Source organism: Electrophorus electricus, chromosome 2, assembly GCF_013358815.1.
Source record: "Electrophorus electricus isolate fEleEle1 chromosome 2, fEleEle1.pri, whole genome shotgun sequence".
Lineage (NCBI taxonomy): Eukaryota > Metazoa > Chordata > Actinopteri > Gymnotiformes > Gymnotidae > Electrophorus > Electrophorus electricus.
This window is the reverse complement of record NC_049536.1, coordinates 17,600,247-17,672,335: the sequence shown is the minus strand read 5'-3', so window position 1 is coordinate 17,672,335 and position 72,089 is coordinate 17,600,247. Positions and strand designations below refer to the sequence as shown.

Below are 72,089 nucleotides of genomic sequence, written 5' to 3'. Positions count from 1 at the left end.
AATGACGGGAAAAAATATAGCAAGGGATTAAGAAAGTCTGCAAGAAAAAAAAAATGATTTGCATGGGGTAGAGACCCAGGCCAAAAATAAAATTTCCTACTGCAGTTTTCCAAAAGACAAGTTCTTTAAGTTCGTATCATCCTATCATCCATCGGCAGTCATAATATTAAACTGACTGTTCAATAAAGCTAAACCCATCAATTTACCCCATTCAGCAGCAGCAAATACTTAAATATAGAGATAAAGTGTGTGTAGTGGTGGTGGTGGTGGTGGTGGGGGGGGGGGGGTAGCCAATCAGTGTCAAATTCTTTCTGACATTTGTGAAAAGTTCTGATTGGAATAATTGCTACTGGGATATTAAGTCTGATATTATTTGAGAAAATGGGCTACAATATACAATTAATAAAATAATACGAATGTTGCCAAAATGGGTTTTATTAGTACTGTTTGTAATAGTTGTTCAAGGAATGTCAAAATAAGATGCATTTAATCAGGTAGTTATTAAAACGTATTATTTACCAATTTAGTCCTCGATATGAACTCGTCTTCCACTTTTATAAGCAGTACTTGAGCCACCCTCAACTTCTATTCCCAACCTCCTACAGCTTCCGGATAGTAACAGGCTGTCCAATCAGACTGACTTCTTGTACCACAGACAAAAACAATAGCTAGTCTATCGAGTCTCAGTCCTGTGTACCTTCAAGAAATTCTTAAGCATTACATTTGTGTTTAGAACGTTTGCCATGATTTGTTTTCAATTTAAAACAATATGACAGAAAACGACGTCATTGATATTTATACATTAAAACGTTGTCGTCTGGCGTGAAAGCTTGTAGGAAAATGGTGTAATTTAAAAAAATTAATCACAATAAGTTGTACATTGGCTATAATTCTCGATATAAAAGTGTCTAAACATTAACGAAAACTCGCAACCACCGTCGTCATACTAGCTAACTAGTTAGGTTAACTAGGTTACCTTTGACAAAACGGAACTGAACCTTCACATCATTTTTGGCCAGCCAGCTAAGCAAGCTATCCAGCATAGAGACATCTATGTTAGCTACAGTTCACGCCGTAAAGGTAGAAATACATTATTTACATTATTATAACAAAGACAACCCCACAGCAAAGTTATTTCGCTGTACCGCAGTTTGTGGAAGTTACCAAATATGTTCATTATGGGCAAGACGATCACGTAAATTAAACGTACATCTTTCAACAACAAATTCAGACTGCAACGCTAGACGAAAAACAAAATGGACCCTCAAGGCATTTGTAACAAATTATTGCGTAGCTACCTAACGTTAGCTAGCCACCTGACGCTAACCATATTGGCAAATGTTTATCGAGACAAATATATTTTTTAAATCCAGTCGACTGTGGTAATTTATTAAATTGTCACATCGAACCTCTGATGTGCAGCTATGAGGTAGCTAGTTAGCTAGCGAGCTAACTGGAGTTCACCATAATCGCGCGAATCAGTGTTTCGTGTCTTCTACTAGTTAGCTAACTAGTTTGTTTTGTATTAAGAACTAGTTCGGTACAATATGGCTATTTAAATCGACATCATGCTGAAAATGGGGCCCAGTTGTTTTTGCATTATCTTGGACATCCAGTTAGCAAGCTAAACTCTCTTAGCAAGATGTAATGCATTATCCAGGATATCAAAATAGACCTCACTGGTCATAACCATAAGAGCTGTTTTTGAACAGAGCAGCACATAAGGGGCTCTAAACCGCGCGTTATACTGTGTATGACTATGTATGTGACGAATAAACCGCACTTGAACTTAAACTAGTGAATGATGTCCATGATACAGCAAACAGGTAACAGCTAGCTAGCTACTGTAGCTGTAATATTAAGATGGCTAGCTAGCTAGTCAAAGGAGCCCTTCATAAGGACTTAAGAATTACTCAGGTATAACAACTTTGTTAGGTCAACATTGGATAGTCTTTCATGCCCCAACATAATAAGCTAAACATAAACTTCATGTCGCATAATGCAAATTTCGCCTGCATAAAGTGATACTCCGACCTATCGAGCAATTCAGCCAGCTAGCTAGCTAGGCGACTTGGATAGCTAGTTAGCTAGCTAGCAATATGGTGCGATAGTTATTGACAGTACTTCCACCAACAAAAAATATCCATTTACATTTGTTGATAGTTAAATACTTGACCATCTACTATTGCACACGGCAGGTATTATTCTAAGTCAGGAACACAGTCTGCAAACTTAAAACGACTTTCTGACTGCAGCTAGTATTACTGATAAAATGTATATTTCTGTTTATGTTCCAAAGGATACAGTTTCACCACGTCGGTATCCATTCGCCTTTTACCTGGACTTGGAGACGACATTTTTATATCTCTTGTTGAAATGCCAGCCTCTTCCGAGTTTAACTGTCAAAGTTACCTCTAGCAAATCCCTATAATATTGTGCATTTATATAAGCGAACTGTCGATTGCAAATTACTCGACCTCAACTTCTTTCCGCAGCGATTTCCTCGGCTTGATAGCTCTATGCTCACTCTGCTTTGTCGTGTACTATCCCGAAACATCCTATCCTTCCGCGCATGTCGTCATATTAAAGAGACGGCAAATGAACTCGCGCACTGTATCAACCGTACAACCATCCTAATGCAATGGCTGCTTTTGAACACCAACAGAGCGATAAAGAGTGATGGTGTGTGTTTGTAATATCATACGGTTTTTGGAGAGTAGGGCGAAATTAGACAGATAGACAGGCACTTACAAAATATTGAACATACTGCAAATTGCAAAGAACTGTTCAGTTCAGAAACCTTTTTTTCCATTTTAACTATTTGTTTAATTACACCTCATCTAATAATTGTATTACTTACTATTGTAGTGTCCATTGTCAGCCAGAGGAGTATAGGATCCATGAAGGGTGGGAACACAAATGACAAAGGCCAGAACCAGGAAGAAAAACAAAACAAAGGAGCACATGCCTAGTTGCTGTTGGAACCACAATGCCAGAGGAGGGGAACAGTGACAATTGTTTTGATTGTACCCATTGGAGTGATTTTGAAGCTGTACTTGGCAATCTGCACAAACTGACTGACAATGTGAAAGCATACATCAGCTTGTGAAGACGTGTCAACCAAGACCTATTGAACATAAAACATACAGTCATGGTTCACAGCCAGAATAAGACAACTTAATCAGGCCAAGGAAGATATCTACAGCCTGTACAAGCAGGCCAGGAACTTGCTGACAAAGGAAATCAGAGTGGATAAAAGAAGCTATACTGAAAAACTGAAAATCAGGTTTACAGGAAACAACCCTGCATCAGTGCAAAAATGCCCGTAAGGCATCACAGATTACAGAAGACCACCCTGCTGAGGCAAACAAAGAACTGGCTGACAATCTGAATGTCTTTTATTGCAGGTGTGAGAGGGACAAATTCACAGCCCTCACACACTCCAGTCCAACGTCAACAGCCACATCACACCTCTGACAATCCCCCTGCCATCCCCTCTGATATTCAGACTGTACTCAAGATATGTGAAGAGGATGTGTCCCAGCTTTTCCATGGATAGAAAACCAGGAAAACAATAGGTCCAAATGGTGCATCCCCCGCTTGTCTTGGGCAGTTGTGGCTCTTTGATTAAAGTACTTGACTTGTAATTGGAAGGTTGCTAGTTCAAGCCCCACCATTGCCAAGTTGCCACTTTTGGGCTCCTGAGCAAGGCCTTTAACCTTTAGTTGTTTGGATTGTAAGTCACTTTGGATAAAAGCGTCAGCTATAAATGTAAATGTTGTCTTAAAGCCTGTGATGCCCAACTGGCTCCAACCTTCACACAAATACTCAACAGATCCTTGGAGTTATGTGGAGTCCCCTCCTGCTTCAAATGCTCCACCATCATCCTGTTCCACAAAAAACCCCTCCATCACATGTCTGAATGACTACAAGCCTGTTGCTCTGACATCTGTGGTCATGAAGGCTTTTAAAAATCTGGGACTACCTGAGGTCCATCACATGTCATGTGCTGGACCCCCCCCTGCAGTTTACCTACCAGGCAAACAGGTCAGTGGATAACGCAGCATTTAGTGCAGTCCCATGTTGACTGCAACACCTTGACTACCCAGGGACATATGCAAGGATCTTGTCTGTAGACTTCAGCTCAGGATTCAACACATTAATTCCAGAAACCTCCTCCAACTCTATGGAAATCTCACTGCTATCTGTCAGTGTATCACCATCTTCCTGACAGACAGAAAACAGCAGGTGTATATACACTTCCAGTATATAGTCAGCACTGGAACTCCCCAGGGATGTGTCCTCTCCCTACTACTCTTCTTTCTCTACACCAATGACTGCATCTCTATGAAGCTGTTAAACTAATGAAATTGCAGATGACACTAAGGTCATCAAACTCAATCAACATGAGTCTGCATATCAATAGGAGACTGAATGACTGGTGCAGTCAGAACATTTTGGAGCTGAACACACTCTAGACAGTAGAACTTATACTGGACTTTAGGAGACACCCCTCAGCATTGTTCCCCCTCATAATATCCAGCAGCTTTCATGCAGCAAGACAGGACAGATGCTCACAGATGACAAAAAGCAAACAATTTATTTATATCACAAACTGTCCAGGCTCAAATCCAGAAAATCAGTTAAAGGGGCAAACACATCCAAAAGGGCAAATCTAAATCAGAGTACAGAAAATAGCAAAAGCAATAGGACTGGGGCAAACAGGTGTGACAGGGCCAATCAATACTCATAAAAGAACTAGATACAGAAACAGGTCAATACATGGATAAACAGGCAAATGTACAATGCTCAGTTTGGTCTAGGAAACAGAGGCAATACTTTGCCATCAGGAAGTGGCGAGAGAAGAGTATAAATAGGTGACATAATGGAGCACAGGTGAACTGAATGAATACTCTGGGGCTGATGAGCTCCCCAGAGTATTCTGGGACATGTAGTGTGTGGTGGTTCCAGAGGGCTGCATGTCAGCAGCTCCTTGTCAACTGTGGAGACCTTCAAGTTTCTGGGAACTACCATTTCCTAAGACAACTACATCCTGTTTCTTCCTAAGAGACCAATATTAACTCCATTCTCAAAGGTGCAGCAGAGGATATACTTCCTCTAACAACTGAGGAACTACAGTCTACCACAAGTGCTCTTGAGCCAGTTCTACATTGCAGTCATTGAATTCAACCTGTGTACATCCATCACAGTCTAGTTTGGTGCAGCCATTAAATAGGATAAGAACAGGTTGCAGCAAAGAGTAAAAACAGCAGAAAAAAATCATCTGTGCTTCCATGTCCTCTCTCTAGGTGTTGTACTCTTCAAGAACCAGTAAACAAGCAGGGAAAATCATTACAGATTTCTCACACTCTAGACCCAACCTTTTTCAACTCTTCCCCAGCGGCAGGCTCTGCAAAACTTTATATACTAAAACTACCAGACACAGGAGCAGTTTTTTTCCTCATCCTCATAAATATCTGACTAATACAATTGCTATGCCATTGCTACTCTTGTTTTTTTCTGATAGCTATAACATCCTGCTTCACATCTACCAAAGTTATATATTGTAAAAATGCTCATACATCAGGCATTAATAAGCATTATTACCACACACACTGGCACTTTATGTAAAATGTAAATGCATGGACTATTGTAGAGTAAATGCTGTCACAGCGGGATTCAGAGGGATACAGATTTACAGGCACATGGTGGTGGTGGTCCCCACAGTTTATCGGTTTCCCTGATTCAGCGCCCGAATGGCCTGTGGGAAGAAGCTCCTCTTCAGTCTCTCTGTATTGGTCTTCAGGGAGCAAAAGCGCTTCCCTGACATCAACAGAGAGAAGAGCCTATTGTTGGGACGGGTGGGGTCCTTCACAATCCTCCTGGCCTTGGTCTGGCACCGCTTGTAATAGATGGTCTGCAGGTCAGGAAGTTCCATATGAGTGATGCGCTCTGCTGAACGCACCACCCTTTGAAGTGCTTGTCTGTCCTACTTGGTGCTGTTCCCAAACCAGACTGTGATGTTCCCCATGAGGATACTCTCGATAGTGCAGGTATAGAAGTTCCGCAGTAGCTTGGAGGGCAGTCTGAAATCTCTTAGGTGTCTGAGGTGGTAAAGACGCTGACGAGCCTTCTTTGCCAGGGAGTTGGTGTGGTGGGACCAGGGCAGGTCCTGCGAGAAGTGAACTCCAAGGTACCTGTAACTATCTACTCAGTGGTTCCACTGATCCTCACAGGTTGGTAGTGCCGCTCCTGCTTCTTACTGCAATCCACAATCAGCTCCTTTGTCTTTCTGACATTTAGAAGGAGATTATTTTCCTGGCACCAGTTTTCCAGGTGTTTAATCTCCTCCAGGTAGGCCCTCTCATCATTGTCTGAGATCAGGCCCATGACGACGGTATCGTTAGCAAACTTGGCAATGACGGTGGAGCTGGAAGTGGCTGTGCAGTCATAGGTGTACAGTGAGTAGAGCAGGATGCTTAGGACACAACCCTGAGGAGCTCATGTGCTGAGGGTGAGGGTGGATGAGACACAGTTTCCCACCCGTACTGATTGTGGTCTGTCTGTTAGGAAGTTGGAGATCCAGTCGCACAGGGATGTATGCAGTCCTAGATCCTCCAACTTAGTAGTGAGTAGGGAGGGGATGATAGTGTTAAATGCTGAACTGTAGTCAACAAACAGCATTTCAACATAATTACCCCTCCCTTTGTCCAGGTGGGTCAGTGTGGTGTGGAGCAGATGTGCAATTGCGTCATAAGTGGAGCAGTTATGGTGGTATGTAAACTGCAGTGGGTCCATGGAGGCTGGCAGTAGCTTTTCAAAGCACTTAATCATGACTGATGTGAGGGCAACAAGGTATGGGAAGATGCCTCTGATGCCTTGAGCATCTGAAATTTCTTCGTTCATAACACCTGATAATTTTATGTGTCGTGGTTTTACAGTACAACCATGACTTTTTACCCCTGTCTTGTGCTCAAGTTAAAACAAATAAAAACAATTCCTAATCATGTAGATCTGTTTGTGAGTTATTTCTTCTTGGTGTGCCTTCCTCAGGTTAACCAAGCCTCTCCCCTTTTTCTTTTTTTTTTTATTATTCCTTTAAATAATTTTGTCTGTTCAGATCTACACCCAATTTCATCTAATGCGAGCATATACTGTCTAAGTATAGAAAGCAAGCATCTTTAGCCTATAATCATATGATCATCCTTTGTTATACGCACACAGGTGTAGCACCAACAAATGTCCATTTGGTTGAAAAAAATAGGACAAACCCTTTAGCATCTCTTGAGGAGAGAGGCTGACTACCTAGAAAGATGAAAAGTCTGACATATACAAATGAAGGGAAATGAGTGTGTCCTAATTCTGTTCACAGGCCTCCGATGCCTTGAACAATTACGCTCCTTTTACATGCCCTTCAACAACATCATAAAAGTGTAAACTTTAAGGACATCCTTACCCTAAATTCATACTAGCAGTTGACAGAGTGACCATTCATTTTCTATTATAGCAGGCGATTTTTAAATGCAATTTAGGGACAAGCTACAGGCGACACAGTGACAGAGTGACAAGCGACAAATCGAGTTGAGCTTTACTCAACTTTATGCAAATAAATTGCGATACAGTAGTGTTACAGTCTAAATGATTGGTTTCAGTAAATTTCATGGACCAACCACAGCCTCACCTCTCGAAAATGAATTCAATATGCTAACCAGATTTTCACTAACTTGACTAACTACAAGGCTGAGCAGTTAGATTTTCATACTGATTTGTTCGTAAAGAATTTATTTGCTCAAAACTACCTAGCAAGCTTTTTACAGGTGCATTTACAGAACATTTAGTTGTCAGAAGCTCAACAGTGTACACGTCCACACCTGACAACATATCAGCGACTTATTTAGGGCAAGAATTGGGACAAGGCCATGTTCAGCATATGACGTAGGTGTGACCAGATGGAAGCAAAAGTAAGTCTTGCAAAAAAAATTAAAAATCACCTTGCATTGTGCATCATGTCTCTAAATATAGAACAGACTGAGTTAATGGGCACTAGGACCTGGGAGAGGTGCCGCTGCCATACAACAGCCCTGAAATCTGAACTACAATTTGAGTCTGAAAGATTTAATGTTTGGGTGATCTGTGACACCATTACTGATTCCTCTGCACTGCTTTGATAAAATCACAGTCAGTTTGAAAGAAGAAGAGTGCTGCAGAACACCTTAAAGAGTACTGTGAGAAAGAGGAAGAAATATTAAAGGAGGCTTGGCTCCAAAGACCTGAGCAGCAAATGGACAAAATGCTAGATTTATTTGGAAAGATGGTTGAGAATTTAACACAGAATAAGTAGATAACTTTTTTTTTTCCAGCTTTATGTGGTTCTACTAGCCACTATGACACAAATGTTAATTAATGTCGCTATATCATTTTGAAATGTTTTTGTACACCTTCAACATCGTTCATAGGAGTATGTTTCTTTTTGGTCCTCATGTCATTTAGCAGTTATGTTTTGTTCACTCTATTTACCATGTAATTTCTAGGAACTGAAGGGACCAGAATTTGTAAGAATATTTGATGCCAATATGTGATGTGAAAAAAAAAAAGTAGGTTTTCTGTTCAATTTTTAGGTGCTGGATAAACAAATGGTTTAGTATTTACTGCCAGTTTTGTCGATTTTATAGTCCATATACCGAGTATTTAAAAAACATATTCTCAAATAAAAAACATCTTAAACAAGACTCATTTATGTCTTCAACAAATGTATTAAATTAGAGGCAACTCTGCAAATCCTGAATCCCTCACATACCCTAAACTAATACAACTATAGATAGTTTCACAATGTCACGTTTCTCACTACTATCCTTTCGGTCACTTTGTTCTTCCCTTCTTCTACCCCCTCACCCCCACACAACTTCAGACTCATGGTGAAGTTATAACACACACCATGAGTCTTAGAACTTCAGAGTTGTTGAACAAAATTGTGATAGTCTTTATTTCTTTATAAATTAGGCTACTACAGTATTGCACAAAGGAAAGGATTTTTCATAGGTCCTTCACGCCAGGAAGAGGAATTGGATAAGGCAGGGCAGCGTCCATCATGTTGGTTACAAGATCTTGGAACAGGCTCGGTGGCATCCATCACACCAGGAACAGGAAATGGCAGGTCGGAACACACAGATACAGAACCCTCTCAGCAGCTCCCAAGGCTCACATGGGCTATGGAGAGCTCGCAACTGAGCTTTGAGTCCACCTACTCACGTCTTGCACTGCAGGCCGCTCCTCCCTGCAGTGCGGGTAAAGACAGGCAGGCTCATGATGGGATCTCATCATAGGCATAAAGAAAGGGATCCTGTTTTTTCAGGGAATGACAAGATTCCCGTGTACGCGCAGAGCCAGGGAATTTTCTATCTCTGGCTTAGTGGTGTTGAGAAACGGTAGACTGTGTAGAAACCACCAGAGTTTCCTCCCAGCAGAACAACCACATACCAGAGTCTCGCTCTCTCACTGCATCTTTAGCAGGTTGGTCATTCTGTAACACTGACCGGTTAGGAGGCAGACGCATGCGTGGAGAAGTGCGAGATTTATTATGAACAACTTCAGAATCTTAATCGTTATAACACTCCAGGGTCATAAAGTCAATGCAAAGAGACTGGGAATACATGATAATCAAAAAAGAAACAAAACACACAATGACAAAAAGGGGTAGCAAGCTATATCAAATATGCAAGCAATGATAAGAACAAATAACTAACACAAGCGATAACAAACAGGAAGAGTCTACAGCCTAGGATTAGCACACCGAAGCAAAGAATCACAATGACCAGATCGAACAGTTAATGAGACAGAGTTTAAATACACTTACTATCAAGAATTAACAAGACACAGGTGCTACAAATTATGGGAGGTGAATATGAAACAGGAAGCAAAATAAATACAAGAGACAGGGTAACCATGATTAAAGATGCTAGGAGGGGCCAAACACTTCCATTCACTGATGGATATATTCTTACAAATCAGAACCATATGAAATAACTGAAATATCTGCTACACAAATAACGAATATAATTTACAGTTCTTGCATACATTTTGGATAAAAATATGATCTCTGTACTCTTGAAGGTCTAGATGTAGTAGATACTTCTTTGTAAAAAGACATAAAGCATTTTACAAAGTAATATTAAGAATGTCTGTTCCAATATATATATATATATATATATATATATATATATATATATATATATATATATATATATATATATATATATAATAAAAGAACTACAGGATAATTAAGGTAAACACAGTGCAGGAAGGAATGCAGAAGAAATTAAGCATTAAACAGTGCAATGCAGGACAAGTACCTGAGCTATACTATATTGCCAAAAGTATTCACTCCTCCGCCTTCGCACGCATATGAACTTGAGTGACATCCCTGTCACTCTCATTTTATACACACACACACACACACACACACACACACACACACACACACACAGGATGTTCAATTATAATGAATGTTATTTCTGTTTCTGTAGCCAACATGTCAACGTTTTATAAGCACAATTTTACAATCAAATTCTTCAAGTATATGCAATAAAAGGAGGGAAAAAAGACAAAACAAGAAAAAATAGTAAAATGTGTCATGTTCCAAAAATATTGAATATTGTGTGGTGATGAAACATGACCAGAGATTTGTGTCCGTAGTTGATTGTCATTTGTCTCAGTTAACTGTGCAGCATCGGGTAGGAGGAGAATAATGTCTACATCTGGGTTTGGCTCAGGCTCTATCACGTTGACATGGCTAAGGCAAACTGTAACAGCCCCCTCCTCTCTTCATCACCAGGGCGGATTTGGCATTTCTGGGACACCAAACAAAGTGATGTCTGGGGGCTCTAATGAAAGACTTTTTTGTTGTTGTTTTTTAACTGTATAGCCACCCTATACAATCTTTACTTATCTTTTATTGCAATCAGAACTGAACCATCCTCATTCCTTTTCCATAATTTTTTTCTTTTATGGGCCCCGCTGGCATACAAGCATTTCATGGTTGCTTTCAAGACTTCTAATTAGCTAGCTGATGTATTCTGGTATCTCTTTTTTTTTTTCAGGGGTGATCTCTGGGAATGCTAAAAATCACCACTGCTCATCATCATACAGACATTGTGTAAAAATGCACAGGCAATGACTACATTGGTGCAGAAGTCAACTTTGACCTCTAAGGCTTTGAACAGTGCTGTTCTCCAGTATGGTTTCTTAATGACAAATGTTTTTTTGTTTTTTTTCAATAATAGAGTGAGCATGTGAGTGGCAATAACTGAAAAGTTCCTCAACTCTTCCTTGAAGAGGCTGCTTGTAGGCACTTATCATTGTTATTGGATTTTCTATGCAGGAATCACCCAGAATAAAATAATCTGGTGATGGGTACACAGCATTAACATAAAGTGGGCAGTTTCTGAGAACATGAGTGTCATGATCAGCAATGTTAAGGAAATGTCCAGTAGAATCAGAGAATTATGGCAGAACATAGCACTGACCCAGAGGGCAGTGAGGGTTCACTGTGGTGATGTCATGATTGAGGGCCCAGCTAATAGTCCCCATGAAGCAGGAAGCGGGGAGGACTGGCTCTTGGCTGGTGGGACATGACTCAGTGCTGAACAATCAGGGGGGGTGCATCTGCCTTCACCTTCTTTGATCCCAATCTGTATGTCAACTGGAAATGAAAATGAGAGAAGAACAAGAGGCCACTGAGCCTGCCTGGATTTGAATATTTTCGAGGTTTGAAGGTACTCCAGATTTTTATGGCCTGTGATGACCATGAAGGGGTGCTATTTCTTCAAGCTAGCGACTCCACTCCTTAAAGGCCACCTTCATAGTGAGCAGTTCCCGGTCCCCAACTCCATAGTAGTGCTGGGGGGGGGGGTGGTCAACTTCTGGGAGAAAGCCACCAGCTTCAGTTTGGGCTTCTCCCTTGTGTGCAGGGACAATACAGCTAAAGCCTTCTGGATGTTATATTCCATGACATGCTCTTCCTCCTGGGAGAGAGGGTAGATCCACCGGCAGGGAATGGCTGGATTGGGGGCTCCCTCCTTCAGATTTATAGTGCAGTCATTTTCATGGTGAGGAGGGAGCTTGGTGGCCTGGGTAGGACTGAAGACCTCCATTAGGTCCTGGTAGGGGGCAGGATGGAGATGGGGTTGAGTGCCTCCATGCTTTCCACCAAGATAGACAAGAAGGGTATGGCCTTCTTGTAGTGGCAGCACTATTGAAATGAGTGCACCACGGCACTGTGTAATGCCGTTATGTGACCATGAAATGTGTGGGCCATGTTTATGTAACCAGGGAGCCCTAGTATGATGACCTGGAAAGGAGTAGGGAACAAATAAAAATGTGCTCAGTGGGCTGTGTCCATTGCAACTGAACGCTGGGAGTGACATGAATGATGTGTCCCTTGCCTATAGGACCTGCATCCTGTGCATGCATCCACAGTGGTGAATGTCTCTGAATGTCTCGCTGAAGCGAGAAATGTGCACACTCCTGGTTCAAATCTTATCTGACAGATCATTAGCAATTTGTTCTTGTACATAATGAATTCTCAGAGCTCACAAAAGTAAATTATGGTGTCCCACAAGGGTGAATACTGGGTCCCACGCTATTTTCATTATATATGCTACCATTAGGTGCATTAATTTGTAAACATGGTATCAGCTTCCATTTCTACATGGATGATATTCAGTCCAGATGATTCCATACAGTTAACAAAACTGAGGAAAGGAAAACTGTGTAAAGGAAATTTTTTAAAAAAGATGGCAAGTAACTTGCTCCTGAATTATTCTATGATGGAGGTCCTAATGCTTGGATCCAATGTTGCAAGAAATAATTTATCTAATAAAATTCTACTGAATCTTGATGGCTTTTCAGTAAAACCCCAAACTATGGTAAAAAAAAAAAAAAAAAAAAAAACAACTTAGATGTTACTATTGACTCTGCTCTTTCATTTGAAACTAACATGCCTTTTCCTTTAACATAATATTGCTAAACTGAGACATATAATTTCTTCATCAGATGCAGAGTTGGTGCATGAGTTTAATCAGTATTGGATTACTGTAATGGTCTTCTCTTTCGATACTCTAAAAAGTTACTAAATAAACTCCAGCTCATACAATATGCAGCATCCAGAGTTCTAAAAACAGATAGAAAATTCAACTACATTAGTCCTGTTCTTTTGGATCGATTTTAAAAGTCTCTTATATATAAAGTGGTAAATGGTCCCACAATATCTGAATAAACTCATTGCATACTATAACCCACCTCAGCTACTATGCTCTCAAAATGCAAGGCTTCTCTTAGTCCCTAGAATTTGTAAGATTACAGCCAGAGTAGAGCTTTCTCCTATAAATCCTTCTCAGTTATGGAGCGGCTTTCCATCTTTAATCCAACACTCAGACACACTCCCAATTTTTAAATCTGGGCTAAAGACTTACTTGTTTACTCAAGAATTTAGTTAGCCTTCTGTATACAGAGGTGTAGAACCTGGGGCCCCTGGTCATAGAATTTTCTGGTAATCTGAGATGTTGATGCAGTAGCTGAGTATCTGATCACACCGGCATAATCAAACCACATGGCTGGTTCGAGATGTCACAACTTAAAAACGCAGTCGAGTTGAACATTACTGTCAAAAGTGCTAGCTTGAAACGTCATTCTAGTTTTTGTTTGCTGTTGGCAGACCAAGTAAAAAAATTTTTTAAAAAACACAGTTTGCAAAATGAGATAAACTCAAGATACATACAACTATATGTAAATGTAAAATGTAAATGTGAATATGTAAATGTAAAATGTACATTTACATATTCACATTTGCAAACTGTTTTTATTTTCAGTCTTTAAAATGGTTTATTGTTTATTGTGGTCTTTATTGTAAAAAACAAAACAAAAAACAACAACATTTTTTAAATCCAATTTTGTGTTTTTGTGTGTTTTGTGTGTTTTTGGGGTTCAATGTGTTGATAAAGTATGTCAAAGTGAAAAAAATAACCTGTCTACATCAGATTATATAGGTGAAGTTGTGATGAAAAAAATTACACTGAACATTGGCATAGTAAACATTATTTAAGTTGGTATATAAAGGCAAAATCTGAAGTATTCTCAAAAATAGTTCAAGATTCCTAAGGGTTAATTTGAGACTCAATTCCATATTTTAAATCTAGGCTAAAATCAAATTTATTTACTCAAGCTTCTATTTAGCCTTCTCTAATAATATAAAGGTGCAGAGCCTGTGGTCTCTGGTCATAGAGTTGTGCAGTAATCAGAGATGCTGATGCGGTCATTCAGCCACTTCATGCTTTCACTCAGGATTGTGACAGTAGCCAGGTTTCCATCCAAACCTTTCAAAATGTTATGCACATTAACAAAACTTCCGCAGCAAAAAAATGTGAATTAAGGCATGTTCCCATCCACTATGGTTATGCAAAGCAATTTTAGATGCTATAGGCTACCGTGATTAGGGACAGCATCAAAACAAGCATTTGGAAATGGGGCAGTTGCAATGTGGGTGACTATGGGTGTATTCCTTGAGCACTGTGCCTGACACACCATAATAACCTATGCATTATGTGTTTGGAGCCTTAAAAAACTATAGCAAAAGCAATAGGTTTCCAGCACCTATGTTGATTGGATACCTAATTAGTTTCAAGTTCAGATTATAAACAATATCCCATTAAAAGTGATTGTCTTGAGCTTTTATGTCGACATGTTTGTGCCTGCAGTTCCCAGAAACCTTATTGGGGCTATAATAACTCATCTTTTATGGTGGTTACATACAGAAGTGTGATAGGGAGGGGACAGCAGGATGGTAGCAACATGAGTGAACTTGAATGAGTATAATCTTAATGATCTTAATTTGTTTGCATAAATATAATTAAAATGTAAAATGGACCATAGCCATCACGTACCTGATCTACTGGAGTATAATTTGTCAATTGCTAAAATACACTATTTTTATTATAAACTAGCTAGCCAACTTTAAAGTTAGATAATATTTGCATATATTCACCATTAGTCATATAGCAATCAAAAGTCATTGGCACTGTCATGGTTAGTCCCTCCCAGCTTCCATGTTCCATGGTTTCCCTGTCTTGTGTGTTTTGGTTCAATTCCTTAGTTTGGTTTTCCATGCCTGTCATTACTTTCACCTGTTCCTCATTTCTAACCTTGTTAAGTTCATGTATTTAAACCCTGTCTTATTCCCTGTGTGTTTGGCTGTTTGGTTGATTGGATGCGTGTATGCATGTATGTTTTTGAAAGCCTTCGTGTTTCTTGGCCTGAGTTCCTTCTAGCGTCTTTGTTATAGCCTGCTTCCTCTGCCTTTGTGTGCTTTTGGTCTGTGTTTCCTAGACTTAGTTTATTCTAGCCCTTGTTTTGTTTATCATATATTCTACAACTTTCTGTATCAGTAAAATGACCCTGGAATGCTCTGGTGACTGAATATGGATGTTCCCCTAAGAAATTTTGCTCTTTTCTGCACATGCATCCGCCTCCTCACCGCTCATTGTTACAGCAACTTAGTGGCAGTGAGAAGTGAGTCAGCACCAGTCATACTATAATTAGTCAGATAACTGCCTAACTACAGTTAACTGCCCATTTATTATTAAGGTTATTGTTAACTTATTAGATAAAGACTTATTATTCACAATTACATAAAGGCAAATAATAAAGATTTATTTGTGTACCATCTTTCCAAGCAAAACCACAACAGGCACAGAGAGCACTACACAGAGAACAAAAATAAAGTAATAAATAAAATACATAAAAAGCAATAAAGACCATTCAAAAACATACATTGTAATATAAACTTTGAGTCCCTGCCTCAATTTTTATTTTTTTTAAACACAAATCATTGGACTCAGCGTGTTTAATGTCCAAGGGCATGGCAGTCTGTTCCAGAATGCAGGAGGACAAAAAAATACAAGCACAAGTACAATCTCTCTTCCATTTTTTATGTAGTTCCTGGGACTGCTAGTCCCTCGACTAGAGGATATCAGTGTCCTAGCATAAGGGCCTAACAAATAAGAGATTTCACTGCATCACCATGCAATTCCTGGTATATCAAGATGATTTAAAAAATTTAGCCTAAAATTTACAGGCAGACAATGAAGGGATTCCAGTACTGCAGTAATATGCTCCCTTTGCTCCCTGAGCTGCTGCATTTTGGAATAAATGGCAGATATCAGAGCTGTATGTCACAGTATCCTCCTCCTGGTGTCGTGGTTCCCGTGGTGGTTTCTGTTCTTGGTTTTACCCTGGTTCCATTTTCCCATACCTCCTTGTTTAGTACCCTGCCCCTATTGGTTTCTGCTGTGTCTTGTTAGGCCTTATTAGTTAGTGTATGATTTGGTTATCCTTTCAAGTAACCTGTGAGAATGACCAACTGGGCAGTCTACTTATCAACCAAGCAAAGACCACCAAAGGAAACTTATTAACCAAACGAGAGTTGTGGTGAAAGAGCAAGACTAAAAGTATAACAGGAAGACTCAGGAGAAAAGGGGAAACTCTCGTGAAACACCTGGAGGGGAAACCAATTTTATATAAATATAATATCGCTCTTTTATCGGACTTTTGATACTCCATTATATTTCAAGCCAAATACTTGTTTCTATCTTTCTCTGTGATCTTTGTTTTTGCTATTATGGCTGGTTTCACTTAATTCTGTTTCACTCTGTTACGCAGAAAAGTCTATGATGCAATATATTACTAAATCATAATGCACCATTTAGGTTGCTTTCTCCTAGTTGTTGGTCTGAGCTTGAGCGGTTAGTTCTTTGAAGTTCCCCAACACAAACAATAAATGTGGGGATTTGTTCTGAATAGGTTCTATGCTCATCTTATTTTGCAGTTGTTAAAGGGGTTGGAGGGTATATCAGACTCTCTCATTTACTGAATTTCCCAGGCTTCCCTTTTTATGTTTATATTTCATTTTCTGAAATGCTGTGGCTTTTATTGGTTTCAGATACAACATATTTTGTGTTTATATTGACTGAATACTATTTGAGAGTCAGATGTTAAATCACAGAAAGGTATTTACATATTTAAAAAATCTTAATATAGATATTGCTTCCTTCATGAGACCCATTTATGTGCAACTCCCACTCAAAGGCTAGAGGGGCTGCCATACTGATTGCTAAAAAATATTTAAAATGGCAAGTATAGAGGCTGACTGTACAGGGTGCTATATTATTGCGGTAGGACACTTATTTGTGTTTCTGGTCATCCTGGACAATATTTATGCACCAAACTATTCTCGCAAACAGACCACCTTATGCTTGGAGGTGACATGAACTATATACTTTCCCAGTATTAGATCGTAGTTCACCCAGAAAAGTCTCCCTGTCTAAATTGGCTCTTGTAATTTCTTTTTCCTGTCATGTGATGTGTAATGTTGAGAGGTAAGGAGGTGGACGCGTGTGGAGAGGAGCGAGATTTAAACACACGGAAGCAAACAGGGGAGCAGGCTATAACAGACTAGGAAACACAGAGGCTAGGATAACACAAAAGCATGGAGTACAAAGAAACAACCATTAGAATAAACATGCAAACACAACAAACTAAACACATTCAATTGAGTGTAAACACTGGGCTCCAGACAGGGTTTAAACACATGAACTTAATACTCAAAACAAGGGACAGGTGTGGAAAATCAAACAAGGGGAGGAGAAAATGAAACCATGGATCGGAACAACAAAAAAAAAACCCAAGACAGGGAAAACATGGAACACGAAACCCAGGAGGGTCTGACCCCCAAGTGCGCAACACCGGGGTGCGCAAACACAGGGATCATAAAAACCAAAAACAAAACAGGACTAGGACCTACACCAACAGGAACAGAACGGGCAAGATGCGGAGCAGGGACAGGACCTAGATGAGACACAAGAGCAGAACATGGAACACGACGAAAAGCAAGCACCGGAACATCAGCAAACACAGAAACCGGGGCAACAGGACAAGAACCAGGAGCAGACACAGGGACCAAAGGAACAGGAGTGACAGGAACAGCAGCAGCAGAAGCAGACGTGGAAGCATGAGCAGAACCAACAGAAACAGACCAAGGACAAAGATTACAAGAACGCAAAATGGACCAGACCAGGGACAAAGGGACAGGAACAAAAACAGACACGGGCACTGGAACAGACACACGTATGGGCACAGGGACAGACAACACAACAGGAGCAAAAACAAAAGCAGGCAACGGAGAAGGCAAAAATGGGGCAGTAGGAGCAGACAACAACGGAGAAACAGGAGGCATACAGGGAACAGGAGACACAACCTGAGGCAATACCGGTGGGAACCCAGAGGCAGAGGCAGTAGAAGACACAGGAGAGCGTCGAGGAGCCACCAGGGGGACAGGCCTCGCACGAGGCTACGTGGAGTGGCTCCCTCCATTCCAGGAACAGGAACTGGCGGGTCCAGGGGCGCGGCTGTGATGATCAGTGGTGGCAGGTCGGGGTATCCAGAGGCAGGGCTGTGGCGATCAATGGCAGCGGGTCCGGGGGCGCGGCAGCAGCCATCAGCAGCGGCGGCGGGTCCAGAAGTGCAGCTACAGGAACAGACCTGGTAACAGGATGGGCGACATTAATTATGCCGGGAACCGGAACAGGCTCAGGACGGGCGGCGTCCCTCACGCCGGGAACAGGAACCAGATCAGGATGGGCGGCGTCCCTCACGCTGGGAACAGAAACCAGATCAGGACGGGCAGCGTCCCTCATGCCGGGAACAGGAACCAGATCAGGACGGGCGGCGTCCCTCACGCCGGGAACAGGCTCATACTGGGTGGCTTGCGGGATAGCCACAGATATTGGTGGGGTGACCCTGGAGGAACACACAGACACAGAACCCTCTCGGTGGCTCCCAAGGCTCACACGAGCGATAAGGAGCAGTTGCACTTTTGTGCACGGGGAATACCTAGCCATGGATGGTCTGTGTATTCACTCCGCCTACTCTCATGCCTTGCACTGCAGGCCACCCCTGCAGCGTTGGTCAAGACGGGTAGACTCTTGACGCTTACCTGGGACCTCGTCGTCATCAAAATATACGGGTTCTGCTTTTTCCAGAAACGACGAGATTCCCGTGTACCCACAGCGCCAGGGGATTTGCTGTCTCTGGTTTGGTGACGCTGAGACGTAACGAACTCAGACTGTATGACAGTCGAACAGCGGAAGTTTCATTCCAGCGAAACCACCTCCCAGAGTCTCGCTTTCTCACTGCGTCCTTGGTTTTGGCTGTTCATGCTATAACATTGAGCGGTAAGGAGGCGGACGCATGTGCGGAGAAGACCGATATTTATTCAGAGCAAATCCAGAATCAGAGTCGTTATCCCTAAATCACAGAATGTGTGTTATGTACATGGAGAAAATGCTGGACAGATACTAGCCCAGCAGGTACTGCAAAGAACTGACAATTAAGTTATTCTGGCCAACTACCATGAGCATGGCTTAAAAACCACAGTCAGCCTAGAAGTAAATTCCTACTTCCAAATATTATTAATCACTATACATCTCTAACTCATCCTTAGTCTTCCACACTAAGGATGAGTTAGAGATGTATAGTGATTAATAATATTTGTGCACAGGGAATACCTAGCCTTTTATAAAGACTTTTATGGAAGACTTTTATAAAGACCTTGGGGGTGCTTCTATAGACCCACAGACAGCAGCCAGGTTGGAGAAAGGCGTTTCGGCTACTCAGATACTCGGGGCCAGACAGTTACCCGAAGTACTTTTTAAAGAAATTTTCAGAACAACTTTCAGCATATTTGAGAGGTTAAGGATTCTCCATAAATTCAAATCATGGATCTAACTGTTACAAATCCCTGATGGCTCATTTTCTTTTAAATTAAGTCCTGCAAAACTCAAATACCTTGGGATATGGATTACATGCAACTATAAAGACCTATATGCAGCTAATTACCCCGCTATTATCTTGAAGCAAGATATTGAACGCTGGGACCCCATGCCCCTCTCTCTGGAAGAATTAATAGGTAAAGAGTAAAGAGATGATATATATATATATGTATATAAATTTTAAACCCCCCCCCCCCCCCCCCCCCCCAAACTTCTTCCTGTTTTTTTAAACAAAATCTTTTCTAAATTAAACAATGGATTTTTGGAACAAATATTAAGATTGGGAGCAAATGCTGCAGTATATTGCAAGAGATCTTCACCAAAACTGGAGGGATGGCACTCCTGAACATAAGAGCATTGCTATATTGGGTAAAGGACAATGTCACTGTCCCTGAATGGTCAACTCTGGAAGGGACATCCATTGGGTCCACTTCTCTAGCAGCCCAATTGTGTTCTTCACTACCATTCACACAGCCTGTTTATAGCTTTACTTCTAACCAAGTTATCATACACGCAATCAAAACCTGGAATCAGTTTAGGAGATTTTTCCCCTTTAGGGGTTTGTCACAGGCATCACCAGTTGCAAACAATCCAACATTCATTCCATCAGTGATTTCATCAGATAGCTAACGAAGTTGTTGTGTTAATTGTTTATGGGCATGGGTGAAGTAAATGCTTGTTTCTTTCAACAGGTATGTTCTTTATTACAAATGGAACCTGAACTAGGACATACTCTATGGAAGTCAGAGCCGTGGTCACTCTGCAGGCTCAAACTTCCCCAGCATTCACTGAGTGGGCTAAACTATTGCTTAATCTGTTGTGGGTGGGCTATAGAGATGACATCACAGCAGTCACTCCAATCCTCCAAACTACAGCATTTTGATGTTTCCTTCCTTATGTACTTTGATTTTACACATTGTTTAAACATTTAATAATGTACAAAAATATGCAACCACTGTAACTGATATCAGTCTTTAATATTTTTCTTTAACAAAGAAAAATGTGAAAGCTCAGCCTTTACTTTCAGTCTATTCTTTGACAAATTATAGGTAGCAGTGAAGTTTACTTTGACAGGAATTTTTATGAATATTCTGGAATTTTTAATTGTTATAGCACAAGATAGATCAACAGATAGATAGATAGATACTTTATTGCTTCTAGGTGAAATTGCAAAAAATAAAAATAAATTAAATTAAAATTTTGCTTTGTGCTTTTAATGTGTTGTCTGGTTATACTGAAAAAGCTAAATGATAAGAAAAATGTTCAGTTAAGGTACTTGACATGTAATTGAAAGGTTGCTGGTTCAAGCCCCACCACTGCCGGGCCTCTGAGCAAGGCCCTTAACCCTCAAGTCATAATTGTAAGTTGCTTTGGATAAAGGTGTCAGCTAAATACCACAAATGAAACCCATCATTGACTGAGTTGCAAAGAAAAGTGACCAGCTCAAAAATCTACTGGTCTAATAAAGTACATATATGCGTATTTAATGTGTTGTGCATAAAAAGACAATCAGATGCTGGGTGGTTTCACTTTGCTGTTTGTGTAGGTGGCTGGTCTCAAAAAAAAAAACCTCCCAAGTTGAATATAGTTCTTGGATCAGCCATACATATATGCTGTCTAAAATCAGTAGCCATAGATGCCACTTAGCTGGACTCTAGTTGGCAAGGATAATACAGAGTTGGATCTTCACTCAATGAGTGTATATACAGTGTACATAACTCACCTGGTACAGCTACACCTGTATGGATAGATGGTACAGGGTCTTTTAAAACAATTGTGACTCAGCAGAAAATGTATTAAAAATGATCTCTGATCCCCAACACTTCTTATGTATTAACCCTACTGGTATTTTTACCACTGGATTCTCTGCAACTGTGATTTGGCCACTACGTGGTACTATTCATGAAAATCAAGTACTGTATATCCCCTACACTTCTACAATTTTCACTTAAGAATATAAAATTGGGTTCAAATGATTCTTTGCAGTAGTCTTAACTGAAATTACAAGTGTTTTTAAAAATGTAATTTCCTAGGAATTCAATCCCATCATTTGAAATTGGTCTTACAATAATCCATGGACTCTGGAGGTAAATAAGTATATATATATATATATATATATATATATATATATATATATATATATATATATAAAAGTTGAATTTTTTTTACTCACCATGGTTTCCACCAAACAGTCACCTATTGTGGTCTTACTACATGAGATCTGAATTTCAATAATTCATAAAATGTTCATCTTATAATTTGAAAAACTTTTATAGATTGTGTTTCACATGAGATGTGCAAAATATGGCACACCAGACAAGCCATCAGGAGGCTCTCTAGTTATTATTATTAGTTACATTTATATTGCACCCTTCTCAAACCCAAGGATGCTTTATATACAGGACTGCTTTTACAATCAAGTCGCACACTCAATGAAAAGCAGCAGCCAATTTGCACACAGGAACCCACAGACACCTGGGGGACTGCTCCGGGTACAGGCAAGGAGAGGAGGTTAAGACCAGGACAGAGCACCAACACACAAACATACACCTATATACACAATTCACATTCATAAAGGACAATTTAGAGTATCCAGACAATCTACCTTCCATGTTATTGGACTGTGGGAAAACACAGACACAGGTAAACACGGCAAGGCAAACATGCTACCTACTTTGCATATAACCCATGGCTTTGTGTTTTTAAATCTAAATGGTCAGAATTCTGCAACAATGTACACCATTTTCTCATAGGTTTAAGAATGAAAAGACAATTTTACTATCATATGTCTATAAAAATGAAGAATTCATCTTACATGCTTAAACAGCACTGTCAGTTCACTCAAAGCTTTACACTTTTTTCAGCATAAATATGGGCTGCAATAATATGCACACTTTCTCAATTACCACTTTCTTTAGATTTTACCAGTCCTGGTAATAACCGTGAACTACATTTGTACGCATCAGATTTAGCAGGTTCTAGTCTCGCTCATGTCTTGTGAGGCCCTTCTGTCCTATGAGTCCAAGGGTCAACGTATCCAGACCCTGAACTACTACTGGCGGCTATATTTTTATAAATTTTAAAGTTCCACTGTATGGATTAATGAGAAAAGGCAGAAGCCAGTATTATGGGGTCTGTGTGCCAAAGACGTTTATTTAGTAGTTGTAGGAAGAAAAATAAAAAGTAATGATACGCTATGTAGAGAGAATGACATGGAGTGAAAATCTCACTTCCCCTGATGGTTAAATGTTTCTGTTCATCTTTTATGCATTTATATCTCAAGCTACCTATGACAGAACAGTGTAAAAGCACCCACTCAATAAAAAAATATATATATATATTATTATATATATATATATATATTATATATATATATATATATATATATATATATATATATATATATATATATATATATATATATATATATATCTTTTTCTCAACATTTTTCTCCTAACTCTTGTGACATTTGGGAAGAGCAAAAGGATTAAAAGAACTAGAAATTCATTTTTCCTGTTTTTTCTATGCACACAAATTAGCTGGACACACTGAAAAGCAAAGGTACATGGGTGATACATTTGAGTTTTTATTAAAGCCAGTAAAATGAAAGCATGCCTGGAAATGATCCATATGTAGTGCAGTAGTGGGTGATATCCTGATTGCAGCTGAGACATGAGATGGGAATGTGCTTTTCACATGGAGAAAAAAGGTGAGGAGCTGATTGGTAAAATATTTCCTTATAATTTTATTATCCTCTTGTGCTGTTTTGTTCCATCTCGCTGGATGACAGCATTTCACACATCAAATGCATCTGGTATGAATGGACCCCCCCCGCCCCTTTTGGACTTTAAAACTGCAGTGTTTCAGCAACGGCTTCGATCTTGCCATCCTTGCACAGAAATAATTCTATGCAGTGTTCTGAAAATAGTTGACAGATGCGATTGTATGGTCCTCAAATCCTCTACATTTGTACATCCAGTGGGAAAACAAATCAGGCAAACTGACAAAGAAACTCTCCCATTTGACTATTAATATGTATGAAACATTCAAATACATCAGTCTACAGGATTGACAAACATAAGACCCTTGTCGCCGACATGATCCCCAACTATCCAAAATTTAGTTCAGTTTCGCACTTAGCCAGGACATACACGAAGGGCCTATGAACGACACATACTAATGATAGATGAACTGGATTTAAAGTGATAAAAAAACAACCCTTGCAAATACTGAACAGTTACTATGTACAGATGCCTGGGGGGCAGGTTCTGGGGCAGAAGGGAAGATGACGATCACTATAGCAACAGCCCCATATTCAATCTTTGCACATGCACTGGATATGCACAAGTTAAAATGCCTATACACAGCTGTGGCACACACCACTAAAAGCTACAGTCATAAACTTGAGTTAGTTGTTTTTTTTCCCCCCCACTCTATTTGGTAACATTAAAATTAAACAAATAGAAAATAAGGTGCATCTTAAGCTAACACTGACAAAAAAAAAGCCACTCACAAAAATCTAAGTTGTGTATGTACAGATGCATATTTTTTACATCAGTTCACTGTGTTCGTGGCTGCTGACAGTCCACCTGCCACTCAAACCAGAAGCTGAAGTTAAGGAGAGCAGGGGAGGGTCTGCCTCTGCATAATCATGGATTGAGCTCTTTCAGGAGTGGCAGAAAACAAGCCTGGATTTTCAGTAATAGCCAAGGAGCCCAAAGATAATCAGTGCATTGTCTTTGGCAGGGAAACAAAAAACAGACCTTTGATGTTTCTATATACACACACATTATATTTTTTATATATATATGTGAGATAAGTTTAATAGAACAAAAATGAAATAGCTAAAAGGAGCCTTTCTTTTATGCAAGCATTTCATTCTGAGAGTCCAGGTTTCAGGTCCTATATGTGATGGGTCACCTATTTGTAATGGGTCACCTATATATAATGAGTCACCCAAACAGGGATTACAGAACAGTCATATAGGTATATGACATTTTTCCCCTTTCCTGCAATCTCTGAGATATGTTACTGCACATCTATTAAAACACACAATGAAAAGACCATGACCTCAAAAAAGTCTATTAGAAACACATGGTATCATAAAATCATAATTTTAGAAAATATTAAATAGGTTTAAAATAAATATTGTCACATTATCAAGTGGAGATAAATACTGCCTTGCAAAAGTATTCACATACTATGAATAACAAACTAAATTCATTACATTTTACAGCCCAACCATATGTATTAATGTAATTGTTAAATAAAATTATTTGTAATACAAAGCCACTTTAATCTGAATACTTTTGCCAGTCAGTGCATCAGGGTGAGAAAACAGCACTATCATCAGGACTAAGTCATATCTAAGTAGAAGCACCTACCAAGACTTTTTAATCACCTGAATACCAGATATGATGCCATAAACCTTTATCATCACAGACATGATCCCAAACCATCCCAAACTTAATTTCCACACTTAGCCAGGAGCACACAAACTCAACCTAACAAAACAAAAACTATGAAATAAACTCTGTAACAAGGCCAACCAAATGAATATGTAAGCAACACTTAAAGGGTTCTGACGCACAGTAGAGGATATACCTCCCACCCCTGGCTGAGCATTGTGAAGTGTTTGTTGGCTGGAGCTGCAGTAGCTATGTGGAAAAGGAGCAGGACTGTGTTAGGTTGGTGGCAGTGGCTTTTAACAGCATGCTACTGCTGATTGGATTTTGCAGTTTCTTGGTGAAGGAGATGGTCCAGGCAAGTGCCGCCGCCCCCATGCTGTGGTGCTTCAATTCCAAATGTTGGAACACCTCTTCCTTCCTTCTTCCTCCAATTTTCTCTCTTGCTCCTTGGCTGTGTTACACAAGCTGGTAGCCTGACCCAGAGGTCTGGTCATATTCTATTATGTACTGGGATGTCCAGTCTACAACGACAGGCCGCAGCAGACCACAGCAGCGCAGCTCAAAGAAGTCTATGAGGTTTCGCATACACCCATGACTGCAACACACATGGAGAAGGACTGGTATAAGTATGATGAACAAATCACCATTTCTCCCACTACATATGTGCTGAAACTCACTTGAACGGGCTCTCGATCGATGTGGCTGTGACCTTGAAGTGCTTATACCGCCTGGCATTCATCCGTTCATTTGTAGTGATGCCCAGACCAGCAATCTAGACAGAGAACACATAGAATTACACAAACAATTCTTGCACACACAGAGATAAAAATTTGCTACGTATTGTCCACCTCACCTGGTACAACTGGCACATAATGAGGACTGCCACCCACATGAAATGGAAAACACTATTCAGAAACATCCAGAACATCCAGGGAGAGCATGTGGCAATCTGTGTAATGTAGATCCAGATACCATCTTTACCGTAACTGGTTGCACAGTGGATTTTCCAGTCTAGGGGAACAGAGGATTCAATATTATAGCAAAACTTCAAATTACGCTGCCCTATACTTGTCATTCACATCTCTATTCACTGATAGTTAAGGTCTCAAAGTGGACCTGCTAACAGCTCACCAACACTCCAATTGTCCTACAACACCAGATGGCGACTAAGTTTATGCAGCATATTTTGACAAATCAAACATTTGACTGCTGTCTCCAGTGTCTCATTGTGTACAGTGAGTTCAAATAAACCTCGCATGTGGAAAAACGTGTTTGTGTGTCAGGGAGAAAGGTCTCTAACTCACAGCAAATGCAGCCATACATCATCCAGCAGATCATACACAGCAGAAAGAACAAGTAGCCCATGAAATATCTGTGATTCCCACTTCCTGCACACAGATAAGAGAAAAACCAGGTGAGAGGAAGTCATTTTTGCTCTCTTTATTAGTGTAGAAGCCTCAATAGACACCCAGTGTTTGGGCTCAAACTACATAAAACGAAAGTCTTTAGGTGAATGACATTATACCTTTCTGTAACACAAGGAGAATGGATAATATCTGATACTAACTTGATTGCGATCCTGAGAGAAGCTGAAAGCACTGATTTTCAGTGAAAAGAAGTGCATTATGTTTCACAGCCCTGAGGCTTTTATCACAGTGTGAACAGTACTGAAAGTTTTAACTGCCATAGAGCTGCACCTTCTTCCAGTAGTCATGGATTGGATTTCTTATTTTACACTCGTATAGTAGAGAACTGAAATCAGTATTTACTAAATATGCGTAAAATAAATATGAACAAATCTTAAAATCTAATACATAAAAATGTCTCAGTCCTTTCCCCCAGTCCTCTCTAGTCCAATCCCTATACTTCCTGCAGAATGTCAATTTATCCTTGATGTTTTTCTTGGAGAGAAGTGGCTTCTTTGCTGCCCTTCGACACCAAGCCATCCTCTAAAAGCCTCACTGTGCATGCATATGCACTCAAACCTGCCTTCTGCCATTCCTGAGCAAGCTCTGCACTTCTTCAATGCAATTGAACCTCTCTCCGTGAAGTTCTTGATGATTCGATAAATGGTTGATTTAGGTGCTATCTTATGCCATTGCCTATGAAGCCCTTTTGATGCAAGGCAATGATGACATCATTGATGACATGTGTTTCCTTGGAGGTAACCATGGTTAAAAGAAGAAGACAATGATTTCAACCACCACCACCCTTTTAAAGCAACAACTCTGCTCTCCTAATCAGCATGACAGAGCAATATCAGCTGCCAAGTCCTCGTTAACACTTTCTCTTGAGATAACGAGAAGATCACTTAAATAATGTTAGCCACTTAAATGATGTTAGGCCATTTTGTGGCAGGGCTGAAATGCAGTGGGTGGAATTCAGTAATTTTTGTAATTAAGTTAATTTCATGGTAAGGAATGACTTTGCAATTAATTGCAATTCATCTGATCAATCTTCACAATCTAGAGATAATACAAATTGCCACCATAAAAACTGAAATAGTAACTTGTAGGCAATTTATAAGCCCTCATTTAAAATTCTGGTTAAGAATTGGATGATTAGTGTAGTACTACAAAATCAATGTAGTTCCCTCAGTGGACATGCCTGAGATAATCACAGTTCTCAGTCCTTTTGACCTTTGGCCATAGTTAATTGTTGCGCAAAATGGTTGTGTGCTAATTACTAGTCTAACCTCACCTGCACTTCACGGAAATTATTCTTTTGAGCTTTGCCTATGTGAACTCTTCTTGGTTTCTTTCAATTGTTATTTGTTTATAAATTCATTCTCTTTTGAGAGTACCTTCTCCCAAGGTTTCTTCCTCATGTCATCTCAATCAGTTTTCCTTGCTGCGGTCACCTTTGGCTTGCTGATTAAGGATCTTAACTGTTTTTTAAAAATCTATAAATAAAACTGAATTGAACTGAATTTAAAGGTTTTAAAGGAGCAGAGGTCTGTTTTTCTTAAAGTGTACTTTCTCTTCTTCCTTCAACTGATCTCTGATAGCCTCTCACTAATATATATTGTCTGCTTTTCTATACCATCAAATCAAATAAAAAAAAAACTAAGCAAAAACACTTGCGTGCAAAAAAAATTACTTGTATACAAGAACCAATTACACTATGAAAAACTAATCACTCATGAGAGGAAAATGATTCTCTGAGCACTGATATACCATATAACAATATTGGTTATGAGAATCCTAACCACTCACATCTCGGGTTACATCTTACATATCTGAGCTTACTAGTAGGAAGAAAGAAGAGTCGTGTCACATTTTCCCCTCACGTGAGAGTAGCTCACCCAAGAGTGGTTTTCCTTGTGCAAGTAGTAGTTCTTGTGTACTTCTGCAATGAATAATTGTTTCCTGCATGCAAGTATTTTTGTGTGCTTCCAAATGTTTGATCTGATAGGATGTCATTTTTCTATTACTTTTCTACTACATATGACTTCACACAGTGGGAATCATTCTAAATTCTATTTAAAGATACAAGGACACAAGGATGGTAACAGTGCATCTACCACCTGAACAAAGCTCAAAAAGCCAAAGGACTTTTTAAAATTATGTAGATCACTGCTTTAGCCTCACCCAAACATGATCTTAACATGGTCTAAAACGCCATCATGACAATGTGTGACATTTCATATACATCAGAAGAAACACTGCAAATTTAAAGGGCATTTAAAGTTAGTCCCATAATATCCATCAAAAGATTAACTTCACAACTATAAGGGCACAATGATTAAAGACCCATGTTGTGAAGCACTTGGTAGCGTTGTTTCCATACACAGACAAATCTTCTACTAAGGACCATGAACCAGGCTTAAAGCTGAGGTTAATCATTAAAAGTTAAGTTACAAGCTAAGGTGAGTATAAACAAGAGCACACTGAGACCAGACCAGATCAAAAGAGCTTCTGGTACTAGGGTTAAGGGTTAAATTTGGGGAGCTCATCCTTTTGGAACTCACCTACACAGTTTCCTACCCATGGGCAATGGTGATCAAACTTGGCAATGCATCGGTTGCACACTGCACAGTGCTTGGACCTGATGGGCTTCCGTATCTGAGAAGTGCATAGAAAGTCTGATGGTCAATCGTTTATAAAAATTTGTTTTTTTAAATGGTTGTGTAGATCACACCATTTGATTCCCAGGAAATGCACATTTAGACAATGAAATGCTTAAATAACAATGTTAAATTTCAGAAAGAATAGCAGCATGATGCTTACTAAACAGGTACTGCAAAATATGCTCAGATCCAGACTTCCTGTCTCTGCCAACTCTACAATAGTCTGGGTAAGAGAGAGAATGAGAGAGAAATTGTGATTATTTTAGAGCTCCAATGGCATGAATATGGTGACACTGCTGTAGCTAACTGTAAAAGGCTCACTGACTTCAATCTGAAACTTATACAGGATATTACAAGGACTAATCCAAATCCCATCTGACAGTTTTTTTTTTTTTTATAACTTGGCATGAAGAACTCATATTTAAGAGCTTGAGAGACTCAGGCTAAAATAAGGACCAAGCTGGAGCATCATCTTATAGGTATCGACAGTCTCAAATACAGCCATGCAGGGTCCAGTGCACTGTAATGAGGCCTGAGCAATAAGGTTCTTTACTACAGTCCATTCCACAACACACCTCCATATCAAGACACACATATTCATTCAGGGAAGTGGCTTGATGTCTTATGTTCAGAACACAGCAGACCAAAATTCTCCAACATACAATTGCAATTATCTACATCAGTACGTTGCTATCTGCTGAAACCTGGCATTGTTTGTTGGAGAATGTTGGGTCCATGTGGTTTGGACTTTGGAGCAATTAGGAGATAAGATCCAGTTGCAGAGAGATGGCTAGTTTCAGATTAGCTTTGGAGTTTCACCTTTTTCTTTTGCTCCTCAGAAGCTTTGATTATTCCAGGGTCAGACTTCCAAGACTTCCCAAAGTTGTAGAAGAGAGCGAGGCTATTGAGCAGGAAGGGCAGGTGGATGGTAACAAATGGTAGATGTGGGAGGAGTTAAGGACACAAAAGGCTGTTGCCAAAGCAATTAAATGCCAGATTCCTTTCTACGTTTGCAAACATGACTGACATATTATTACATAACCACACTTTAAAAAACTCAGAAGGGCCTCCATCATATGGATACAGGATCTTTTCTTGCAGAAAACTAACATGCAAGCACACTACTTGGTAACACCTCTATGAATCAATTTCAAATTAAATTAATCAACATAGCAGCCAATAATGTTATTGCTCTCTGATTTAACAACTTCATGTGGCCTGTGTATACAGTTTGTTTTAACACAGTAAGACGTTAGTGATTAAAGTAATGGTGAATGAATAATACTAGTGAATTTAATCTGCAGGGAGCTTTATTCTTCCTGCCTGTCTTCCAGCCTGCTGTCTGTTTCAGTCTCATGCAGTGATTTGACCGGGAGCATTCTGTATGTCAAGACGGACTCAGACCAACACAGAGGCCCTAACATTTAGACTTAGCGCCAAACTACCTGCCCAACAACAAGACATACAACAGCAAACCTAAGAATTCCCCAAATAATATCCCTATTTACTGTGCAAACTAGAGTGATGTTAATTAGCATTATGACTAATTAGTGGTGGTGTTGGTTCACAGTCTGAAGCACACAGGGTCTTTGGTGTCAAGGAGACCACAGATGGAATAAAGATTAAACTGGGGCTAGTGTTTTGCTAGCAGTACTGAATTACTAATTTAAATTAAGCATATAAGGAGAGAGAGAGAATTTGATAAAAAGGATATTATTCCAGAACCAGTAGAACCAGGTGATGTACATCCAGAATTTTGTTGCCAAATAGATTCCCAGGGGCAGGGCACTATGCATGGAGTGATCAAAGAAAGATCTAGACAAAGAGAGAGGGGCAGGGGGGAAAAGAGGAGGGTGTGAGATTAAATGGACTGACATCTCACATATTTCTAATTTTTTATGACCCACATCAGCTGGGGAGACCTTAGATATTTAGGATGAGGGACAGTCCTGTTTTAACAAAACAAATCTATGCACATACTAAGCAAGATCCATGGACATGTGTATCATACTTGGAGAGGAACTGCACAGCAAGCCACACTGCTGCATACATGATTCCCTTTATGAGCCAGGAATCAATGTCCAGGTCAGCAATGAAGCCCACCAACCAGATCACCACGAATGGTGTACCCAACATCACCTTCTGACGGAACTCCTGAACACAACACAGTCATACAAAAACACCCACAGACACAAATAAACATTTACAGCAACAGTGAGGAAGAGACTAAGTTAAACAGTCTGAGCAGTCATAAAAACACTCCTCTAAACAGCAAAGAAAATGCAGGTACTGTAAACATTAAGGGCTTGTTTTAAGTAAAAGAGCTCAGAGAAGATGCAGAAGTACATGTTTATAATGAAAAAAGTTTTTGGGCATAATATGTTTCAGTTCTACAAGTCTCTGTGCTTCTGAAGATTGACTTCTTTTGTAAAGATGTTTATTGCTTGATTTGAAGTATTTTCTTTCATCACTACACCCACAGCATGCACTGATTTTAATTAGGTAACATTAATGAGGTAACATTAGCAGCTAAATAACCTTGTCCATTTTAAGCCTTTTCAGGTATGAGGGGCTATCATAGCCTTTGGCCTGTCTGGCTTCCTGCAGATGGTTAATCATCCACACATTTTTCCTCTGTTTTGCCAGGTCCAGAGGTGTTTCTCCCTAGCAGAGAACAACCAGCATTAAACAATATATCATTATATTAGTGCAATATATTACTTTGGACCATGTAGATCTGAATTGGTTGAGTGTGTCTGGCATTGCCCACGACAGAAGCACACTGGCCATACCTTAATATTCTGTGCATCTACATTAGCGCAGGACTCCAGCAGCAGGCTGATCACAGTAGTGTTACCTGCCAGCACAGCCCAGTGCAGTGCAGTGTTCTTATGGTACTTGTCACCAAGATTCACAGACACGTTAAACGTCAACAATAAACGAGTTGGGTCCACACTATAGCACAGAAAGAAAGGGGACTATTTGCACTACTGTTTAACTTTAGAACAAAATAAGCAATACTTAAAACCCAAAAACCACAGAAAATCCCAGACCTGTGTGTACGATAGGCAGCCCACATCAAAGGAGTCATACCATTTTGGTCCATCATATCAACATCCTAAAATATGAGAGAAAGGGAGGGGAAAAACCAAATGAAAATAAAAACAAAATAAAAACTTCAGTATACATATGACAGCTGTAGCTTTAAAAAGCTTTCATACCAAAGCAAATTTAATTCCATGTATTAGGAGTTTTAATCTCCCCTTTTCAAATTTTAGCAATAGGCCTGTCAATTACGAAATTGTAAACATCACCTGGTTGTGATTATTGGAAACTGATTATTGGAAACAATCATAGATTTCTGTCCCCTAGCTCTTGCCTATGGGTGCAACATGGCAGTTGTTAGCTGACAAAAGTTGCTAGTGATAAGTAACAGACTGTCCTTAGGTGCTAAATTTAAGTTTAAAAGCACGTTTTGGAACACACATTTCATTGTGTTTGTCTCAAACATTTTATCAGAAAAAACGCAAGGAAATGTAAAACATCTTAAACAATATTGTGGATGCTTGGTTGTTATTATCTAGCAATTCTAACAGTAACAAAACACGGCTAGAAACACAGCTAAAAATAAGCATCTTTACAATAATCACTTTGAAATTTACATAGTAAACTAAACACAAGTTCTAATACTGACCATATGACATTTTCCTTCATTTAATCAGTGCAAACACCACCATTCAGTGAGGCCGTACCTCTAAATTTAGGCTACACAAAGGGGTAACATATAATAAAGTGCAGCATGAAGATATACAGTATAAATTTATACATTTTTATAATTCAAGTTTATTTGGCAATATATGTAAAAACAGAATTTCGATACGGACACTGTCAAAATGTTCAAATTCCATAATTTTCATAACACCCCATAATTTGGCAATAATTTTGGCACCCCTCAACCCAGCCCTCCACCTACTTGAGAAAATGGCATAGTATTGCCATGACGCGTTTCAAGATAGCACACAGTACCCAGCATACCACTAGCAAATGTTCAGTGTTTCAACAACAAACTCCACAAACCAAGCGCACACATTTTATTCCAGTGGGAGATAAGAGATTGATGCATAATATGGTCCACGGAAACATTAATACGCATGTACTAGATTGAAACTGAATTAAAATCTGTTCAAATTAAGAGTTAATCAGTTAAAAACTAATTACCATTTTCCTGTAATCTAGGTAGTGCTTGATTAATTTTAACATAATTTAACAGAAGTTCACTCCTCTACAACACAATGGGAGTAGGTCTGACCTCTGATGAGGAAGAGACAGCTTATAGAGAGGAGGTCAGTTCTCTGACACAGTGATGCCAGAAAATCTGCAATGTCAACATCAGTAAGATCAAAGAAGCTGATAGTGGACTTCAGGAAGCATGAAAGGAGCAAATGTATCACCATCAGTGGAACTATAATTGAGGGTAAGAAGCTTCAGGTTCCTCAGTGTAGACATCACAGAGGACCTTACATGAGTCATGTGGTAAAAATGGTTCAACAGTGCCTCTTCTACTTCAAAGGTTTGTGTGGCGTGAACCCATGCGTATTCTACAATGTTTAAATATGGCATCCTAAGAGTCCACCAGAGGCATTAATCTAGACTAGACTTACTTCAAGTTAGCAAGCCCTCAACTCCGGCACTACAGCCCTCGCAGCAGGGCAAATGGGTGACGTTATGGCGAAATAGCCGAGCTTCAACTCGCCCACAGGAGCACTACACCTCCCCAATTCACGTGTCCAACAGGTCTGCCCCGCTCAGCGAGGCACCCGTTGAGAAGCCTGTTGAAAGAGCTCTGGTTATAGGGGACTCTATTTTGCAACATGTGAAATTAGCTTAGCCTTTAGGGACACAGCAACAGTAGTTAGCTGTATACCAGGGGCCAGGGCACTGGACACTGCAGGTAATCTTAAGGTTTTAGGCAAGCATAGGTTCTCTAAAATATTAACATAGGAGCTAACGATATATGCCTTTGTCAGTCAGAGATTAAAAATAATACTGAAGAGGTGTGTCAATTGGCGAAGGTGATGTCCGATGCTGTAGTATGCTCTGGTCCCATCCCAATGTGGTGCGGCGATATAATGTAGTCGGTTATCTTCACTGAACTACTGGATGTTCAAGTGGTGCTCACAAAACAATGTGGGGTTTATAGATAATTAGAAAACATTTGAGGACAAGCCTAGCCTTTTAGAGCAGGATGGAATCCATCCTAATAGGGAGGGCACTGCTCTCCTTTCCTGTAACATAAGCCATACTCTCATGACAGACCTTGTTATTCTATGACAATCCAAAGCAGAGGCCAGGCAGCAGACAAAGAGGTTAAACCAATCGTCTGCTGGTCGCTACGTTACGTCACCCAAGGTTCATCATACTGTCACTGTGACTGGAATTCTTAGGTTTGCCAAGCAGAAATTCAGAACACAAGAAAAACATGCCTTAATAAAATTAGTATTAAAGTAACTGAATCACAGAACACTGCCTGCAACATTTATCTAAAGCTGGATTTACTAAATGTTAGATCCCCAACATCTAATGCATTCATGATAAATGAATTCCTAACAGATCATAGATTTAATGTACTTTGCCTAACAGAAACCTGGTTCAAGCCAAATGAGTATATAGTTTTAAATGAAGTATGGCTTTCTGGCTACAGCTACGTACACCGCCCTTGTCTAACTGGCCGTGAAGGCAGTTATTTATTCTGACACATTAGGCATAAACCAGAAAGCTGGTTATGATTGAGTCTTTTGAAATTATTTTTACTAGCATAAATAATGTAGCCAGCGATAAGCCCACCTAGCCTCTTCCAATAATTGGCATCTACAGGCTACCAGGATCCAACTCAAAATTTATTAAGGAATTTGCAGATTTCTTTTCTAATCTAGTCACTCTAGTAGAAGGAGCCATTATTGTTGGTGATTTCAATATTCACTTTGATATTGCCCAAGACTCTGAGATCAGCTTTTAGTTCTATATTAGAATCAATTGTTTTCATCCAATGTATAAGAGAACTCACACACACTGGTTGACATGCACTTTATATAGTACTGAAATACGGTGTAGACATAGAGAACGTCGGTATACTACCCCAGTCGGATGCCATCTCAGACCATTCCCTAATTTAATTTGAAATACGTATAAGCCACAATATAGTAACCTCGCCTCACTGTCATACCAGATGCATGATCACGTCAGCCATTGCACCTAGATTTATTGCGATTCTCTCAGATTTACCATTTGCCACTAGGGTACCCTCAAACCCCACAGAACATGATCAAATAACTGAATGCTTAGAATCAGCATTCCGCTGCACACTCAGTGATGTTGCTCCACTTAAGAATAAAAAAAAATTGGGAGCAAAAAATTAGTACCTGGTATAATTATCACATTGGCAATTTAAAGCAAAACACTCAAAAACTAGAACATAAATGGCACCAGTCTTTCAGCTTGCATGGAAGGAGAGCCCTCTCAAGTATAGAAAAGCACTTATTAGCGCTCGAGCATCTTATCTCTCAACCCTAATAGAAAAAAATTAAAATAATCCTAGATTTCCATTTCTAATAGAATTACACATCTAACTAGGAATAAAACTGAGCCCAATACTCAGATTACAACATCAAACAGTAGTAATGAGTTCATAAATTTCTTTAATGAGAAAATTAAGCACATTAGAGAGAACATTTAAGAGTATTAACGTGACATCAGACAGCTACTTAAAGATCAGAAAAACCAAACCAGAAATGACTAGTATCCTTTACACATATCCAACAGCCAGAACTTGCATCTCTGATCTCATGCTCAAAATCCTCAACTTGCTTACTAGATTCACTGCACACACGTTCTTAAGGAAATCCTACCTGAACCTTTACTAAACTCCTCCTTGAACCTTGGCTACATTCCTACATCATTCAAATCAGCAGTAATCAGAACACTCATCAAAAAAATGTAACCTCGACCCATGTCCGCTGTCAAACTACAGGCCGATGTCAACCCTTCCAAGATCCTAGAAAAAGGTGCAGTACACCAGCTAAGATCATATTTGCATTAGAACCACATACATGAAGTATTTCAGTCAGGTATTAGGCCTAATCACAGTACAGAAACAGCACTAATTAAAGTAGTTAATGACCTGTTGGCTTCTGACCAGGGTTATTTCTCTTTGATTATATTGCTTGATCTGACTGCAGCATTTGACACTATAGATCATGGATAGATAAGACTTGAAAATGTTGAGATTAGGGGAACAGCCCTTCCCTGGTTTAAATCTTACTTAGCTGGTCACTACAAGTTTGTTAACATAAATGTAGACTTCTCAGCATACAACAAGGTTAGCTATGTTGTCCCACAAGGATGTGTTTCAGGGCCTTTGCCTTTTTCTTTATACATGCTACCTTTAGGTGACGTTATACATAAACATTGTGCTAGTTTCCACTGCTACGGTGATGACACTTGGCTATATGTCTCAGCCAAACCAGAGGACATATATCATCTTAGTATTATTGAAGAATGCATAAAAGATGTCAGACACTGGATGTTAAGGAACTTTCTCTCACTTAATCCTGACAAAACAGAGGTGCTTCTATTAGGCCCAGAGACAGCTAGGTCCACTCTCTAATTATCTAATGTACCTCAGTGGTCTCAGAAACACATCTACCCTAAGAGTTCTTGGAGTTATTATGGATGTCTTAATGGTACAGCCAGATAGTAAGTGCCTAAACAGGCTTCAGCTAGTTCAAAATGCAGCATCCAGAGTTCTTACTAGAACTAGAAAATTTGATCACATCACTCCTATCTTAGCTACTTTACCCAGATAAAATAATAACCTACAAAGCACTGAATGGTCTTACCCCACAGTAACTCAGAGAACTCCTAGTGCAATATGATCCATGTTTGCTTAGATCAAAAGGTGCAGGCTCTTTACTAGTACCAAGAATAAGAAAATCTACCACAGGGAGCAGAGCCTTTTCCTATAAATCTCTCACAATATGGAATAACCTTCCTGTAAATGTTTGAGACTCAGACACAGTCTAAATATTTAAGGCTAGGCTGAAAACCTATCTGTACAGTCAAGCATTTTATTAACTACTTCTCATCTCAAATAAAGGTGTAGATCTGGGGGTCCATAGGCATTGAGAATTATGGTAAACTGGGACGTTATGATGCTGTCACTTCACTTCTCTTTTGTCACTCAAGTCTGTTGACTGAGAGCGACAGAGTGCTTATGTTCCAGGATGCCCTCATGCCAGTGCTTCCTTCAGACTCTATCCTTCTAGTTGTGCTGCCATAGCTATATCTGCTGGAGTCCATCTTTGCACATTACAGTTCCCCAAATTATACACCCTCATACCTGGACATGTCTCATAATCCAGTCTCTCTTTCTACCGAGGTACACCTACCCCTTATGTCATGACGTTACTGAGCCTCAACCCATCTCAGCTGCCATGGCTACTCCCACAAACCCCTGATGTCTGCTGCTGTAGCCCACCACACCTCCACCCTAGCCAATTAGTTTTCCGTTGCCCTTGGTAGACATTCTCTTTCGTGATGGGTTTCTGATACATGCACACAATCGGGACACGACTAGGACCTCAAGAAAATTGGACTAGACATTATTTATTTATTTATTTATTTATTTATTTTTCTCTTATGTGTTATTATTGTAGTGATCGTTGTCAGCCAAAGGAGGATGGCCCCCTCTTTGAATCTTGGTTCCTCTCAAGGTTTCTTCCTCGTGCCCTAGGGAGATTTTCCTTGCCACTGTCACCCTTGGCTTGCTCACTGGGGGTTTGAACTTGGACATTTGTAAAGCTGCTTTGTGACAACATCTGTTGTAAAAAGCGCTATAGAAAGAAATTTTGATTTTTAAAACAACTCCACATAAACTACACCTAAAATAAGCCTCTTCCTTTCCATGATGTCCAAAAGTATTGGCGATCAAATTATTCACTAAACAAATACATCCATGACTGCAGTTTCAATAAACAATGTCAAATGTATGCACTGCAGCTTATCTGGCTAGAGTTGCACAAGCAATGATGTCTACATTTTCATTTAAGTGACCTCCATTTGCCGAAACAGTTTCCCATGATGCTGAGTGAGTATCAAAAACTCTCATGAAGTAATCTGATAGCTCTCCAAACACCTTGGTACTCATAGGTGTGAACAAGCATCATTCAAAGAAAATGGCACTTTATGGCCCAAGAGCAACCATGGAATCTAAGAGGGTTTTAGCTTTCTATTCAGGAACACTGCTATATGACTAATCTGTATTCTGTGGTAACTAAAGGCTTGCATATTTTGTGTAAGGTTACAAAGGAAATGAACGCATGCTTTTGTACAAAAACATGAGCAAGCAAATAAAGATCTTTAACATTCTATATACTATTTAAGCATGTCATGCAGTTGCTTTGATGGCAATTTAATTTTCTGTGACAAAATCCGAAGTTATCTTATACCGGAAGCAAGTTTTAAAAGGACAGGCATCATTGCTGTGGAAATTAACAAAAAAAAACAAACAAACCCAAAACCCATGGTGCATTCAGTGAGGGATTTCTAGATTACTCATGTCTAGATGTAGGTGACTCATGTCTAGAAGCAGGTACTTTTATTAGTTCTATGAAATTTTATGTGCCTAGATGGACTGTAATTTAAGAATATTTGATGCCATCAGGGTGACTGATTATGCAAGATCGGGCCTGCCTGCCTGCGGGACATTCTGCACTCTCCCATATACAGTGTGTACTTGTAGGGTTTGTTTTGCAATAGTGCACAGTATGCATGATGTGCACAAGACCTGTGTAGGGCATACAATGTATCTACAGTATGCAAATGTCTGTATATTTTCTGCCCTTTTTGGACTTTAGCACATGTGTATATTGCTTTTTTTCTCCAGCTAGCATTCTTCTCAAAAACATGTAGTAATAATACTCCTTACAGTCTGGCAGAAATCACCTAAGCTTTTCACAGTCTTACTTACTTCTAAGTGGGACACGACAATGACACTGATTAAATTTGACTTTGATTTGACTGCAGGAGTATGAGTACCTGTCCTTTAGCTATGAGGTAAGCCACAATAGAGGTGTGTCCAAATTGGGCTGCCAGGTGCACACAGCTACAGCCCTCTCCATCAATCAGAGATGGGTCTGCCCCATACTTCATCAGTTGGACCACCATAGAGAGATGGCCCTGTCTGCATACCCAGAAAGAAAAAAAAAAATGCAGAAACTTAATGTACTGAAAGCATAGATGGATAAATAGCTCATTCATGTCTCTCTCTCACACATGCCTTTCTTTCACACACACACACACACACACACACACACACACGGGCGCGCGCGCGCACGGACCTTGTAGCCCAGTGCAGAGGTGTTGAATTGAGGTCTCCTCCGAGCTGGTCCACTATGGCACCTTTGGAAATGTAGTATCTGTTCACACAGAGTGCAAATCAACATACACCAACAATCACTTCACTTCAATAAACAGTTTATAGAACATGACCACATTGAAAGACCAATTTCTTATTACATGTAATTGTCATATAATCATATTCAGCTGTACCACGAATAAAAGTCCTGATCAACTATCACCAAGCAGTCACCTATCATCTAATACTGCAGTTTTGTTTTTTATATCAATGCACTTTATAAAATAATTCTATCTAGCTTGCTTCAACATTTGAATATTTAACATGCAAATGTAACCAGTGATGCTGGTGTGTATATATCTCTACAATAGTCAGCTAGATATTCAAGACAGGGAGAGACTTACTTTACAAGATCTAGGCGATTATTGATGGCAGCCCAGTGCAAGAGTGTGACGTTCTCTTTATCTGGCTGACGGACATCATACCCTGCTTCCACCAGCTCCCGACACCTCTCAAATATCCCATACCTTTAGAATCACATATAGATGCACACACACGAATGCATGCACACAACAAAGAGAAAAGCTCAAATAATATTCAGAAGCTTAAGATGGCATGAATCAGTGGAACACATTTGAAACATATGAATGAAATATTTTAAATTCTAGTGCTTAGCTGCTAAAACCATAAAATATGTGAAACTAGTCTCAGCACCAATTGCTGATTAGAATCACATTTTAGCACCAGCACACTCTTAGTACTTTTAGTACTTTTCACTTTTAGTGCAAGCTAATAACACTGCATTCAAAAAGAAATTCAGTTTGTATTTTATATAAATTTGATTTACTTGGTTAAGTATTTTTTGTGTCATCAGTTAAACAAGATACAGGACAAAGAGCAAAACGTTAGGTGCAAATAAAGAAAAATGAATTTACCCATTGGCTCTATTCCACACAGAAATATAGTTTGAATGATCATTTCTTCAGGGTTTGTGAGAGGTTATGGAGTCTGAAGAGTTGGTCTTATTTGTAAACTTGATCAGTGGGATACAATGGTATTGATTAATTTCTAACAAACTGAATAAGAGATTGAAGGTTTGGTCCTTTTTCTTTAAATCATGTGCATCAGAATATATTATTTCACCTCTATAAATGACTTACACTCTCCTAAAGGAATGATAAGGAAACCATCTTACAGGTATGAGTTTAAGAAGTTATCAAATGAGATTAATAATGCCTAAAATGCTATATTTAACAATAATATAGGACTAAAGCAAAACAAAACCTTTCTGAATACTTAGAAGAGAATGACAATAAAAACAGCAATGATGCATGATCAGACTCTACAATCTGTGTTTTGAGGCAGGAAAACATTTGTGGTATAAAAGTAAAAAATAAGTTATTATACTACATAAAAAAGTATATAGTAGAGTAAATGCTGAAATTGTGAAAAGAACAAACTTTACTATGGAGGAAGGGCCAAGGATTGATGCATCCTGCTTGGTGCATGAATGCTGACAAGTATATGATAAGAGCATAAATGTAATTTAGAAATAATTCTAAAACTGGGCCCATCGCATAGTTGGTAGTGAGAGTTGAAAGTTGGTAGTGTAGATGTTTCTGCACAAATCCCACATCACTTAGGGCAGAAAACATTCAACATGCTTATGTACAGAATGTTCAGATATGATAATATAGTGGCCTTATGGATCTGCTATGTTGGTAGAAGCAGAAAACTAGACACATTTGTTTTAATTTTACTGTTCCACTTGCTTTTACAATAAAATTAATATGGAGAATCTAACCTAATTAAGGATTCTTTATTCTAAGGTCTGTGTAGGAGCTGTAAGCTGTAATGGCTACTAAGGAGCTGTAGGAGCTGTAAGCTGTAATGGCTACTAATCTGGTAGACCTTTGTAGAGCTCTTTCTCTGAGGCAACATGCGGGCAAACAGCACCTTTTTTTGCAGTTTCCTGTCAGAAAACTAGCTAACCTGTTCAAGCTTAGCCACATGCCCAAATCACAGCACTTTTAATTGTTTTCAGTATAGGTCTGTCTGTACTGTGTGGTGAAGATAGACAACTTATCCCTCAAATAAAACTTTGGTCTGGTCAGGGTGGGCGTTCTCTCACCCCTGGCGCACAAATAAGAACCAGCACCCCTCTGGCACCACAATGCCTAGCAACAAAGCCATAAATGGCTTAGGTGATGGCTTATCATTCTTGCCAACTAAGCTTTCCCCCTTCTCTTCAAAAACTTTGTAGGTGTCAGTTTAGTCTAATATAAAAGTAGGGATCAGTGACTGTACAATCAGGCAGGGAATTCCCTGAATAAATAAATCAAAGTGGCCAAGATGTCTGCAGGACATCACCAGCTTCAAACATCCACACCGCGACAATAGAAGATCATCACATGGCTGACACCTTCTACTGCAGGCATGAAAAGCCCAGCACACCACTCCTTTTCAACATCTCACTGACGCCCAGCTACCCATTCAGCCTGCACTGAATATCTGCAAGGAAAATTCAACAACTCTTCAAAAAATGAAAATTGAAGGCGGCACCTGGCCCTGACAGATCGTCACCCTCCTGTCTGCTGGCCTGTGCAAACCATCTCACACCTGTCTTTACAAAAACCTTCAATAAAATCACTATAGCTGTGCAAGGTAAACTTCTGTTTCAAACACTCCACAATAACACCTATAACCAAAAAAGCCACCTCGCTGTTACCCGTCACCCTGAGCTCTGTGGTCATGAAATCCTTTGATAGACCGGCTACTGGCTAATCTGAGGGATATCACAACCCTCCTGCTGGGCCCGATTTAATTTGCTTAACAGGTCAATGATGCGGTGAAGATGGGCTCCACCTAATTCATCATTAACTTGAACACCCAAGAACTTAAGCAAGAATTCTATTCTTAGATTTTTGCTCAGCATTTAATCATCCCAGCATGACTACATAGTAAACTCATCCAACTTGGAGTGCCAGCTTCGATCTGCCATTGGATCACCTTCCTCAATGGCAGAGAGCAGCTGGTGAGGTTGGAAAATTCTCCTCAAGAACCCAGACCATCAGGCTGCACCTTCAAAGTGGTCACTATCCTAAAAACTGCAGATGACACCACAATAATCAGTCTCATGATGAATCTGATTGTAGACGGATGGTCGACCAGGCTGTATTCTGGTGCAGCCGCAGCAACCTGGAGATGAACATAGTGAAAACAGTGGACATGATAGTGGATTTCAGGAGAAGTCCCCCATATCTGCCAACACTTACCATCCTTGACAGAATTGAGTCAGCAGTGGAGTCCTTCAAGTTCCTGGGAGCTATAATCACCAAGTACCTGAAGTGGGACAACACCATCAAGAGAACCCAGCAAAGAATGTACTTCGTGCCTCAGCTGAAGAAGTTCAACCTTCCCCAGGAGCTAATGGTCCAGTTCTACAATCCCTTTATAGAATCTGTCATCACCACATTCATTACAGCGTGAGGCAGCTCAGCCACCAAGCATTCACATTCTGCAGCGACATTAACAGACTGCAGCGCATTATCAGGTCTGCAGAGAAGACCGTTGGTGTTAAGCTGCCCACACATCTTAAAATCACAGCTGACCTATCACAGCCTGGCCATTACGTGTTCCAGCGCCTTCACTCAGGACCGGCACTTTGTCCAAATAAGGATCAAAACAACCTGTCTACAAAGGAGTTTTTTTTTCTATATGCCATCAAACCCATGAATAGTTGAATACCACAATGCACAAAATTCCCCATAATATATATATAATTACACACAAACATTCCAAGGTGACAATACTTCACCTTTACCTGCCCCAATGTATTTATTTACTTTATCATTCTAAAACTGCATCTTCCAACAGCTGCACTCAGCACTCGTAACAGTTGAAGGTTTACAAGTATGAATGTGTCTGTGTGTGTACATGTGTGAGCACATGTGTGTGGTGTCTGTGGTACAAATGTCTCTTGTACTGTGTATAGGCAATTGTGTGGTGTGAGCTACTGTAACCTAAAACAAATTCCTAGTTTGTGCAAGCATACTTGGCCAGTAAAGCATGTAAAGCATTCTGATTCTAATTTGCATTATTCCTCATAATCAGTTCACTTGTATGTTGCTTCTCATGTTTAGTGTAAAAACACATCATTAACCACTCCTAATTGTGTTACTTATAAATCTTAAATGAACCAATTAGATAAAACATATTAAAATAGTTTGTAACTTCAAGAAAGTAGGAAAGGAATCAATCCATTTTTGTTCAATTGCTTCATCCTTCCTAAGGTTTGATAAGTTTGTAAACTTCCTTCTAAGACCATGAGGTAAAAAATTATTTAAGAAATATGACTATTTTATTATTTTGTTTAATTTATTCATGGTGAACCTCATTATAATACCTTTCAGGATTTTTTTCCTATCTTGAAAACAAAGGGCACTGAATGTGCATGAAGAATGGCATCACTTTATTTTGCATGTACCTAATACACATTCTGTTCAGGAGAGAGTTGAGATGAAAGATGGAAGGTACACAGAAGAGTGGGTGTTAAGAGTCTCTAAGCTTCCAGCAAAAATTCAGCGAGAAGAGACCAAGACTACTTTGTTTTCTTTGAGAATCCATGCAAAATCGCCTCTCGCTTTACTTGGTGTTCATCAGAATTTGCTCATCACAACCTTCTCATAACTTACACTTGTGACCAAGTAAAGCCACCTTAAAACTTCACTTTCTGTCAACATCAATCATGTGGCTGGTGAAGTACAGCTTATAAAACCACTGCTACCAAGACTTGCTTCTGAAAGGCCTCTGACTATCTGATAAAGCCAACTTCAGAAATCCAATCCAGGGGATCAAGATTGTGTCACTTTCTATCTGCCCACATTGCGCACACAGGACTGTGAACCCACAGTGTGGCCGAAAGAAGATTCTTTGTTACCTGTCCAGACAGGTTGTCTTTGTCGAGCCCAACGATTCACAAGGCAGACCTTTACTGTTTTACCGCATCATTATGTCATATGCTGATTTATAGTTTTTCCAGAAGTAAACATACCATCCAATTGTCCTGGTTCCGCAACATTCGTGGTGGACCTTGTAATTCGCACGCCTGTGCTGGCATGACTCTATTCGTCCTCATATATTTCAGAGGTAGGAGAACTGTAGCATTAGGAGTCTTGCCCAAGCACTTCTACTGGCATTAGTACTCTTTGCATTTGAACCCTAGTCTCAACCACTATGCTATCCAACTGTATAAATATACATACACAAACTGCACCTATTTTCTTCTCAGTTGCTGTCATTTGTAAGGCACAATTCTACATCCTATGCTGACAGGGGTGTCAAATTAGGAATGTTGTATTATACTCCATGACAAGTGACTTGACAAACCACGTTTTTTTTCTTTTAATTTTGTAGAGTTTGCCTAGGCTTTGAGAGACAAAATATTATTGTTGGAAGTTGACAGTATATTTACATTTGCACACCACTATGATGTTCGCTTTTTATTTTAAACAGCACCATTAACATGTTTATTATCACATTAATTATTTCATAATAATTACATAAAGGAAATCTGTCATTTTTGCTTTTTTGGTGTTTTAAGGGTCTAGTAAATTCCTTCCAGCCTAAGCACTCCAGCATAGCCACAGGGCCTCAGCATGTTAATGCAGCTGCCACCCTTATAATAGGGGACCACCATCAATAATGTGAAATATCAGAAATTCATAGTTCACTGTGAGCCCAATGTCAGTATCTGAGTTAAACGATAAACTGCCAACAGTACTGGTTGACCACATAACACTGAAGCAGCTTATAGTGCATGTTTGCAAGAATGATACAAGAAAGCAGGAGTCTGTGTTATTAAAAAGGGACTTTAATGACCTCCAACACAACTAGAAATCTCAGTGTTCAAACATTTATCATTGGTCCTCTGCCTGCATGGACAACAAATATTTTCTCAAGGCTACTTGGTTTAAACATATGGCTACACAAAAGTTGCAGGTTAAACAACATGAACTTTATTGAAAACTTCAACCCGTTTTTTGGAAAGAGCGAATTGTTTAGGTGAGTGGGACTACAAACAAACAAGACGGCTGTCAAATCCTTAAGTTCTCTGTTAATTTCCTCTCTGCGTAATCCATCCACCCCCCACCAGTGACGACATACTAGCACAAGCATCCAAGGACTAGATTCCACCATCAGATTTTATCACTCCAGAAGCATGACATCTGTACCCCCATGACTCTGTCCTACAAGTATTTAACCCCACCTGAACCTCCCAGCAACAATAGAGAAGTTGGTACAGACTGGGATGAGGCTTTCACTTTCACTGTCAGCCAGATCTCAGATCCAATGTAAAATCTGACAAGCTCCTCCTCCGCCTCAGTGTCCACATTAAGGAGATTTTCCCAGTTCCTGCCGTTACATTTTTGCCAGCAGTACCTTTATTCAAAAGAAGCTTGGACCCAGCTGTAAATTTCTGTAATCTTTCCCATTCCGGTGCTCATCAGAAACAGAAAGTACATCTCAGATAGAAAATGTGGCAAGTCTGCATTATGTAACATATGAGCCACAGTGTTATTAAGATAGCTCTTCTTAATATTAGGTCACTCATGAACAAATCTCATTTAAGGATTTTATTATAGCCCATGGCCTTGATTGTTTTTAACTGAAACATGGTTAAATGACTACTGCCACAACCGTATTAAATGAGTCAGCACCACCAAACTTCAACTTTATTATTTACAGGTACATCTGCTGTATTTAATGGCTGAAGTAAAACTGTACAACTGAGGTACAGCTGCTCTATTTAATGATTCTTTCCTTCATTTACATCATTTGATCATGTCTATGCAGTTCTGACAGGGATATAAAAATATTACTTGTAAGGGGTCAAAGGCCTCCAAAGTACAGTACAAATTTTATTGATGAATTTACAGCTTTACTATCTTACATTTCCATTGATTTCAAACATTTTATAATTGCTTGGGATTTTAATATACACATTGACAATCCCAAGGACAATTATGCCAAGGAACTCTGTGCCATATTGAACTTTTTGGTTCTCTCTCAGCATGTGGCTGGGAGTACACACTGTCATGGTCACACTCTGGATTTGGTTATATCAGAAGGTCTCAACATACTTCTTAACTGATATGAGGGTGTTATCATTTAAGGATGTAGCTTAGTCATATCATTACTGTGTTCTTTGATATGTGGGCCTCAGAACACAAGACCTGATGTGTCAGTTTTAAGAACAGGTTTATAAATGACAGCACAGCTACACCTTTGTGAGCAAAATGAGCATGACACCATACAAATCATCTGGGTCTGTTCATGCCTTGTTCAACTCAAAAGTTGTTAGGTGTTATGGAGGAAATTGCTCCATTTAAAGCTAAAACTACTTCAGGTAAACAAACAGCACCATGGAGAAATGCTACTGCAGTTCAAAGTAATTCTCAATCTACCAATGAGCCTGTGACTAGGCCATCACCATGTAAAACATTCATGAGAATGTCCAAATTTAGTGCAATTAACAATTTTGTTAGACACAGTGAGGCACCTTAAATAATCTACATGCAGCCAGGAGACCTTACCTACTACCTTTTTAACTAATAGCAGACCTCAGATAGTAAACACCCCACTTGTATCGGGTTATTTTCATAACACAAAACTGCAGCGGTGAAGTCTTTATTTAAAAGGACAACTTGAAGCAACTGGGTTAAATGATTACAGACCTCTCTCATATACATTGTTTATTGGGAAAATCTAATTGTTTTCAAGCTACTTTCCATTTCCCATATGCAACTGGTTGTCTAGATCAATTTCAGTCAGTTCTGAACTCACAGTTCTGAAATCTACTGAGTTCTGAAACTGCTCTAATCAAGGTAGTTAATGTCATTCTTTTGAATAAAGATTCATGGAAGCAGTCTGTTCTACTACTACTTAGTGCAGCCTTTGATACTGTGGACCATAACATTCTTATAAGTGGACTTGATTAGTGGGTTGGACTCTAAGGTCCAACAGTCCTAAAATGGTTCAATTCATACCTGCAAGGCAGGAATTATATTGTTGAATTATATTATTGAAATAAGGTTTCTGAAAGGCTGCTAGTGAAGTGTGGTGGTCTCCAAGGTTCAATTCCTGGGCCACTCCCATTTAATTTATACATGCTTTCACTTGGTCAATAGACTCTGGTCTATTGTACCATAACTTCAAAGATTTACTTTGGCCAGAGGAGGATGGGCCTCCCCTTTGAGTTTTGGTTCCTCTTAAGGTTTCTTCCTCATTCTCTAGGGAGTATTTCCTTGCCAATGTTGGCCCTTGGCTTGCTCACTGGGGGCTTGGACTTGGACATTTGTAAAGCTGCTTTGTGACAACATTTGTTGTAAAAAGTGCTAGATAAATAAATTTTGATTTGATAACAGATTTTATTTGGTAGTAGCCATGAGAAGGGCAGGGGGGGCTATCAAATTACTTCACAAGTGTTCTCCAGACACAAGCTGTGTGATTGGATGAGGATGCTTACACGAAAACAGATATGTCATTTTCCTTATTTGGTTTGGCACAGCCATGCGCATAGCAAAACATTGCTTTGCGTTCTAAGCAAGATAAAGTGTTGCGCGTGTGTGTTGCTGTTTGGCAAAACTGATGAAGTCATAGAAACTGTTTTTATGAATAATTTTGATTGCCAACACTATTGGACATCACAGAAATTTAGAGGGTTATTTTAGCTGAAGTTTATGAGTTGTTTTGGTACAGTTATGAGCTGGAAGCTGAAAGACAGTTCAGTGGCTGCTAGCATTGACTAGCTATGATGTTTGCATCGCAAATCACAGGTTTCCATTCACTGCTGGAAACATTTGTAATCTTGCTATAAATTGTAAATATAAATATAAAATCACACCATTTCCTTACAGAACTACATTATTTACAGTATTACAGTATTTTCCCCAACATAACTTTTTGGCCTAATAGCAATGAAGCTAATATTGTTTGGCCTTTAACAATGAAACAATGAAACTAATATTCACTTTTAGTAAGTTGTTGAACATTGTTGTAATGTTTTTACCAAAAAGAAATTTCTTGCAAACTTGATGTATAGTGACTGATGACTGCGGATTTGGAGAGGATTTTTGGACACTTTGGAGATGTCTAGGACACCTAGTGGAAAATACCATGCATCTCCTAAATAATTTCATGTATGTGCTCAAAAGCATTATTAGACAAGACCCTGGTGAATCAGGAAATGTAGAACATGATTGAAAATTAATCTCCAGCATCAAAATACACATAAACCCCCAAAAATAAAGGCTTTAAAATTTTTTGAGAACTCAAAAGAGCAGTACCTGCAAAATGAACCAAGCATCTGTCAGACCTATAAACCTTTTGCAAAGATAAATAGGCAAAAACCAAGAATTGAGAAATAGCTGGGTAAAAAAGCATTTATAATCTGTGACATTTGGCAAAGGTGGGTTACTAAATACTAACCATATAGGTTGTGCAAACCTTTGCTTCTGGCCCTTTTCCTTTTGTTATTTTGAAACTATAAATAAAGGAAATAAAGTAAAGTAATCTTGCTTGAAATATTAAAGAAACATCATCTTTAACTTCATAGGTTTTGGAAAGCAGGTCTTCTTGCACTCGCTTACATTTGAAGAGTAAAAGAAATTTGAACTGGGGTGCCCAAACTTTTGCATGCATTGCTTACCAAAGTAAGTATTTTACTGGTTTTACTCTTTACAGTAATTGTCATTATATAAACAGTACTGCCTCTTATCTTTCACTGTTCAGATAAAACAAGCATCAAAACAAATACATGATAAAGTAAACTTGCTGATAATCCAAGCTTCTTATCTTTGACAATTATTTCTACCAAGGCTACTTTCCAACTTTATTAATGTTATATTGGCCATGCATCACTGTTCATGTAACTGCTCAGTTTTTAAAGATCTTACAAAGAATCACAATATAAAAACACATGTTAAGACAAAGGGCTAGGGGCATTTAATAACATTTAATTAGCTATGAACTAATCATGAGCTAGTTAACTTACTCAGGTCACTGAATCTACATTAGCTAATAACCGTACATTTATTTTCTTACTGAATTATTCCCCTGATTACTGGCCAAAATTAGTTAGCATAGCTAGTTAATGTAAGCCATCATATCTGATAGTACAACACTATTTTATGTTAATGTTTTGAAACCTTTTTTGAATCCATTTTTTTTCATACATTAACTGTGATGCTTGTACTCACGAATTAGGCCATACCTAGCATAGAGGCCATACTCAGGCCACACCTAGCAGGTAGCCATGAAACCTGTATGGCTATTTGCTGACTGTACAACAGATGTGGCACCAAAGTAGCTGCTAATGGATCACCATTTTGCATGGCTCTCAGACTGACCCATGCTGCAGCCATTCAGCAACATGCTCAATAAGAACTTTAACTCAACATGGAAAGTGTATGTTGGTGTGTTTATGCACTCAGTCATAGTTTTGCTGTAGTGCTGTGAAGCATTTTCGATTTTGTAGTGGTGCTGGTGTTTTTGGTTTTGCTGTCGTATGCTCCGATTCAACATTTTTTATTTTTTGCATTTCTAGGCCACTGGAAGAAACGGTCATGTTTAACACATTTTACTCAAACAGTTCAGAATGGACAGTCTTCGACAAAACTTATCAATAGAATTAAACTAATAGGTTATTACACCTTATTGAGAAAATTCACCTCTGGACTTCACCTTTTTAAATTTTGTTAAATTTAGTGATGAGCACTGGCATGCAGATAACAGCACTCCATTATATTAGGTATATTATGTGGCAGTTGTCAGCAAATATTTCAGAAAACTATGAAAAACTGGAATGATAGTCAGTGCAAAAGCAAGTTTAGTGGGGGTATTGGATGAAGGACCCCATAGTTTGGTATTTGGTCCTGGGACCAAAAACAACTGTCCATGGAGTTCTCTGCAGTTGTTTGTGTGCACGTGTGTATTTTGATGTAAAAGAATGCAACTCACTGGGTGGCTTTGACAATATCCCAGGTGCTGTAGTCATCCACATGGCTCTTGCGACTAACAGTCTCACTGTAGCCATGGTTATAGTGACCCTGAGGCTTTAACTCCTGCAGAGAAAGAGATTTAGTGTTTGAGTGTGCATCTCAGCATTGGAGAAAAAAGTAGATTGAAAGACTTGTACTCTAGGACTGACTCTCTGAATCTCTTCTGGTAATCAGGAGCAAGACTCATTACATACCATCTTGCACACATTCAGATATGAACACCTGATATCTATCAGTCAACAACAGAGTATGTGAGTAAAGCAGAAACTCCTTCCTTGTAGAATTTTACAATTACTTAGGTCTGGGTTATCCATTTCCAAATGCTCCTTGCTCATGGAAGAAATTGCACATTCAATATTCACTCCCAAAGTTGGGCAGTAGCATAGCAACAAGTAGTATAGCCCTTTAACCATGCTTTGCTATGTATTGTCTCTACTTTGTAAATCAAGTACCTTGTGCCCTTTGTACCCATCCACCAACTAGGAGAATAAATTGGCACTGTGTATAAATTTGTATTTTTATTTATATTTATATATATATATATATATATATATATATATATATATATATATATATATATATATTCATATTCCTTCCCCCCCCAAAAGTTGATTACTAGCAGATAAGACCAAACAGTGTTGTGTGGCATTTTTATTAGGGGTTCACGAATGTGGTGCTGAGTTTGTTAGGATTTTTCTTGAAATTGCTCAGATTTTTCTTATTACTCTTTTTCTTCACTAAATGTTATAGGCTGCAAAGACCATATGGCAGTGGAACACCACAACTGAAACTGGAAAGATAAAATATTTGTGAAATTTCACATTGAACACTTAGGACACCTAAAAGGGGTGTTAAACATTTGCATAATATGCAAAAGCTACTTTTGTGAACTAATCCTAGGGTGTTCATTTGAAAATCTACATAAATTAATTTCAAAAACATTCACAAATCTTATCTTCAATCATTAAAAACACCGACAATGGAAGTTTGGTGGCGATTGGTCAAATTGTTCAGATATTTTTACCAATGTACACAAAAAGGGTACCTATAGTTAAGAAGAATGTATACATTAGAATGTCCATCAATAATTTGCACCAGGCTGGCAAAAGATGCACAAGCACTACAAGCTTACATTTAATGTTATAGTACAGCATTAAATTCTAGTAACTTGTGTATTGAATCAGATTGTCTAATACGAACCAGACTTAGTGGAGGGCTTAAACATGTCCTGAATATGTATGATAAGTCCTGTTTAGACTGAAGTAGGCATTGCATATTTTTCTGGTCAAAATATGCGGAGGTCAGATCTGTGCAGGTTTGGACATTATAACAACATCCCCCACATTCCCACTGTTTCTTGACTTACACAACCTGACCATCAGAATGTACTTTATGTTGTCCAGTCATGTCCCCATCCTTAGTGACCATCATTATGATTTGTACTTAAATTCCAGTGTACTTGTATACACTGTGTTCTGCCATCATCTTCCGTTGCCATGTCTCCACTTAGGTGTTGTACTACAGTACAAAAGGTGAAAAGCTTGCATTTAATGCAATATATTAGGTATTAAATAGTCACACTATTCTTCAGGTGATACACAACCCCACAAGCCTTGCAATTACTCTTACAAGATTAAATTCCAGTAGATCTGGCATGCTGCATTTTAATGTTTCAGTTTTTTGTGACGGTACAAAAAACCAAGAACTATACTGTGCTCTTCTAATGGCCTTCATTATGTTATGTGACCACAAGTATATTTGGGTAGACAGATGTACTGTATTGCTATGTTGTGTATTGCTGTTACTGGAGGTCAGATACCTGGAGGTTTGGTGAAAAAAGTGCCACTTTGCAATATTTTAAAGTTTTAAAATGTACAACTTTACATCTAATGTGGAAAATTGGTGACAGATCTGTGTGATGGATAAAACATTACAACCATATTTGATATGTATTAAATGTTTTTTAAATGTGTTTTTGCAAAGACAATACCCTTATGGACTTTGAGCTTGTACACAAAACGTCCTGCAGTTTTTTGTTCACAATCCATAAATGGATGCAAATTATATTCTGATTTTGCTTGTAAATTTATTCATTGTCACAAAACATCCTCAAACTTGCATTTATACATGTACCTAAACATATGTGAGAAATATTGATGCAGCTGTACTCTCAAGTGTGAATTAAAAAATGAAACAAATTTGCTGAAAAATTCAGTAATTGCCACCAAACAAAATGAAACTGAATTTAGTAAAACACTAATGTAAAACATCAAAACTTCCAGTAGCTACTGTGTAATTGGAAGGAAATAAAGTTAATGGCCAAGATGAACAAAATGAATCAAAACGAATAATGACAATTTTAATTCTACAATAAATGCAACACAGATTAAAATCACTCCATACATAGTAACAGTGTGGTAATGTCACAGCATGGCTAATTCTACAATTTAGTTCTATGTACCTAGAGTAGACAGGTGTTCTCAGTCCCAAATCCAGTACTCGTCTCCTTCAGAGACACTTCCACAGCAGCTTGTGCCGGACCACAGTCCAGCTCCTGTCCAAAGTACATCTCTTACTCATTACTATTACTCTTCCAAGTCATTATCGTCAGAGTCATCATCCCATGTAGCGCTTTCCTCTCTTTTCTTGGAAACACTTCCACAATTTTTGCACAGACATGAGTACAACAATCTTGCAGACATACAGGAACATCTTCCTGCCTTCCATCTTCCTTGCTTGCAACTGCAGTGGACTACCTGCAACACACTTTTAGGAGCAGGATGTTTAGTCATCCAGGTCACTGTCAACTTTCCATCCTGAAGGTGCCATCCATTGCCAACAGGTGAAGGAACATTTTCCGAGTCTCTTGTTATTGCTGCTTGGTACAGGGCGTCACTTTTCATGGGCATAGATAGTTCTGGCAAGGCTGATGTTGCCATGCAGAATGCTTTGTAACTGGCATTGCTCACATTTTCAGCTGATGTCTGGCCATAGAGGTGGCACACATTTGCAAGGTATCTGCAAATATGTAATAATATGCAATAACTGCTGCCCATATTTGTAATGGTCTTTTGCCATGAAAAGTGCTTGTTCTAATAATCTATATGGTAAATCCCTCTGCTGATCTACAGCAAATCACTGCCACATCAGTATCAGGGCTCTTGATACAGTCTGATGTCCCTGCGCAAGAATGGAAAGAATGGAAAAGATTTTATGCACCATGGATTTTTCACAATAGCTTTTTTTTTTTTTTAATATAGTGTACTACCAATTTACAGATCAAGAGCATTTGACCAAGCAATTTCACAATTTATTTATTGCTTATTTTTCAAGAGAGATCGATCCGATTACAAAAGATTGATGAAATATCCTCTGCCTTGCAATGAAATCTTCCTGGTTCCTGCTACCAGTTCCTGCACTGCTGCACATTTTATTATAGTGAGTTACTGAGCCAAGAGTGGTGCAGTCTACAGACAGACAGACAGACAATATACAGATAATTTATGTGGTCAATCCTTTACGTTTGATATGAGGTCAATCCTTTACGTTTGAAATGGTGCAATAGTGGGAAGGAATAATCAATTGATAATGCAATATAGTAACTCATTGTTCTTCCAATGAGGTACTAATAACTGTTGCAGTGGACTTTGTCAAGAACTTGGTATGTGTGCAATAGGACTTCCAGAGACACACAGTCTTTGCCTTGAATATGTAATCAAAGGAGGGGGCTATGTTATTACCATAATAGGAAAACAGTGCTACCTCTTCATAATGCTGTCTGATGGATATAATTTAATGTGTCAATTAATCTATAAACCAAAATATTACTCTAATAACTTGAGCCAAAGGTTTCATCCACTGTTTAGGCTAGTTATGTCATTTGTAGACATTTCTAGATATTCACTTAAATTACTTTCCTTCTTAACATTACACATGTTATTGCAATTAACATTTTTTAAAAATGCAATTTTGTGGGTTTCTTTGCTCACCTGCTAAACACGTTTCTTGTCTGTGACATATGGTCTTTCTGGCTTCTGCCTGCAACAGTAATGTACTTGTCCGGTTTCTTGCATATTATGCACAAAGCAGGAAGCACAGGAGAAGCACATGCTATTGGCAGGGCCTTCCTGGACTTTCTTGATTGGGAAATAAAATGTAGCAGGACTACAGGATGGCACAGACTCGCCTCTGCCTGTATCTTGAACTTCAGGACACAGTGTAACCTATTTCTCAGCAGCATCCAAGCGCTTTTTGCCTATAAAACACCTAGAAAAATTGGGGTGAAATCCAGCATCTTCACAGAGATCAAACTCGACTTCTATACAATGTTTAAGTTGCTGCTATCTTCCGACTCTCACCCTTCAAGTCAAGGCGCCTTTTGATGCCATTTCTGAATGTATCCCACCATATACGTGTAAAATTATTGGCTTCTTTCTTTATAGATGAGATGCATATAACAATGTTTCAAAACCATTCAAGCACTTTTGTAGGATCTTTATCCATAAATTCCTTATTTTCATCACTCCATGTTTACAAAGGTGCAGAAATTTGATTCTGGCCCCAATAAGCCATAACCTGATGATTGGTCTAGCGGGAAGCAAGTGACTTATTTTGCAAATCCATAAAAACTTCCATGTCTCTTTGCTCATCAGTTTACGGGAGAAAAGTGCTATTGCTGACTTTAAACATAAATTAAGAATAAACTGCTGGATGATGCAGGGAAAACTTTTAGTGTCTCATTTCCTTTTAGCACTAAACCAATAGATCATGTTATTAAAGTAAAAATTATTTAGTGCCCCATATATAGGAACAGGATTAAACAAAAACAAACAAAAAAAATGGCTTCACCTTATGGCCCAATATTGGGATTGCTAGAACAGCTTGCACTTGTTATATCAAGTGACTATAAATAGTGTATGCATTGTAACTACTATTGCTGTTCTGGTTTGGTAGAAATAGTAATGAATTAATATACCTGACTACATACACAATTTATAAACAGATTTGCATTGGGAAAGTTGTCAGTCCTGAAGAGTTTTGCTTTTTGTGTTCTTCCATTTTAAACAAAATGTACACATGAAGTGTGTACCACATTTCACATTATTCAGACTTGATATGAGGGAGTTTCTTGGATACAGGCCTTGTGTTGTCATATCCAAATGGAGAAAAGTCAGGAACAGTGAGTCAGAGAAACAATTTAGGAACATGTATGGCATAAGACTCTGATGATGCTTGCAGTTTTGAACTTGATTAGCTAGCACAGGGCACTGTAGCCAGACACCCCCCACCCCCAAGTCTGACTGAGACTAAGATTTATTAAATGCTATTTCAATTATAATTTAAGGCCAACTTGGAAGTGAGGATACACAAAAATAATCAATCATTTTGAATAACAAATACTATTATTATTGTAAACACAGCTATTGAAGAACAGATACTTTCAAATCAAAAATCAAATTTACAACAGATGTCACAAAGCAGCTTTAAAAATGTCCAAGTCCAAGCCCCCAGTGAGGAAGCCAAGGGAGACAGTGGCAAGGAAAATCTCCCTAGATCATGAGGAAGAAACCTTGAGAGGAACCAAGACCCAAAGGGAGGGGGGGTGGGCTACTTTCAGACTAATATTGAAGGCTCATCAGTTTAAAGAGAAGCATAAGAACACTGAATAAACCAAGTGGCAAGAGACTGAAAAACTGAAAGAAAGAAAAAATATAGCTAGCTAAATTAGTATGACTTGTACAAAAATGACTGCACGATATGCAAAGAATACAAATCAGTGTACCCATTCCTAACTTATGGTAGCTTCCTAGTGAAAGCATAGCTATCAGGTGAGCCATGTAACTTCATTGTAAAGTTTGAGCAGATAGCTAGAGCCAACAAGCTGATGTCCAAAGTTTATATATTGCAATATCGGCAAAATATGCAGGTAGCTAGACAATTATAAACTGAGTGAAAAATTGAGATGGATAGCATCATATGAAACAGCTTGAGCAGAACTTCCTGTCAAGTTCCAACACTGTTTGCTAACCACTTGGCCTAGGTTTTGGGAACGTTAGTCAAATTGCTAATGCAATTTGAAAAATCATTTGATTAAAAAAAAACCTAGCCACAGAGATTTTCTCTCATCAATATAGATAATCAGTGTTGCAAATTATTCATAAGAGTAACTAGCTAGCTAGAGTGCTGAATGACTAAACTCTAATTGGTCGGTTGTGTGAAAATGTTGGCGCTGACAATATATCCACATTTCTAAGAAAAATGTCATGTTTACTAGGTAGAAATAAGTCAGGGTAATGGCTTTAAAAATGTCTTAGTTCTCTCGCTTGATTAAGTGAATTTTTCCAATGACGATGCAAAATCTCGACAAAAAAAAAACTGTTTTCTCTGGGTGCCGTGAAAGTGAGTGAATTCCCCCAAGATACTAACCATCACAACTCAGGAATAGTTGGAAACTTTTGCTGAATGTGCAGGTAACACAAGTGTTGAGTAAAGAAAGGCAGGCTTTGAGGAAAAGGAGGATGAAGGAACATGCTAAGACGGCCTTCCTTTGAATTGTGTGAAGACCTTATTTAGTAAGCAGAAATCAGGGAGTTTATAAATTGGTAAAAAGGAATTAGAGTAGTATTTTGAGGATGATATACTGATAAGGATAAGAGTTAAAAGGTACATGGTACAGTGCAGCACTAAATGATAAAGAGCAGGCTGTGGGACTAAAGACAGAATTGTTAAAGGCTATTAATAGTATTGAGAACTCTCAATACTACCAGGCAAATTGAAATAGTTGTTTCTCCAGTTTGGCCAACTGCCAAACAGTGTATGAGGACCCAATTACAGAAGCAAGGAGGCTGGAGAGGATTATGAATATAAGAAAGTCGCTAGGGGTGCCTCATTGTTCAAGTAGTATAGCACGGTATGGTAGAGGAGTGCTGGAGCTATCGCTCCCAAGCTTAGCTGAGGAATTTAAATATACTAAAAGGTGAGTAGCACGATGATTTTGTTAGGATCAAAGGATATTGTGACCAAAAAAGCAGCACCAATGACAAAAGTAGGGAGGAAGTGGAATATGCAAAAGGAAGAACAGTCAGCTAACAGTTTAGAGTTAAAGGATATCACTGGATGAGTGCAACGAGAAACAGGGTGAGGTGAATCCTGAAAAACATTTAATAAGACAATATCTGCAGAGAGAAGGTGAATGGTGGTTAGTTTTATCTGGAGGAAAGCAAAGCCAAAGGCAAAATAACTGGCAAGAGATATTACTTGGAGCAAGACCTCCTTCCAACTCCTCAAAACCTTGGGTAGGTGACAATTATGTGTAATCTTAGTATGAATTGTGTGTGGGGACTGGCACAGTGAAGCATGTTTCACCAGTGTGTAAGGTTAGTTTGTTCGATACACGTAGAGAAAATCAAATGCTTTGGGTATTTTGATTGGATACATTTAATGTAACAGAGGTTTACATAGGTTGGTCCCATTTTAGTACTCATACTAACTACTCTCATTTGGGAGTAGTACTTGAAGTCAAAGGTGAAGTAGTTCAGAGTTCTGATAGTCATAAGGGAATATCTGTGGGATTTTCTTCGGACCTTACAATTTGACATATGGTTTACGTATAGCAACCATTGTTTTCCTGATGTTTTCTCATAGGAATTAAACAGCCGAATGTTCAGAACATTCATACAGTTTTAAATATGTACTACTCCTGGTTATCAACCAATTGAAACTCCATGGCATAAGCTAACCACCTAGCACCAACATAGCAACCACTTGAAACACCACAGTAATCCCTTAACATAGCAACGATTAGCAATTGCATAGCAATCACCTACAACATAGCTAGCTCCTCCATAGCAACTACCTGTGATACCACAGCAACTGGTAAATCAACCTCATAAGAGCATAGCAATCACCTGACTCTATAACAATCATGTAATAGACTGATTAATAGGACTGATTCTGGCCATTTTGTAATCATCGGCATGGGCCGTTGCCTGCACTCAAGGCCAATAATCAAAAAATGACTATAAGTACAACGCAGACAGCTGTGTCAGCCTGGCTACTGTGGAGCAATGTTAGAGCATCCCACTGTGTCCTTTTTGCCATTCCATAGGAAGACAGCAGTGGGTGTTGTGAAATATTGCATGCCAATGCTGGATGTAATGTTTCCTAAAAAACAGTAAAACTCCCATCTTTCAAATCTTCATTTATGTAATTGGTCACTTAACATATAGAACATTCACTGTCTATATAATTAGATTAAATTATAGCAATTTTGTGAGAAAATGCGAATAATGATATTGCAGTGTTAGAAAACCTTAAACAGCTAAACTAGCTATCTCACAGGGCTCAAAAAAAATATTGCTCTCATCTTAATCTGTTATCATAAGTGATTTGTCTGATAGCGATAAGTAAGTTACAGTCAGTTGCTTTTGCTAATAAGACATTTAACTTGTTGGCTCAATTTAAATTAGGACTCAAAGATAGCATTAATGTTATCAACTTGCCAACAACATTTTGGGGAATTAACATTATGGACTATTTTACATACAGGTTCTGCATTTTGTGTGCATGTGAGAATCATATTTCTTAATTTAATTAATTGAAGTAATGGTGGAATCTGAACTATCGTCTGATCAATGTTACCGCAGCGAAGGACGAAAGTCATATTCCTGGATTTAGCGTGTGAAGGATGATTCTTAGTACACCTGGACGACATTGTATTTTATCAACAAGGAACCATATGAAGAAATTCCCTCCTAATTCTAGAGGAATTCAGTAACGACAACAAGCTGGTACAATGCGTGAGTAACATCTGGGCATAGTTTATTAAAAAAGCATAGTTAAACAATAAAAGCTTAATTAAGAACATGGGTTGAACAATCTTTGATTAGATATTCTTAAAATTGGTACACACTAAGTTCTTTCTCCTCTTTGCATGTGATCTCGATATCCCTCTCTCTCATTACTAACAAATATACATTATATCTCAATCTCCCCTTCCCTAGGCTCAAACACACTGACTTAGTTACTGAAACTAGCACCATTATTCTTTGTTCAATCACGTTAGAACAAGCCATCTGAGCTCAATAAAATACAGCCACATTGCCCTGCCATTTGAACTCTGAGCCAATTTATTAGCTTTGTTCATCCTTTGTCCCACCTCTATCTCGCACACGCTTCTGCGAGCATATGCACACCCACAAACATTTGCACTCCTCCCCTTTTACACACAATCCTTAATCTTAATTCACTGTAAATAGACTGTCTATGTTTGTGATTTAGAGTAGTTGTGTTAATAAATTTATCATCATTTATTCTCACCAAATTGTCTGTGTTGATAGACTGTGGTGGTTGACAATATCTTCAAAGAAATCAGTTATTTAAATTCTTCAGGAATCAAATCATTGTTATAATATTTAGTTAAAAATTAAAGGTTAAAGATTGTGATTCTGATTTGAATATATGAGGCTGAAGAATTGAAACTTATTTAAATGAGACCAACTGAGGCATAGTGAGTCATATGTATTGTAAAGTATCAGTAGGAGAAACCCTTACATCTTCGAACCTCAAGTATGGCCTGGCTTGACAACCCATCTGTTTGTGCAGTATTTAAATGATCACTAATGTTGAATAATTGAAACTAATACATATTCTAGGGTATTGATTATTACACTTATTGTTATAAAGCTTTTGCACTTCTAGGCATCAGCATTGATTCCTGTATTTCGGCAGCATTCTAATTCAATGGTATCTTTGATTAAATGACAAAGCAATTTTGTAAGTGGCTCTGGATAGGAGCGTCCACCAAATGCTGTAAACGTAAATGCTACAGGACAATGAACAGTAATGTTAGCTACAGTATACAAACAGCTTAACACCGCCAATGGCCAATGAACATTACATATACTGCCTGGCCAAAAAAAGGTCACACACTAATATTTCATTGGACCGCCTTTAGCTTTCATTACGGCACGCATTCCCTGTAGCATCATTTCCACAAGCTTCTGCAATGTCAACATTTATTTCTGTCCGGAGTTGCAATTATTCCTCCCCCCCCCCCCAAGATCTTGTATTGATGATGGGAGATTTGGACCACTGCGCAAAAACTTCTCTAGCACATCCCAAAGATTCTCAATGGGGTTCAGGTCTGGACTCTGCGGTGGCCAATCCATGTGTGAAAATGATGTCTCATTCTCCCTGAACCATTCTTTCACAATTTGAGCCCAATGAATCCTGGCATTGTCATCTTGGAATATGCCCGTGCCGTCAAGGGAGAAAAAATCCAGTAATTATCCAATGGGAGGCTCTTTGCTTAGTTAAATCCAGGTGGTGACCTTTTTTTGGCCAGGCAGTGTATAATGAAAATTGTGTCTTACCAGTAAGCAGTAATAAAGCTCCAATACTTCACAAATTCAGTTCATATTTTAGAGAAAGATAAGTTAATAATAAATTATTATTATTATTATTATTATATTATTAACAACTACTACTAATAATTTAATTTAATAACAGCTGACAATTTAAGCACAGTTCCACCTCTGAACAACTGTTAGCTGCTGCACTAACATTTTTTGCCATACCACTGCTACTTACAGAAATACTTCCTTAGCATTCTTCTAATAAACATAAAAAGTTAACTAGTTCTTCATTCACTATACACCAGTGTTTACTCTAAATTGAACTGACTAGTTAGCATTACATGATGCCAGGCTATAGACTGCTTTTGCTCAAATGCAAGAAGATTTTTAACAAACCTAGCTAGCTACAAACTATACTGTTACTACTGAGAGGGAGTGTGTGCAGGAAAAAGAAAATACATGAGCATCAGAATAATCCCTGGAATAAATGCCCATCTAGCTATCTAATATTTCAATTATTAGAACAAAAACCTGAGCCTGACCCGATACCAGTCAGCCCCTTCGGTTTTGAGTCAGGTTGCAGATGACTAATTCCAGCTAGCCGGAACTTTGTTTTACACATAGCATTAATGTTACAAAGATTTAACTGTTAAACCTATTGCCATGCAGTTCAAATAGGATGGAAAGCTTACTTTAAGTGTGCTAAATTGGCTCGAATGCCTACCAAGGAGTTGTGCCATCATACTGCTCGCCTTGGCTAATTTTGCTGCTTTCCAAAAACCATATATATTTGCAGTCCAAATATTTCCATATTTCTGATTTAAGCTTTCTTGATTGAGGGAAAGATCTGTGGTCATGTCACCTTTTGGTGTCTCCATGTTCACATATCTCTCACAACAACAAGGACAGTGGCAGATGATCAGAGCATCACAGCAGTGTTAGTGAGAAGCTGTTAATGCAGGGCTGCTTTGTGTGTCTGGCAAAATAAGCAGCTTCTTTAAATTCAATGACTGTATTCTGAGGTGTCCTCAATAAAAGCATGTGTCTTTAATATCTTGGTATACCATATTACTGTATACCAGCACCTGTCTAGCATAGACATACCTTGGATTGGTGATGGACTTTCTTTAAAATTTTTATATTGATAATCTGCTTTAAATTAACAAAGTACATTTTCTTTGAATGTTTTCTTCATTTGACAATTTCCCAATGTGATTGAAAAAAAAAAGAAAACTTCAAATCTGAAACATTTAGCCTCAGAATAATTTAGGATGTTATTGGAATACATAGAATTTGTGTATTTTTAGGCATTTTTATATTTAAATTTTTATTTTCACTGTTTGTATATTTTGTACTGTTTGTGTACCACAACACTCGAGGCCCCAATGAACTTAATTAACATAAGTGACATGCATTGGCATAAAATGGTACTTTAACAGGTTTTGCTGTCACAGATAACAGCAACATGCTTCATTGCATCCAGTAGTGCTTTACCTACCCTTTTAACTGCCCTGTAGTTTTGTTTGTTTTTTTAGGTTTACAATTAGTAGTAGCTAGTCTTCATTTTTTTTTCCAAAATTCAAAAACACAAAGGCAAAGCACTTAACCACAAAAGTAATAATAATAATAATAATAATAATAATAATATATTCTCCTTTAACAGTTTCTCACCCAGATATTAGCTACAGTTGCAAGGAAATTGAGTATATGGAAGTGGACTAGTATATTTTTTTATATATAAAAAGCTAGGCAAATACTTCTTGCTCATCACCACAGGGAGTTCTTCCTTTTAATATTAACAGAGAGTTATGTCCCAAACGCAGCAGTACATTAAAACGCACACTTTTATATTTCGCACTTTTTAAGAAAGTTAAATAACTTTATCAATTCTATCCACAAAAATATCAGTTTCTGCTGCAATGATTATGACACTAGGCCACACACGGCCTTGTTAACTGTTCTTGGATGTCGGCAATCAACGCCAGCACAGAACTAGCCTGCTACGCTAGCTAACCAACTAGGTACTTACCTAGCTAATGTTTTTCGTTAAATGTTTCGTAGCCAGTGCTTCGCGATATTGAATAAAATGTTAACGTGAAACGTATTCAAGGTCTCCCTGAACTGTTTAATCTGTTTAAGACAAAGATTTATAAAGCATATAATTTAGCAAGCCATTAGCATGCAAGAAGCACGTATAACAGGTAGCGTTAGCTCTCTAGCTTATGGGTACATGCATTTTCATTGGTAGATATAAGTCCTCAATGACAACAAATCAGGTTGATTCTTTTTATTTTGCACTCTCTATCAACAGTCATCCGAGTAGCCTCGGTTAGCTAGTTTAAGGCACGCCATATAAGAAGAATAGCTTACCTCTGGATGAAGAATAGGGACGCATCCAGCCTCTTTCTCAAATTCATCCATAGCGTCCGCCATTTTGGTGGTCAAACTCGCCAAGCATCATGGGAAACAACGATCTTACAAACTAACGGAAAGGTTCGAATAACCTGAAAATTGCAAGTACGCATTACGTCATATTTTCCTGCGGTATTCTAATCGCTATTTTATTTTGATTTGTGAGTAATAACTGACAAAGACAATATGATAAAATGTGGTATGTTGGTTTCATTTTAAATGTTTTTTTTATATAAAACTATCAGAAACAAAACATATAAAAGCAGAAACTAGCACGTTTATTTCTCTGTTGACCTTGAAAATAAATTTTGTTATACAAATGAAACGCAACATTTATGCCAAGATGAAAAATTAACAATCGTGTACATATGACTTTTCACTGATGCATCCATTTCAACCACAAGATGCCTCAAATGTCCTAAAGTGATAATCTTATGCTAAATACATCCCGCATGCATTTTTCTTTGTAATTGTAAGACTCATGCCAATTTAGTAAAAATAACGTATTTAAGAAATGAGATACCTCTATAAACTATAGCAATGGAGCAGTAATGAATCATGTGTTCAAAGACATAAGGGAAAATTTAAGGTAGGCTCTGAGTTCACTTACTTTGTCTTAGATTCTGTGAAATTCAAGGCTTGTTGTCTAAACCTAGTTGTTAGTTGCTTGGTAGTGGTAATTACTCACTACAGGTGTAGTTTCGAACTGACCTTAGGTGTGAATTGAGGGACAGGCTCAGCACTTATTAGGTTAGTTAAATTAGGACGACTCACAGACACATATGTCTGTAGCAGTAATCAACATCTGGAGAAGGTTTGGTGGTGCTCTCAATTCATCTAGAGCTCACCTACCGGACTTCACAAACTCAGCTTCAGCTCATGTTCTCATATTATCTCAATCCTTTATCTCATACATCCACAAATCAAGCATCTGAAATGTGTTTCACAATTTCTGTCCACATATCCCACAGATCTCCTCGATGCTATCATAGATGTCACAATCTCAGCAACCTCACTGACTCACAATGCTTGGCACCATCAAATATTGCGGTGGCAGGAGAGCTCTGGAACTGCCAATCTGCTGTCCAGAAGGCTGACTTCATCTCAGCATTAGCATCCCTCCACTTCCTGGCTCTAACACAAATATGGATCACCCCTGAGAACCCAGCGACTCCAGCTGCCCTATCCTCTGCCTTTTCATTCACCCATTCTCCGAGGCGTCTCGGCAGGGGTAGTGGCACAGGTTTACTAATGTCTAGAGAGTGGTGTTTCACTCCACTTTCCTTCTCTACTCTTTCCATCTCCTCTTTTGAATTTTATTCCATTACAGTGTCTTTCCCCACCACCTTTCGGACCATCATTTTCTATCCTTCTCTCTCTCTCCCTTCCTTCTCTTTCCATCCAGTCCTCTTCAACATGTTCCTCCTACTTCTGTCCCAATCTGCACTCCATAACTCCCTCTTCCCTTACTTCTACTATTTTGTCCACCATTCCTCACCCTGACTCTCTATCTTCTCTCTCTTTGGATACAGTTGCAAATTCTTTCATTTCTACACTCTCCTCATCATTGAATCTTCTGTGCTCTCTCCTCTAGACTGGCGGTGGTGGAAATCTCACGTAGATTCAGACCTCAGCTCATACAAGTCTCTCCTTTCCAAGTTCTCACTGGAAGCAACATCTGCAGTCATCCTACTACAGAGAGAAATTTGAATCATCAGCATCTGATCCACGCAAACTCCATCATTTTTTCTTCTCTCCTTAATCCCACCCCCCTTCGTCATCTCTTACTCTGGAGGATTTTATCACCTTCTTTGAGGAGAAGGTTGCAGCAATCTGCCAGTCCTTTTCCTCTGTTTCCACTCCTCCAACCAATGTGCATTCCCCAACATCCAATGCTCTGACTTCTTTTTCTCCTCTCTCCTCAGATGAAATTCAACTCCTGACTTCCAGCAATCCGACTATATGTCTGCTGGATCCAATTCCTTCCGCTCTGTTCCAGACAATCGCAAGAGATCTGCTTCCTTTCATCTGTCATCATCAACTCCTTATCTTCTGGATACGTGTCTACTGCATTCAAAACTGCCAGGGTGGTACCAATCCTCAAGAATGCACACTTGACAGTTCCAGCGTTACCAACTACAGACGAGTATCACTGCTCTGTTTCCTCTCAAAAGCCCTTGAATGAGAAGTTTATAATCAATTGTCTCTTTTTCTCACACAGAACCAGCTGCATGATCCCAATCAGTCTGCTACAAACCAGCACATTCTACAGAAACGGCCCACGTAGCAGTGACTGAGAAACTTCATGCTGCTAAAGCTGCCATACTGTCATCTGCTTTGATTCTTTTAGACCTTTCAGCAGCCTTTGAAACAGTGAACCACAACATTCTTCTCGCTGTTCTCTCCTGGCTTGGTGTGACTGGCTCTGCTCGGAGATGGTTTCAGTCTTATCTGGAGGGCCGGTCCTATCAGGCGGCATGGAGAGGATCCACATCCAAACTGTGTAGACTCTCCACTGGTGTTCCACAAGGCTCAGTATTAGGCCCCCTTTTCTTCTCTTTGTATACTCGTTATCTTGGTGATTTCTCCTACCTTGATGGTTTCTCCTACCACTGCTAAGCTGATGACACTCAAATATTTCTTTCTTTTCCACCCTCTGACACGCAGGTCTCCAGTAGTATCTCAGCATGCTTGATTGACATCACATCATGGATGACAGCCCACCACTTGAAGCTCAACCCCAGTAATACCGAGCTTCTGTTCACCAGGTACTCCCAACCCTTACCATGACCTCACTGTTTCCTTTGAGAAATCCCTGATATCACCATCCGAAGCTGCCCGTAGCCTGGGCGTAACTTTGGACAACTTTTGTCCTTCTCAATGCATGTTTCAAATCTAACCTGGTCTTGCAGATTTCTCCTTTGCAACATACAAAAAATTCGGCCCCTTCTCTCGCAGGAAGCTACCCAGGTGCCAGTCTCTTGTGATCTCAAAGCTACACTACTGCAACTCGCTACTTGCTGGTCTTCCTCTAAGAGCCATCAAACCCCTACAACTTGTTCAGAATGCAGCAGCATGACTAGTCTTCAATCTTCCAAAGTTCACACATGTTACTTCACTGCTGCGCTCCCTTTATTGGCTCCCTGTAGCTGAATGCATCAGATTTAAAACCTTGATGCTTGCCTACAAAGCCAAAAATGGACCAGCCCCTTTATACATGAGGTCAATGGTCAAAGCCCGATCCGTACCTCGAGTACTTCAAACCTCAAGTATGGCTCGGCTTGAAATACCTTGCTTCAGGTCTCATGGACATCTAGCATTTAGACTATTTTCTCTCCTGGCTCCAAGGTGGTGAAATGAACTCCCACTTGATGTCTGGACAGCAGAGTCCCTTGCAGTCTTCAAATGCAGACTGAAGGCCCATCTATTTGCAGAATATTTAAAGGACATCTGACACTGCTCCCATATTGACTGACAAACTCTAGCACTTATTGTTTATAGCACTTATCATTGTTTAAGAGAGACCTTATGCATTTTGTACTTCTAGGTATCAGCATTCATCCCTGTATTCTACAGTATTCTAGGTCATTGGTGTACTGTACTAGGATATATTCTATGAGTAAATGACAAAGCACTTTTGTAAGTTGCTCTGGATAAGAGCATCTGCTAAATGCCGTAAAACGTTAGTGGCTGTTGGTACTTGAACTTTCACTATATTCTTATGTATTCTTGAATAACCGATAAAATGTTTCCTGTGCGTGAAACCTGAAATGATACTATCTGAAGTCTTGCATGCTACAACATTGTCATTTGTGTGAATTACTCTCATTAAACAGTATTCGTGCTACGACAGTTCTGAAAGTTTAATCTCTGCCTAACATCCACAGCTCTGCACAGTCATTCTTTTCGTGACTTAACACACCTGAGTTGTCTGATCATTTTCTGAATAAAATCCGCTAACAACATAACTAATTTGATCTGCTTGTGTTTGCTACGTGTGCACGCGCGCGAGTGTGTTTGATATTAGTAGCATAATACCCCCTTTTGCAGAAAAAAAAATACAAAATGGACATGCAGCAGCTCAGACAATCCATTGTACAAAAAATAAAAACGTGTCTGAAGGAACCATCCCTCATCTTTTACCTTGCCTGCAATAGAATACCTGTCATAAATCAATCAAGAAATACGCCTGTTTTGACTTTTATTTTGAAAGCAATAAAAAAAAAAAGATAATTAAACGTTTTCATGATTGTCGCATGCAGTCGATTTACACTGATCTGTGTCTTGTCAAGATCTTCCCAGCATAGCACTGAGTTCATCAGGCAGTATCATAATAACCCGTTACGAGATCACTTTAAGATATGTTATTGTTTGCTAACGTCACATGAGCCAGCGGAACGACGATTTGGTTAGCGGTAGACCAAACTTCAGATCACAGATGTGGTAAAGGAAGGAAGATATACGCTGAGCATCTTTCAAGACATCGTTGAAATTTGGACTAGGTCTGATCTAGAATGTCCTGGCTGGCGAGGTGTACATTCATTTAAACACATAGACAGCTAACGATAATGATTTATCTTCGATAACAGCCATTAACAGTCTCGTAATGAGTAACACGTAGGTTAGCCTGCTATGGTTCCTTCCTGAACTACTTATCAAACACTTAGCTATCTTAGCTAGCGATCTAGGCAGCTAGCTACCCAATATTCAGTTTGTACGGTCTTCAAAACAACTGCATTTCTGGGATTTATACAAGTGCCTTTGGTGCATGTTATCAAGGTATGTAGTTCTGCATATATTGCAAATATTGCATATTTGCATCTGTTTGTGTTAATGCAGCTAACCTAGCTAGGTTAGTAAAATCGAATTTTTCATGAATCTACACTATCGGACGTTTTGGCCACCTGTCTCGCTTCGTTTCCTTTAGCTAACAAGCTATGTTATCTATCTAACTAGCTTGCTAGTATCCTTACTGATCTGCTGCTAGTCTTTTTTTAAAAGCTAGTTCAAAGTGGGTGATTGCTCATGAAATAGAAAGTTATTATTATAGTTTATACTAATTTGTTTTCTTGATTATTTTATTCCCACGCGAAATATATAAACATTTAAATTACGACTGTTTTACAGTTGCAACCACCAAATTTTACATTCTTCAGCAATCAGTTTGTCAACAGAAATGTACACTATAAACCAATTTAGTACACTTGCTGCAGTGTTTTCTCCCACAAATACGTGATAAAATGTCCAGGAATTGAACATTCTAACATTCTGCTATAGCTGATATGATAACATAATCTACACAGTACATCATTAAACGCTTCTAACCTGATTTCTGTCCTGCCTCAGTCTTTACTTTACATCAATGCATACCATTCCATGTCTGCTAGTACATCACCTTTTAATTAAAGGATTGTGGGCAGAATAGGACAAAAGTACAACAAATTCCTGTTATATATAAATTTGAGAGCATAAAACTTTATTCTTTTTTTGTTACTTAGGGACATTTTTTACATAATCAGATTATATGTGATTTATAAAAGATTCATACCAGAATAGGGATATTAGATTTTTACCTTTTTACTTCCAACCCACATGAATGCTAGTTTTAACCTTCTAGACTGTAATGAAAATAATCTAGCTCTAGTGTTGGCCTTGGTCATATTATGCCCAACCCATTTAAGACAGATCTGTAAATGTGTATTTAATAGAAGATTAGATTATGATTTTAAGATGGAAGATTTGTTTTAAAGGTTGTTTCACAAAAACTATTACTACTATATCTTTCTGTAAATGATATTTATTTCCTTTGCTTCTGTCACCCCCCCTTCTCCCCCACACACAACCTTTCTTTTGTTTTGTTTTGCTGGACCAGACTAGAAGAAGTATGGCTGACCAACTGAGTTGTTTAGCTTTGCTACTATATTGTTTATGTACATGAACCTACAGTTACATGTTCATGTATGTATATCTAATGTTAGATATGTTTCAGTGTACCTGATGTTGGGTAGCAACCAGTGTCATTTATGTATATCTGCTGTATTTATTCTTGATTAGACTACATTCTTATCACTGATAGTTGCAGAGAGGAAAATAGGTTTAATAAAATACTTTAATGTGGTTATGCAGCTTTACTTGCAGTGTTGTGATATGTTAGCTATCTAAGTGATATGAAGGAACGTGGGGGGCGGTGGTTGCTCAGTGGTTAACGTGCATGATTTGTGTGTGGCCGAGTTGCTGTTGTTGGGGCCCTGAGCAAGGCCCTTAACCATCAGTTGCTCATGTCTAGGTATGGGCTGCCTGGCAGTATCCTAGCCCACACCCATCACTGGCATTGATGGCATAGCAGTCTGCGGTGGTATTCTGTACCTCTGTTCTACTGTGTATCATGAAGGAATGTGTAAAAGAATTGGCATGTGCATGCAAACAATGAATGGCACAAGCGACATTTGGTAATATGCATACATCTACTGCCTTTCTTCATAAATTAGCAGATAGTTTTACTCACAATGATCCCTTTGTTGAAACGAGTATGCATGAGGGGTCTCAAGTTAGTGGTACATATAAGGTGGTTAGCATCAAAGACAGCAAATATGTGGTCATCTGTAATTGGAGTAATTGTTGTCTCATTAATAGCATAATTAAGTAAGTAACTAGGTAATTGGGTGGATTGCAGATAATTTGGAGAAATAATTTGTCTTATTTTTCCATCATTTAGGTTATCATCTAATGCAGAAGAAAATTATATATAACATTATATTTTGCTGGATTGTAATGTGAGATGTTTATGATGAAGATTGCTGTAATTAATATTAATCCAGCATGTCCAATGCAAAAAAAGGTGGGAGGCCAGACGGGGCCAGTGGCAATCTCGGGGTGTCACAGTAAAAAAAAAAATGCTGTGACACTTAAAAAGTCTTTAATTGCACATCTAAGCTATAAGACCATAAAATGTCTCAAAATGTCTTGTATTTGAAAATGACAAGTATTCTATTTTAAAATGACTACTTTTTTTAAGGGGGTGTGGGTTTGGCTTGGATTTATGGTACATGTTTTTACATTTTGCAGTATGCATCTGTATGCAGTATTCGACCAAAATACATTTTTCCAGTAAGTGAAAGATACCTGGATGGTGTACTACTTTCGCCAAGTATTCCAGTATGCAACCAGAGCTATGTTTGTGGTGTGTTGCATCCTGTCATGCAACAGTGGCAGAAAATCTTTCCCAACTGGGCAGAACCTTCCAACCAGTCTTATTTTTCCATCATTTAGGTTATCATCTAATGCAGAAGAAAATTAAAACAAAAAAAACCCCACCTTTTATTTTTGCCGATTATAAAGTTTTTGATGCTGGAGATCAATTTTCAGTCATGCTTTATATTTCCTGATTCACCAGGGTCTTGTCAAATAAAGTGAACATATACATGAAATTATTCAGAAGCTACACAGTATTTTCCACTAGGTCTCCTAGACATCTCCAAAGTGCCTAAAAGTGCCTCACCAACTGCACATAGACATCAGTCACTACATCAAGTGTAAAATAATTTATTTATTTTTGCTAAAACTACAACATTGTTCAACAACTTACTAAAAGACAATATTAGCTTCATTATAGCTTCATTGCTAATAGGCTAAAGGGTTATGCTGGGAAAAATACTGTAAATTTGTAAGGATTTGTGCCAGGCCGTGGCCCCCTCCGGCCACCAGAGGGAGGCCTCGAGTCAGGCACACCACTAATCAGGCTTAACACCCAACAGCTGGGTTAGACCTTATATAAGCCCAGTGATGCAGTCATTACCAAAGTTCTGAGCCAAGCTCCTAGATGGTAACTTCAGGTATTGAGGTCTGTGAGCCCTAGTGCTCTACCTCACTTCTTATCTATGAGGGTGTTTTCGTTTTTACACATCCCCTCCCCTCCCCAGTTTTCCCCCTTGTTCTACACCTTACTTCTTTGCTGTGAGGGTGTCTGTGTTTTTACACTCTCGAGTCTATCTCTCTCCTGAGACTTCTCTTACCCATTCAAGTTCCTCCCCATTTTCTGGTGTTAGGGAAGTTTTAGTTTGGTTTTCCCCAGTGTATCGGGGTTGCCATTTCTTCCCGTGATGTCCTTTGTTCTCTCTTTTTCCTTGCTCGGCATGGTGTTTAGTTTTTTCCTTTTGTTTTACCTGATCCAAGATCTAACTGTTCTGCACACTGGCCCACCATTGTTAGAGCGTGCTTGCTCACCCAGTAGGCTGTTGGTGTCATCACCTAGTTGACCTGGGTTGGAGATCGCCTTACAAAATACTGTAATACTGTAAAGAAATAGTATGCTTTCTCATGCATACTTACAATTTGTAGTAGGATTACAAATTTTTCCAGTGAATGGAAACATCCAGTGATTTGTGATGCAAACATCGTAGCTAGTCCATGCTAGAAACCATTGAACCACCTCTCAGCTTCCCGCTCGTAACTGCGCCCAAACAACTCTACATAAACTTTAGTGAAAATAAACCTCTTC

The 72,089-nt window shown here is 38.9% G+C and overlaps 3 protein-coding genes across 5 annotated transcripts in view; 1 reads left to right on the top strand and 2 right to left on the bottom strand.

The window, feature by feature from the left end:
• Nucleotides 1-2,567, bottom strand: part of ube2h (ubiquitin-conjugating enzyme E2H (UBC8 homolog, yeast)) — a 40,106-nt gene extending 37,539 nt beyond the window's left edge. Inside the window, exon 1 of one of the 2 annotated variants that reach the window (XM_035520700.1) lies at nt 2,339-2,567. In XM_035520700.1, coding sequence (XP_035376593.1) covers nt 2,339-2,357 — 19 coding nt within the window. In that variant the 5' untranslated portion in view covers nt 2,358-2,567. Of the gene's footprint in view, nt 1-2,304 lie in introns of both variants that reach the window. The other variant, XM_035520695.1, reaches the window with a different exon arrangement.
• Nucleotides 2,568-23,602: 21,035 nt separating this feature from the next.
• On the bottom strand, nt 23,603-63,631 carry zdhhc17 (zinc finger DHHC-type palmitoyltransferase 17). The gene is made up of 17 exons (XM_035523491.1): nt 63,551-63,631; nt 50,785-50,888; nt 40,170-40,292; nt 39,749-39,826; nt 39,447-39,591; nt 32,408-32,472; nt 32,147-32,309; nt 31,893-32,018; nt 31,366-31,508; nt 31,069-31,169; nt 30,174-30,298; nt 29,515-29,577; nt 29,256-29,349; nt 26,590-26,673; nt 26,139-26,296; nt 25,963-26,057; nt 23,603-25,880 (listed from the first exon to the last, which is right to left on the bottom strand). The coding sequence occupies exons 1-17, from the start codon at nt 63,611-63,613 to the stop codon at nt 25,742-25,744; spliced, it is 1,869 nt and encodes a 622-aa protein (XP_035379384.1). The 5' UTR covers nt 63,614-63,631; the 3' UTR covers nt 23,603-25,741.
• Nucleotides 63,632-67,849: 4,218 nt separating this feature from the next.
• The window catches only part of osbpl8 (oxysterol binding protein-like 8), a 59,453-nt gene continuing 55,213 nt past the window's right edge, over nt 67,850-72,089 (top strand). For both annotated transcript variants that reach the window (XM_035520705.1, XM_035520704.1), the window contains exon 1: nt 67,850-68,371. The gene's annotated coding sequence lies outside the window, so the exon portion shown is untranslated. The remainder of the gene's footprint in view (nt 68,372-72,089) is intronic.

What these genes read in the sequence shown, in the direction of transcription:
- zdhhc17 (XM_035523491.1), bottom strand. Translation starts at nt 63,613, where the DNA reads ATGGCGGACGCTATGGATGAATTTGAGAAAGAGGCTGGATGCGTCCCT. An exon ending in GATGTATGGCTGCATTTGCT is followed by an intron (nt 26,297 to 26,589) that starts GTGAGTTAGAGA and finishes CTGTTCCCCTAG; the next exon opens with ACTGGAAAATCCACTGTGCA. An exon ending in TTATGTGCCAGTTGTACCAG is followed by an intron (nt 26,058 to 26,138) that starts GTGAGGTGGACA and finishes TTCTCTGTCTAG; the next exon opens with ATTGCTGGTCTGGGCATCAC.